Genomic DNA, 71,164 nt, shown 5'->3' on the forward strand with positions numbered 1-71,164 from the left:
ATGACGAATTAATTAGGCTCATTAGATTCATCTCGTACAGACGAGTTCTGTAATTAGTTTTGTGATTAGTCTATATTTAATACTTCAAATGTGAAAAAATTATCTTTCAAAATTCTAAAACAGGAGAACTAAACACACTCTATAGGATGTAAAATTCAGACTATAAATAGAGGGCAGCTCCCTCTTCTCCCTCACCTTTCCATTTTGCAGTTTTTCCTTTAGGGTTTCCGTCTCTAGTTGCTCTGCTTTGTGAGAGGTCCACTGCAAACTTTGTAGTGTCCGTTGTTCGTGGGAAGAGCAGCCCCGTAGTCTGCTCATGCCCTCTGGGCTTTTGGGGTGAAGATCGATCTGTGATTTTGTTGTGTGTTCTTCGCGTTCTTGTTTTCCCCTCCCCGTTCTCGATCCGATTTCTTCGATTTGGCACCGTTTCGATCCGTTTTTCTTGTGTTGATTCGAGCAATGATGTGAGACAAACCTTTCCACCAAAGGAAATCACTCAATTCCTCACGAGCTCGTAGATCGGGACGGATTTGTGTTTAGGTCTCAAGAACTCCGCGATTTTCGTTTTCCTTTGATTTCCGAAGTTGTGAGGCATGATAGGCTATGATTCTCATGGAGTAGCATCTCAGCTACCCTAGGAGCCCGCCCACAAAATTCGGGATCAATCGGAGCTGATTTGATCGAGTTTTGGTCTTGGATTCGATTTTTCCGAAGCAGCTCAAAATACCGGACGTGTCCGGTACCAATACCGGACGTGTCTGGTATTTTCGACTTTCGAGTTTTGAGCTGAAATTTGGTGGAGACCTTCCCCTTGGTGTTTAGAAGCTATGTTTAAAATCTCATGATTTTTGGACATTATTTGATGGGGTTTTTTATTTTTCTCCCATTGTACGCTGTGGTGTCTGGAACACCGGACGTGTCCGGTATGGTGTCCGGTATTGATACAGGACGTGTCCGGTATCAGGTCCGGTTTTGCAGTAGCAGCGCTGAATTTTCTGTAGTTTGGTCGTTTGGTCTCCGTTATGGTTCCCGTTTGTTGCGTTGGACTTCTACCGTTCCATAGACCTCATCTAGGTGCTCTAGCCACTTGCTGGCTTGAGTATCCAAGATTCGGGACCTTGCTTCTTTTCAATAGAAGTGGAGTCTCATTTTCTTGTCTATTAGTTCCGCGCTCTCTTGATCTTCACCCCGGCTGTTTTGTGGTGACCCGCTGTGTTCCAAGGGAACATCCACCCTTCTCTAGGGTAGTGGTCATCACGGTGGTTGCTTTGCGTGTTTGGCGGTGAACTTGGGACAGTGGCCAAAGTTTCGAAAAAAATTTAAGGCTCCCATTCACCTCTTTTCTGGTCGCCTTTCCGGTCCTTCAGTGGCCGTGCTGCTGGGCGTCCAAGCGATGATGGTACGAGTGCTGACATGGCTACGGAAATGCTCCGCTCTGGGCAGTGGGGCACCTGCGTGGCCATCGCGACGATGACGTGGGCCATCGGATGAGCGACCAAGTTCATCGCCGTTCCGGACCGGCCGATTCATGTGATCTTGGCAAGGTGGAAATGCTTTTAGATATCTCTGCAGTCTGCTATGGCAACAGGAGGATGTATCCCTCTAGATGCCATAGCTGATTGTTCGTCACGCATATCTGCAAACTTCTCTGATTTGTATATATAGTAAGGCAATTCCGAGTGAATGATTCCATTTTTGTGCAAACTTCTCTTGAGTTATTTGTGATTAGCTTGTTGTGTCATACGACCTCTGCCATACAATCAAGTGCACAAGAAGGAAATGCGATATTCAGTCCTGCAAAGGTGATTTTTAGACATCAAGAGCTTCTGTCGATAGCTGATGGGTTCGGATTGAACAGAATTATATGTTCAGATTACATGAGCTTCTCCATCTAGCTACTTCTATGGGGATAAAGATCACATTTCTGAGAAGCATGAAGTACTCACACATTCCCTGGGATCCTGGTGGATTCGATACGAGGCATCGGATTATTAAGTGCAAAGCCGAAATTTTTTTTTAGCGATCGGGTCATTTACCCTTATTTTATTAAGAGGAAAGGCCAAAAGAGTGGCCGGAACACGGATACAAAGGAAACACGCACGTAATCCCCAAAACACATACAAAACAGCAAGAAAACGCGAGGGGGAGGGGTGGAACCCTCCACCACACTACACCAACAAGCAAGGAGTGGCACAGGCCGACACCATAGCCCTAACCACCTTGCCCTGCATAAAAAGTTACACAAAGGTTGCCCACTGAAAAGACGCCGCCGCGGTGGCAACATCCACCGAAAGTTAACGACGACAACAACGGCCAGGAAGCTGCTGTGAACACCCGAACGACCAACAACTCCAACAGCGACCAGGTAGCCGCTGCGAGCATCCGAACGACCAACATCTCCAACAGTGACCAGGTAGTCACTGCGAGCTGCACACCTGTGACCCTAACATCAACAGTGACCAGGTAGCCACTGTGACGCCTTGTTCGGCTGGAAGATTCAGCCAGCCACAATAGTATTTTCCTCTCACGCCAAATCAGCCAGCCAGCCAACCAGCAGTATTTTCCTCTCACGCCAAATCAGCCAGCCATCCAGCCAGCCGAACAAGGCATGAGTAGCCAAGCGACAAGCGGTAACATTGACTCAGTAGGGGAAAACCGATGCGAAGGAATGAAGCACACACGGGAACGAAACGGCAGGGACCGCATTTCGGCGAGCGGCGCAGAGGCAAGCGGGGTGCATCAACGAAGCCTTCTGGAAGAAGATGACGTCCGCAGACGCCAACTTCGTTGTGCGTAGCACCTAGGGACTTTTGTCCCCAAACTTGCCCCAGTGGCCTCCAACGATGGACTAAGTGAATGACGACGCCTCCAAGAAGGTGATGATGTTGGCGCGCCACCGTCGTCAGCACTAGGCGAGGAGCCTGGCGGGGTTTTCACCCCTGTCCGCTGTCCTCGAAGGCCACCACGGGAGCCTGCCAGCCCGGCCCGAGCAGGGGACACCCCACAACCACTACAAGCTACCTGGCTGGAGTGCCGCCGTGACCATAGCGGGCTCCAACCGCCGGCACGCCAGATCGGGCCCAGGTGGGTGGATCCGGGCCGCCACCGCAGCCACCTGTCAGAAGAGGAGTGGATCCGGCCACTGGCCTCCTTTGGCCGCAACCCGCCGGCATAGGGGCGGATCCAGGCTCAGAGGGGGTGAGAATCGGCCGCCGGACACCACCACCGCCCGCTGGAGGAGGTGAGGATGGAGGCGCCGCTACCAGTGGATTCAGCAGGCACCCGACGCGGAGGGGGCAGATCCGGCCCTGGGCCACCACATCCGGCCCCAGGGGGCGGATCCGGCCAGCCGCCATTGCTACTTGCCGGAGATGGAGCCGGTGGAGGGGGGGAAGGTGGGGGAGAGATGGAGAACAGAGAGAGGCGACAGAGGCGCGAGCGGTTCCTGTTTTGGGGGCCGCCGCTGGCCACCGCGACCGCGCTCAAGCGGGCGGTAACGGCGGCCAGGAGGGGTGCTGGGAGGAGGGGAAGCTTGGCCGGCAGCGGTGTTACCCCTGAGTCGCCCTGGAGGGGACGCTCGGGGAAGGGGAGGGGGGGGGAGAGGAGATAGCAAAATCCATACCTGGAGGAATGCTGGTGTGTCCAAGCTGAATTTTAAAAAGGGCGAATATATGTTAGGGACGTGTGGAAGGAAAGGGTGACAGTTGGGCCCGGGTTGTCAGGCAGAGGAAGATTAAGGTCAAGCCAATGATACAAAGAGTTTGAACTGCAATCCGGAGGGGATATCGATGATTAGTGACAAACCACATGTTCCTTCCTCTGCAAACCTTCCCCTCATATACTGTTGTTCTTCCTCCTAGCTACCCATGTTCTTCTAATCCCGCCTACCTCGCCAATTCGCCATCCTGCTCAAGGTCCTCCTACTGCTCACTGTTATCACTATCCACAAAGGTCTAGACTTCAGTCCAATCACAGAAAGACACTCGCCATGCTCTGACAAGGTGTCTTGTTTTATGGATCCAATCCATGGATCTTTATTTGCTTATTATCACTGGTATTCTAAATATTCTTTAATTTACTTGCTTCTATGTAGCTGATGAGTATCCTGTGTGATGCTCCTGTTTGTGCACTTTTTTTAAAGTACAAAGTAATTTTGTTGGTTCACAGACAGCCGTATAACTGAGAATACAAACCTTCATTTCTGTCAGCTGAACCGTGAGTGCTGTAACCTAACCTCGAATAAATGGTTATTGGACATGACTTCCTATGGTTAAACCTTATGGCACTAACTAACAGAGATCAATGGCAGCAATGAAATAAACTTAAGGGGCAGAACAACATGCTTCAAAGTAGATGCAGATATTATGGAAAAGAAGACGAAAATGAAACTTTGACAGAGCTGCTGCAGACCTTATTTTAGGCATAAGCCCCCATTGAGGATGGAACTTTGGCACCCTTTAATGCTCCATCCGTTCTAAATTATAATTCTTTAGGCTTTTATAAATACTACGTAACTTTTATTACGTATCTAGACGCATAGCAAAAAATAATGTATCTAGAAAAGGCATAACAACTTACAATTTGGAACTGAGGGAGTAATTAATCGAGGAGGTCATTGAAACTATGCAGCATGCACACCGGATGAGCCAGGTAATTAGTTAATAAACTTAGGAATCCAAACGCAGAATTAGGCCTGGGGGATACTCTTGTTCAAACTTAGCTGTACTTACGCGGTTTCCATATAAAATAAAAACACAGTGGTAGAGAAAGCAAGCAGCCAAGCATGCACGAACTCATGTGATGAAGCCGAAGCCATCAACTAGTCTGAACAGAAGGAGAGCATCGCGTCAGGCAGAGGCAGGCAGTAGGATATTTGTTGAATAATTAGGCAATTGTATGATTAAATTTCGAAATAAATAAATCATGAACATGACTAGATCTAGTATGAACAGCTCTATCATACTAGTAGCAAGATGCAGCAGAAACATAAACTCAGAAAAAATGATTAAGAAACAGAACGAATAACAGAGTACCTACTAAGTCTTAGCTTTCGGGAAGACGAACGGCGCTGATGGGACGAAGACGGTCCTGCGAATGGAGTGCAGCAAACGACGTCGTAGATGACGATACGCCGCAGCACCAGACTTGGACGGAGGACGAGCCGTGATGAAGATCTTTGAGCAGTCACGCCGGGCGCATTCCAAAAACCTTATTCGCCTTCTCCCGGTGCAGGATCCCAAAGGCGAGAGGTTCCAGAGACCTGCTCTCCCGTTCGGTGGTGCACGCCGATGCTCGGGATGGAGAAGACTACGGTGGCGGCACAGCAGCGAGAAGAGGCAAAACCCTAACTCAAATTAGATTGATTTTGGCGAAGACCGATATGCTGTATATATAGGAGCGCCCACGACCTCGCGTCGTGATCGGATCCATAATCAGATTAGGAAACCGATTAGACCTTCCACATCTCGTCAGCTTATTGGCCAAGCAACCAAAAAATAAAACAGCAAAAGAAAGTCGCGCCCCCACAAGGCGAGGAGCCGGATTTCGGCGGACCATTCACGCGCATGTCGCGCGCCCATCGCCCCGACGAGGCGAGGCGAGCGAGAGTGCGTGTGTGGACCTTCCTTTCTCCCCCACGCACATAGCTTGGAGAGGGAAGAATAGCTTCACTATTTAAGTTAGCCATTTTCACCTTCCACAAGCAAGGTGGGACTAAAAGATTGCATCACTAGCTCCCTCATGCACACACATATGGGCCTTTGAGATTTATTTGAAATTTCTAAAATTCATAATGGGCCTAGCCCAAATTCCATCAATCCCCTACCAGATCTCAAAAGCCCATTTAGATATTTGCCTGTTTCGCACTACTCTTTGATATACCAGCGTTTCAGTGAGGACTGTTAAGTTGAACTCTCACCTAGAGCTCCAAGCTACACTTATCCACAACTTGAACAATGGACTACGCCTTGAATTGCAAGTTTGGTGCGGACAAGTTTCACTCAAAGTCATAACCAATACACGGCTGCCAGTAGCCTACTCCGCGGGTGGAGCATATGCGTCATACTCCCTGGTCTCTTCATGAGCTTACTAGAGATTACCCAAGTCTCATAGACTGTGACGTTTAACGGTCAGGTTCATATATGTGTGTTTCTTTCAAGAATACTCTGTAGGACAGCATCTTTGCTTAACCAAGCTAACAGAAACACATTAAGGCATTTCGCCAACCTACCATACAGCATCTGAGAGTATTGCATCTTGACCTAGAGAGGGTTTATAAAGAAATTACTCTCCTCAGTTAACTGATAGCTTGTTTTTCTCAGATCATAATTCACGGGATCTCCGATCACATAGGTTGGGTTGCTACTATGGCAACTATACGGGTCTCAAACCCATCGCCCTTGATGTACTTTCTATCACATTCTGTGATAGCCCTTTTGTAAAGGGATCTGCCAGGTTTTTGTCAATTTGAATATAAATCACACTTATTACTCCGGAGTTTCTCATCTTCCTGATAGACTTCAGTTGTCTTTTATCGTGTCTTGATGACTTTGCATTATCCTTAGCACTGTTCACTTTGACTATCACTGTTTGATTGTCACAGTTCATAAGGATAGCCGGCACTGGTTTCTCAACCACAGGCAAGTCCATCAAGAGCTCACGCAGCCATTTTGCCTCTACAGTGGCTGCATCCAAAGCAGTAAGTTCTGCTTCCATGGTTGACCTCGTCAAGATGGTCTGTTTGCAAGACCTCCATGATATCGCACCACCTCCAAGGGTAAACACATTCTCACTCGTGGCATAGAGCTCATCAGCATCAAAAATTCAGTTCGAATCACTATATCCCTCAAGCACAGTAGGGTGCCCAGAATAGTGAATCTCATAACTTATAGTACCAACTAGATAGCGTATAACCCTTTCAAGTGCATGCCAATGATCAGTACCCGGGTTGGACATGAACCTGCTCAATTTGCTCACAACAAAGGATATGTCGGGTCTCGTTACGCTAGCTAAGTACATGAGTGAACCAATTATCTGAGAGTATCTCAACTAATCTTTAGCAATCTTCTTGTTCTTTCGGAGTATCACACTAGAATCATAAGGAGTTGGAGAAGGCTTGCTATGCACATAACCAAAGCGGATCAAGATCTTCTCCACATGTGAGACTGCGAAAGAGTAATCTCATTCTCACTCTTAATCAGCTTAATGTTCAGAATCACATCAGCTTCTCCCAGATCTTTCATATCAAAACTCTTTGATAGAAAAGACTTGACCTCATTGATCGCATCAATGTTCGTATCAAAAATCAGTATATCGTCCACATACAAGTATAATATAACTCCTGCATCCCCACCATAGCGATCAGCCTCATTTATGACAAAGCCCGCAGAAGTTAAAGTTCTGTTAAACTTCTCATGCCATTGCTTAGGTGCTTATTTCAGACCATACAAAGATTTCAGCAATATACACACCTTGCTCTCTTGACCCTTCACTACAAACCCATCAGGCTGATCCATATAGATCTCCTCATACAAGTCTCCGTTCAGGAAAGCTGTCTTTACATCTATCTGATGAACGATAAGACCATATGAGGCAGCTAGAGATAGTAGTGCTCGAATAGTAGTCAGTCTAGTAACAGGTGAGTACGTGTCGAAGAAGGCTTTGCCTTCTTTTTGCATGTAATCTTTGTCTACAAGCCGAGCCTTGTACTTCTCAATAGTACCATCAGGCCTAAGCTTATTCTTAGACACCCATTTGCAACCCACAGATTTGCAACTATAGAGTCGCTCAGTGAGTTCCCACGTACCATTGGATAGAATCGAGTCCATCTCACTTTAGACAACTTCTTTCCAATCATCTGCATCTGGAGATGCATATGCCTCAGCAATAGTAGTGGGTGTGTCATCCACAAGGTACACAGTGATGTCATCACTAAAGGATTTTACAACACTTTGTCTCTTGCTCCTTCGAGGAGCTTCATTGTCATCCTTCTCAAAGATTTTCTCTCGCTCAACTGGTTGTTCAAAAGTCTCAGTAACAATAGGAACAACAGATTCAGGAGTTATCTCAGAAGAAAATCTAGAAGTGCTATGCATTTCTTTCATAGGAAATATATTCTCAAAAAATGTTGCATCACGAGATTCCATAATACTATCAACATGCATATCAGGTATCTCAGATTTAACTACTAAAAATCTGTAAGCTATACTCCTCTGAGGATATCCTAGAAAGACACAATCCACTGTTTTAGGTCCTAACTTGCGCTTCTTGTTGATTGGTAGATTGACTTTCGCCAAACACCCCCATGTGCGCAAGTAAGAAAGCGATGGTTTTCTCCCCATCCATATCTCATAAGGAGTCTGCTCTTTATTTCTGTTTGGAACTCAATTCAGGACATGACTCGCAGTAAATAAAGCCCCCCCCCCCACCCACCATGCTTTAGATAAACCACCAGTGTCTAATATGGCATTAACCAAGTCAGTTAACGTCCGGTTTTTTCTCTCAGCAACCCCTTTTGACTCGGGTGAATAGAGAGGCGTCCTCTCATGAATAATACCATGTTTCTCACAGAATTCATTAAAAATTTTGAAAAAATATTCACCACCATGATCTGACCTTAAACGTTTGATTTTTCTTTCTAGTTGAGTTTCAACTTCGGTCTTATAGATTTTAAAGTAGTAGTGCTTCATCTTTAGTTTGCAACAAATAAACATAGCAAAATCTAGATGCATCATCTATCAAAGTCATGAAGTATCTCTTTCCACCCTTTGTCAACACATCATTCATCTCGCACAGATCAGACTGTATGAGTTCAAGAGGTGCCAAGTTTCTCTCCTCGGTAGCCTTGTGAGGCTTCCGAGGTTGCTTCGATTGCACACAGCTATGGCACTTTGAACCTCTGGCAATGGTGAAATTCGGAATTAAAAACATGCCAGATAATTGAGACATTAAGCCAAAATTAACATGATATAAACGAGAGTGCCAAATACTCGCATCATCATTAACAACACCACAAATATGGTTCACTGACTTATTACAAAATTCTACAAGGGAAAAGCGAAACAAACCTCCGCAATCATAGCCTTTACCAATGAATTGTCCATATTTCGACACGACTAATTTATTGGACTCTAATACTACATTAAACCCGTCTTTGCACAAAAGGGAGCTGCTCACAAGATTCTTGTTGATAGTTGGGACATTTTCAGCTGCACGATCTTCCCCGAAGTAAACTACAGATCTATCGTACCTACACCACAAACAGAAGCATGTGACCCGTTCCCCATCAGCACGCTTGAACCTTGGATGGCCTGATAAGAAGAAAAAAAAGAGATATCATCACATACATGAACATTAGCACCTGTATCAAACCACCAACTCATGGATTGAAATACTGAAAGAATAGTAGACAGATTACCGTACCCATCCTCAGTGCTGCCCAGTGTTGTCATGTTGACATCCTTGAATCCTCATGATCCATGATTAGCCTTTGCCTTGCGGTCGGCACGGTTTCGACAATCTCTCGCGAAGTGGTCCCCATCACCGCACGTGTAGCAAGCTCCTTTGGCATTTGTAGTCTTCTTTTTCTTGAAGGTAGTAGTCTTGAAAGGCTTGTGGGCTGCCTTCTTGTTCTTGCTGTGTGGGTGGTTCTTCTGCACCATGTTGGTACTAGAGTTACCCTCGCCTCCTTTCTCAGAAGCATCCTTCGCCCGAGCTTTCTCCTCAACATCAAGAGATGCTATCAGGTTTTCAACTGATATTTTCTGTCTCTTGTGTTTCAGAGTAGTGGCGAAATTCCTCCATGAGGAAGGTAACTTTGCAATTATGCACCCAGCCACAAACTTGTCAGGCAAATGACACTTCAGGAGTTCGAGCTCCTTGACAAGAACCTGTACCTCATGAGCCTGTTCTACAACAGAACGGTTGTTCACCATCCTGAAGTCATGAAAGCTCTCATGGTATACTTGGCAACCAAAGCATCCTACAGTTCTTTTGCATCTGTTATGTGCATGTACACATCAACCAGACGATCAGCGAGAAACTTATCACGCATCCCACGAAGAGGTCGTTGGCATCCGTGAACTTCCTCCTCACCTCAGGAGAATGTTCACCTATTGGAATACCAAGCCTCGCTTCCCATGCATGTAGCACAGTAAGCCAGAGACGGACCTTGACTTGTCATCTCTTAAAGTGCACACTGGTAAACTTGTCCGACCTCAGTACATCAGCAAAACCAGCCATAGTAAAATCAACGGATTGCCTAGCATAAGGTTTTTGGATTGTTGAATAATTAGACAATTGTATGATTAAATTTCAAAATAAATAAATCATGAACATGACTAGATCTAGTATGAACAGCTCTATCATACTAGTAGCAAGATGCAGCAAAAACATAAACTCAGAAAATATGATTAAGAAACAAATCGAATAACAGAGTACGTACTGAGTATTGGCCTTCGGGAAGACGAACGGCGCTGATGGGACGAAGACGGTCCTGCGAACGGAGTGCAGCAAATGATGTCGTAGACAATGATACGCCGCAGCACCAGACTTGGACAGAGGACGAGCCGTGACGAAGATCTTTGAGTAGTCGCCCCGGGCGCTTCCAAAAAACCTTATTCGCTTTCTCCCGGTGCAGGATCCCAAAGGCGAGAGGTTTCGGAGACCTGCTCTCCCGTTCGCCGGTGCACGCCGACACTCAGGATGGAGAAGACTACGGTGGCGGCGTAGCAGCGAGAAGAGGCAAAACCCTAACTCAGATTAAATTGATTTTGACGAAGACTGATAGGCTGTATATATAGGAGCGCCCACGACCTCGCGCCGTGATTGGAACCATAATCAGATTAGGAAACCGATTTGACCTTGCAGATCTCGTCAACTTATTGGGCAAGCAACCAAAAAATAAAACCGCAAAAGGAAGTCACGCCACTGCAAGGCGAGAAGCCGGATTTCGGCGGACCATTCACGCGTATGTCGCGCGCCCATCGCCCCGGCGGGGCGAGCGAGCGCACGCATGTGGGGCTTCCTTTCCCCCCACACACATAGTTTGGAGAGGCAAGAATAGCTTCACTATTTAAGTTAGCCATTCTCATCTTCCACAAACAAGGTGGGACTAAAAGATTGCACCACTAGCTCTCTCATGCACACACATATGGGCCTTTGAGATTTATTTGGAATTTCTGAAATTCATAATAGACCTAGCCCAAATTCCATCGATATTGTGGGCCAAATTGCCAGCCCAATATCCATATCCCTGTCAACGAAAACGTGTCCTTCACATGGCCTTTTTTTCTCTTTAAATTCCATAGTGGTTATGCACGTGCCTGGGCACGTGTTTATTTAGTGGTTTTGCACATTTTCATTCCATATTTACAACTAATTCTATATCAACTCTACGGAGCTACATAATATACTCCATGGTGTAAAAGTTCTGCCAAGACATTAACAATTGATAACAATAATAATGTAACATAAGAACTTGTCTGAATCCATTATTGCTTGATAACAAAAGCCAAGTAGAGTGTACGTGCGGCACAAACGTGTTTAAAAAAATTATGGCAAATTTAAAAAAAGATTATGGCAAATAAGAATTTATATTCATGGAAAGGTACGTGCGGCACCAGCATATTCAATACCACAATAATTTTTATTGACATGGAGCTTTCACAAAATGTTGAAAACAAGAATTTTACATTCATAAAGAAAACCAAGTAAACAAATATTTTTAATTTAACCAACTTTGTTAGGATAACTACAAATTCTAATGGAGATGCTCATTCCCCATGCACATGTTTTTAAAAAAAACTAGCAAAAAATTGTATTTAAAAAACTTTGTTAGCATAACTATAAATTTGTTTTTTTAAAAAAAAACTAGCAAAAAATTATAGTAATAAACATATATTTTATTTTATTTCTAATTGAGATGCACATTCCCCATTCTAATGGAGATATTGCAGCATGATTTCTCTAAGTAGCTTTGCAAACTCGGAAACATCCCGATGGAACAGAATTTGAACAGTCTGAAACATGGCAATAATGTGCTGAATTTAAGATGCTAATAAACAAACAACATATTGCTCAATAGATTATTTTTTCCGGCTAACATATTCATTGAATATCACCCAAGCTCGGTTTAATCTGTTTGGAGATTTTAAAAAAAAGCATATCTGTTCGGTGACAAAGAAAAGAAAATAACATGTCCTCCCTTCCCACATGGTGCCAACGCTACGGTGATTTATCAGTACAAATTATGTGTAAACTCCTAGTGTTTATAGTTATTGTGGATTTCTAAACTACTCCTAACTCCAAAATTAAGAATTTAGTGCTTATTTATCCTCGCAGGCACAATGAACCAACTAACCAGAGGTCCACTTCCTTCCATGGTTCTGATTAAAAACAGCATGCATGGTCTGTCGTTGCCTGAACATGCATTACTCATAAGATAATATCTATTACATAAAACAATAGATGTTCCTAATTCCCACAGGCCAACTGGTAGTTCAACATTTTCAGAGATACTAATCTAGTTTTCTACTTTGATGGCATTTAGCTCAACATTTTCAAAGTCGAAACTGTCTTCTATTTCAAAACAAATTTAAGATTACTTCACCATGTCATGATAGCAACGATTCAGCTAGCATAAACAAAATAACCTTCAAGCTCAATTTTGAAACATGGTTGCTTTTCACAAAGCTTAGAACAAAAAAAAATTCTACAGAAAACATTTCAATTCCAAACCCGGTTGCAATTTTTGTATGACAGGCTGACAGCAGCCTAACCCATGTCCAAGCAGCAGGTAAACATCCATTGCCACGCAATTACACAAATTGCCAAGCCTGCAAGATAAAACAAGATATGAAGCACAATTTGTTTCTGAAACCAGCATCTTTTTTGCTTTTGCTACCACATCTGTTTCTCTCAAACTGAACTACCATCCTTTGCCCAGATATAGTAGTTTAAATCAACATTTGGTGAGAAAACTATCTGAAACAAAAGTTAGTATCAACATCCTTGTGCTCATATATAGTGGCTAAAATTCGAGAACAGAGTCGAAAGTATCAGATCGGTTTAACTAATTAGCAAAAAAATTAGGTCATTCACAATAGTGAGAAGTTCAGACGATACTAACACGCTAGTTAATGCTTCAAGATGTTACCAGAACAATCTTGAAATCATCCATTAATGGTAGCATAGAATGACATTGTTAGCCAAATCCCAGTGCTCTTACAAAACTACAAGTTCAGTGATTGCTGAAAATATATCTGGCATCTTTCCAACCATTACTATTGGGTGACCTCCAAAGGAAATAACATAGGAGGAGGGGCACATTCAGAAACTATTGTAGCAAGTTCCAATTTCATTAAAATATCTGAATACTTCCAGTAGAGGACAGAAACACTTCAAAGGCAAGCTATCTGTCCCAACATTCTGAATATTGCCAGTAGAGTGGACAAAAGAAAGAAAAGTAAAACTCAGTTCTTTTGATAGCTTTATAAAAAAAAGATTTATACCTCAAGTTAATATATTCCAAACAAGTCGTATAAAAATTGTATGCATATAGATCTTCAAAAATTTATAAATTTCAGATGCACCCCCCCCCACCCACACACAAAACCCACACACACACACAATAAAAATTCCATTTTGTCTTTCTAGCAAGTTTAATTAGCTAAACCTCCAATAATAAAAAAATACTAATTGTGCAGCAGATCTATTGGACAATTAGCGTTGCATAAGAAAATTAAAGAGTACTAAAGCATATAAAATAATGGTTCTAGATTGTGGATGTACCTGCGTGAAGTGATTTTCCCTGTAAATTCTTGTCTATCTACCTGTGTACAAAAATAAATGTGTTAAATAATTATGAGTTAAATACACCAGCGGCCCTCAAACTTGTCCTGATGTGCCACTTAGGTCCACGAACTCACAAAATCGAAATCTAGCACTCTGAACTTGTTAAGTTGTGCCACTTTGGTCCATACCCCTTCAAGGGGCATGAATATATGCAAAAAAGCCCTTGAGTTTTTTCAACTTCTATATCTACGTCCTCCTCGTCACTTTCACCTCTTTCCTCCCCCACAAGCGCCGCCGCTGCCGCCGGAGGCCGCCAGGAGCGCCGCCGCGGCACTGCGCTCCTCCCTGCTCCCTCCTCTGTGCCGGCGCACCCCTCCTCGTGGTGGAGGCCATGGCATGGTGGAGCTCGTGTGCGGCCATGGCGGAGCTCGTGGCGGCGGCGTGCCGCACCCTCCTTCCTCCCTCCTCCACCTCCTCCTCCCTCTTCCCTCTGCCGCACTGAGCTCGTCCCACCATCTCCCTCCTCGTCGTCGCCTCGGCCTCGATCCCGTTCGCGGCGCCCGCGGCGCGGCTCTGAGCAGATCCAGGCGGCTGGGGCAGACCGGTGGTGAGCAGGGCCGGCGCCGCGGCACGCCGCCCTTGGCACGCCGCTGTTGCGGCCTCTGGATCCTCGCGCCGCTGCTGACCTGCGCCCGCCGCCGCCGACCCGAGCCCGCCGCAGCCCCAAGATCCTCACGCCCCCGCGGACAAGAGCCCGTCGCCGTGCGCTGCAGCAGACTCGCCCCGCCGCCGCGACCCCGAGCTCCTCGCGCTGCTGCTGTCCAAAGCCACTGCGGTGCCGAGCTCCTCGCGCCGCCTTGGCCTGGAGCTCCTCACGTCGCCACGGACTAGCACCCGGTCGCGTGACCCCAAGCTGTTCCCGCCGCCGCGGATCCGCGCTGTCGTGCGCCGCCGTCGACGCACATCCTCCGCCACGGCCCCGAGCTCCTCGCGCTGCTGCGGTCCGGAGCACCCGCGGCCTCAAGCTCCTCGCACCGCCATGGACCCGAGCCCGGCGTTGTGTGCCACCGTAGATCCACGCCCGCCGCCGTGGCCCCAAGCTCGCGCAGCCACGGACCCACACCGCCGTCCCCTGCTCCTCCGCCGCCGCCACGAGCCCTGTACTTGCGGCTGCGAGCCCCTGCACCGCCGGATGTGGCCACGGCCACCGGAGCTCGCGAGGAGGGCCCGGCCACTTGCCGCTGTAGTAACTCGCCGCCGCTGGGGCCAAGCCGAGGCGGAGGAGATAGGGCGGGAGGCAGGGGCGCTGGCATGGAGCCGCCGCGTGCTCCGCCCGGTCCTCCCTCCCGCGGCGGAGATGGACAGAGATGGGGCACAACGTGGACGGCGCTGTCGCTCCCAGGCGCCGCCGCCGGCGAGGGAGCAGGGAGGGGGGGTGCGGCGGCTCGCTGCCGGGGCAGGGAGGGCGGCGTGTCGAGCAGGGGCCGGGGTCTGGGAGGGAGAAGAAGGGAGGAGGGTTGTGAGGGGGTGAAGGTAGAAGATAGTAACTTTGGAGGGTTTTTTTGCATATGTGCATGTCACGTGGCGCCATGTGAAGAGGTATGGACCAAAGTGACACAACTTAACAAGTTCAGGGTGCTAGATTTCGGTTTTGCAAGTTCGTGGACCTAAGTGGCACATCAGGACAAGTTCGAGGGCCGCTGGTGTATTTAACTCAATAATTATTGACGCAAGCACAATAATATAGCAAAGACACAACCAATTTACGTTAATGCACGCACTTGAAAAGACCCCTTCTGTCCCTAGATACGATGATCCCTGTGTTAAAGACAATTACTTTGCTATGTTAGCAAAAATATGTAAACATCTATTCTCACAAACCTGACGTTGTATGCAAATCAGCACTACAGCAATCACTGACTATGCAGAAAGAAAGAACCTGTTGCATACTATAATTATAGAAACCTAGAGATCCAAGACAAAATTGAGAGAGTAATCAAAGGGGAATCTGCAGGTTTGCAAACCATACTTGACTGTGGCTTGCCAACTCTGCTATGACCTGCTCCTGATGGATGATTGGATGGTGCCGTAAACGCCCAGCCTGCTCAATGCCAGCGATTAGCAATATAGCGTCTGTCTACTGTCTAGCATTGCCACTGCACCCTTCACATGTCACACCTGCAAATATCCATGCCGAGGTGCCATGGAGATAGAAGTTAGGGTTTGCAGGATAAAAAAAATGATTTTGATCTCTACATCTTGGATGGAAATGCAAACGAAAAGGGACAACAAGTAGCCAACCTGAGAGAGGATGCGACGGGAATAAATCTCTGGTCCTGGCCCCTTCCTGCTCGTCGCGTTCCAGCACATGGGAAGCTTCGGCAAGAGGGGGAAAATGGAGAGGGGGTGGAGGAGGTCTCGGGAGGCGCTCACCGGCGTCGGAGGGCCCCTATGCTGGTCGAAATTTGGCCGGAGACAACATGGCCGGCGGCAGCTCCGTGGACGGCGGTGTCCAGCGATGTAGGGGCGACGAAGTCCACCTGAACGCGTTCGGCTCGACGAGGGGGGTCATCGTGGTGGTGCTGGATTGGTCCGACAGCGGACGAACATGGCGAATTGGAGCGGCGAAGGCCGGCGGCAGCGCTGCTAGCTGATGCCCCCATCCTCCTGCCAAAGGCCCTTAGATCGAGTGGTCAAGGGGTTCCGGCGGCACCCCCGCAGCCCGGGTTCGAGCCCCTCGCGTGGCGCACCCGGGCGGAGTTTCCCTCGCGTGGCGCACCCGGGCGGAGTTTTCCGGAATTTCCCGTGCAGGGTAAAAAATCCTTATCAGTGCGCTCGCCGTAAGGCATAGTCTTTATGAGCATACGTGGTTCGGGAGATTTTTTGTTGTATGTCGAAAAAACGTACTCTTAATGAAAATCGGGTGGGGCCGTTTCCTCCTCCCCGGCCGAGTTTTTTTTATGCCCCATCCTCCTCTCGATCCAGTTTGCCTGGAACGGCGTCCCACCCACGGTCCCTCGTCCGATCCGCGCTGTCCTTGGGGAGCCTCGCATGGCCGCCTCCCCTACCCGACGCTCGCCGCCGGCAAGCAACCGTGGCGGCGCGCCGTTGCTGCGGACTGCGCGCGCCCCTGCGCCGTGCCACTGCGAGCGCCGGGCCTGGGCGGGGTACCGGCGCGGAGCGGTAGTGCGAGCTCACCTCGCCGACGCGGCGGCACGGTCGGGGACGTGCCGCGGACGGGATCACAGGAGCAGGTTCGGAGGCGGCGGTGTCAGCCAGCCAGGGGCGGAGGCCGGGGGCAGGCGTCTTGCGATGGATTGAATGACTGATTGATGATTGATTGATTCCCTGATTTCGCGGAGAGGAGGCGCAGGCGGGCAGGTACACGCGGACGGGTAAGTACAGCCGCGGTGGCAAAATAATTTTAGACCCTGTTCCAGCGCAAATTTTTTTATTTGAAATCTTACTAATTTGAAGTAATAAATGAAATCTATTTACAAAACTTTTTTCACAGATGAGTTGTAAATCGCGAGACGAATCTAATGATGCTAATTAATCCATGATTAATCAATAATTAGCGGATGGTTACTGTAGCATCACTGTTGCAAAACATGGATTAAGTAGGCTCATTAGATTCGTCTCGCGATTTACAGCCCATCTATGCAAAAAGTTTTATAAATAGACTTTATTTAGTACTCCATGCATGTGTCGAAATATTCGATGTGACGGTTTTTTTGCGTTTACGGAGTTTATTGGGTGGGAACTAAACATAGCCTTAGTTTAGGCGGAATCATTTTCTTTCCTCAGTTTTATTCAGTCCACCTCTGTTGTTGTCTTTTTCGCGACCGTGGCTGAGCACATTTTTCATTAAGAGAGAAGCAGTTACAAACATAATTTTGATGCGGCCAAGCAAAGCTTAACCACCACAAGACCCTAAAGGACTAAACAAAGAGAAACACTGAAAAAACACACACGCGCGCAAGCGAACACAACGACAACTACAACAGCAGCAAAGCAATACGGAGATGACAAAGGACACGACCAACACCATCCGCCAGAACCCAACAACTGAGCCTACAAGCAGAAACAACAGCGCCCAGAGTGCAACGGTCTACGATGTAGCAAAGGTGGCAAAGCATCCACCCTATCAACCAACCACGGCTGAAAAGCATCCGCTCGACCAACGCGACGACGGCAGCAAAGCATCCACCAGCGAAGAGGATCCAATGACCAAACACGACCCGAGCAATGCAGATGAAATGAAGTGAAGGCAGGCGTAGGAGCAGAAGCTCTCTGAAAAGAGCAGACGACCGCCACCATCAAAACTTCCAAGACAACACCTCCAGGAAAGAAACGACGCCATAGGCGCCGTCGCCGTCCTACCAAATGGTCTAGGTTTTCACCTGGAAGGCAAGCCGGAGAGGGAGGAAAAGGGCGGAAGGATGACGCCTTCAAGAAGGTAAACGGCGCCCAAGGGCGTCATCATCATCGGACCGCAAGCGGATCCGAGGCTTTCGCCATCGCCCCTTTCCAACCCAGAGCCGACGGCGGACAGAGTAAGCAGCGGCAGCGGCAGCCACGACCAGCAGCCACCGAGGGCGGCGAGGGCCGGACGAGCTCCGCCCAGGGCAAGCGGCACCACGGCCAGGCGTCGCGGCGGCGGTGCAACTGGGAGCCCCTGTCCACCGACGCCCCGAAGCCCCCGGCCACCGGAGACGACAGCGGCGATGCGGCCAAGGCCCCTAGCGGCGGCCATGGCCACCCGAGGACGGCGCGGCCCGAACCCCCCACCACCAGAGGGTAAGCGGGCAGGGGCACAATGGCGGCGGCACCCGAACGCGCCCCCACCGGAACCGGCGGCGACAGCGCAACGCACCCGAGCCGGTGGCGACGGAGCACCCACACCCGACGGCAGATCCGGTCGGGGGGGGGGGGGGGATCTGGCAAGGAGGAGGCCGGATCCGGCCCTAGCCGGCGGCGGCGCCGACGAACGGCGAGGTCGGGGGGGGGGGGAGGGGGCGGGAGAAAGAAAGGAGAAGGCGGCGCGAGCGGAGCCGACTTCGGCTCGGCCAAGGGCCGCCGCCGCCGGCCGGACCGGGGAGGGGCGATGCGGGGCGCCCCCCGTGTCGGCAACGGGAGTGACGTGGGGGGAGGGGGGTGTGGGGACCCCACCCCTGGTGTTGTCAAGCAAATAACCTTACATGTGGGCTTTTAAGACTTTTTTTTGTGAGAGGTATGGCTAGATTAATCTTGGTGGAAATTGTTCTCAATTCTTTCATATAGATAACCGGGCTGTGTAGCGCTAGAGCGTCGCCATCGGTCTGTGGCGCCAACTGCGACTATAAATACTCTGCTTCCCAGAATGAGAGGGGAGGGCAGCTTACCAGCTTCCAGGAAGGCGTGGGTGCTCCAGATGAAGTCGCCCTCCATCAACCAACGTTTCCGCATTCACTAAGTCACTAAAGAAGTCATCGTCCTCCTTCACCATCAAATGACATTGTCACTTACACAGGTCGACATCGGCGATCAAGGGACTCATTACTTGAACCATTTATTCGACATATCAAATGCCATTGCCACTTGTGGTGGCCTGGCAACTGGGATCGAATAAATGGTTCAAGTGGCATTATCTGATGATGAAGTTATCGCAGCTGCAGATATGGTTCAAGTGGCGGCCTATCTGATAAATCGTTACCGCAGCTGCCTTCTTCTTCTCCACTGTACTTCTCGGGCTCTGTCTGATGATGGTCATAGCGATGAGAGCCGTGTCTCCACACCCCATGACGCCTGCCTTGCCATCATGCTCATGCTCCTCCTCCTGCTCACTGTTATCACTGCCTCCATCACATTTGTTCACCACTCAATGACCAATCCACAAGTTGTAGACTCCAATATCACATAAAGACCCTCCCCTCGCCATGCTCTGAGAATGCAACCGAAAAAGGTGGCTCCTATACTAGCACAGGCGCCTCGTTGAATCTAGGCACTCCATGGATCTTTATTTGCTCATCCCTTGTATTCTTTTGTTTCTTACTAGTATCGTGCTCGTGTGTTGCTACAAAATAGTTAAATTTTATATAAAAACAAACAGATCCCATAATAAGATTAAACAATGATATTAAAGTGACATTTAATCCAAACACACGGATCGCAGGCTTCATGTACAACACATAGTTGATTATTAGACATCAAGCGTTCAGGATAAACAAGCGGTCGTATATACAAGCTTAAATATAATATTCGAGTAAATATAATCATGTTACACCGTGGTCTTCTTGAAATGTACATCTAACATGTACAGATGATTTTACATTTGGATATTGTGCTTTTTCTCTTTCCCTTTCCCTTTTACGCTGCGCACGGTCATCAACTTGCACTTGTGAATTTGATGTTGTCTGACGAACTGTTTAAAAATAAGTTGATAGATATTTACTTAATCACGCTAAATAATACAAGTGAAAGCGTCTATGGACATGTGTATAAACAATTACCTCCATTGATGGTGTTTGCCAAGTCTGCAGGTGGCGTTCGGTGGTGCAGGTGGCGGTAGATCCTGACAAGTAGAGTTCCGGCAGCGCAGGCGGTAGGGATTTCTCTTCACGAACGCTGCCATGTGGTAGCAGGGACTGCTTGAACTTCTCCAACAACAAAGCATCTCTTGTTGAGGTACTGCGTGACAATTGATTGTGGATCGAATTGTTGATGGCTTCTTCTCTGCATGTGTCTGATCGGTCCTCCATGGAGGCGTTGGACGAGATGCTGCTGCCTTATCCAACTGGGAACACATCAACGGCCTTCTCGAGGATTGGCCGGATTTGCGGCCTTGAAGAGATGGTGGTGGGGCGCTCTGATCTGTTACAGTCACCAAGTGAGCTGATGTTGGGCAAAGGTGGCTTTGAGTTGTTGCTACAGGGGCGTGCTGCCCACAACATGTTTGATGAAATATCTCCCTTGGATGTGGTCTGGGATGATGGGTTAATGCATGGACTTGACTGCCGAGAGGAATTAGAGCAGCAAGAAGTGTTGTTCGATGAGTGCTTGAATGTGGACAGCACTGCAGCAGTTGATCTGCTCACCTTGCTCACTCATGGCAATGAAACCTTTCTCAAAGAGGTTGACATGGAGGCTGCAAATAATTTATTTAGTAGTATGCAGCATGAAGTTGTTTGGGATGAGGAGATGCCATCTGACATTGGCACACATGAAATTGTGGTGCTTACTCCAATCCGCACCTCAGGTCTTCTCAAGTAAGGTATCAACATCGCAGACCAAGTGTTTGGTGATTGTCCTAGCAAGGTTGTGGTGTGGGATGAGGAATTGTTTCATGACCTTGATTCAAATGATGGATTACTGCAGAAATTAGCTCAAAGTGGAGATTACACTGGCCCAACACTGACTGGCGCGGCAACGCCGCGCTTAGAGTTCTAGTGCAGATCGAATCCCCCTCCATGGGGGTACGCCCCCTCCCTTTTATACTCCAAGGGAGGGGAGCATACATCGAGAGAACAAGAAAAGAGAAGCGTGGGGGTCGGGCGCCTCCCGACCCCCATCTATAATCTATGGAGTACGGTGGGCCCTGCTAGCCTTGCTTGATGGTGACAGTAGGATGTCCGCTCCCATCACTGGCAGAGCCTGACCAAAGAATTAGGAGGGGCCAGCCTTTGTTAATTTAGCCACTAAAGCAATGAACAGTGTTAAATTACTGTTTATGTAATGGAAAGTTTGCATGCTAAGGGGGGGCCATGGCCCTCTATGGCCTCAACGTTGCTCCGCCACTGGCTCCCATACCCAGTACTGTGCTGGTCGTGGCGGGATGGGGGCACGGGATTCGTGCTGCTGCTTATGTCATCAACTGTAGGGCATGGGCAATCCTTCACGTCCCGGCGTGGCACACGTCATCACGCTCCCTGTTGGTGACGTCTGGCGGAGTGGTTGGTCCATGTCTCCCTCTGGATGATCCGGGTTGACCTGTCGCCCACTCCGGTCCGTACGAGGGCGTGGGGCGGTCACGTCCCTGTCCCCACTTTCCCCGGAGTCTTGTCGTCGTGGGGCAGAGTGGGCCTTTCCTAGATGGGGCAAAGATATCCCGCAGGGGTCGGGCGAGGTGGAACCCTCCTGCGGGGGTCGAGGGTTGGGCTAGGCAGAGCCCTTGGACAATTTGCAGGCCGCCCTTGTCTTGCAGGGCCATCAGTCCTTGGGTTGTGTTTGCCGATCTAGTGATCCCGTTAATGCCGTGGCCCGATGGTTAGGCCTTGATGGGGGCTCTTAGGGGTACCCGTTACTTTTATCCTCATTAGTAGCCCCCAACTCCCCTCGAGGTTGTGGAGGAACCGCTCGGGGGGTCCTGTTTTTGCAATGGGCATCTGGCTTGGTGGCGTGTGTTGTCCGTCCTCCACTGTATTCCGATGGGTGCGCGCGAGCGCACCCACTGGGTATAGCCCCCGAGCCTTTGTGAATCAGAGATTCGCTCAGAGGGTTCAGGGAGCAATCTTTATCTCTCGATATGACGTGACGCTGCTTTTTCGTGCTCCAATGGGTGCGCACGAGCGCACCCAGTGGGTGTAGCCCCCGAGCCTCTGAGTGAGTCAGAGATTCGTTCAAAGGGTTCTGCGCGCGTGCCAGCCCCTGGCCGGGGGTTGTCGAGGCACGTGTTCTTTTATTTTTTCCTTGATGGGACATGTCGGGGCAGGCGGTGGCCCAGAGCCATTATGACTCTCTTGGCCCGTGCGGTCGCGTCATGACACTCTGTTCGAGTGCTTTTCCTATCTCACCCATGGGGTGCCGTGCCCCGCGGGCGACCGGGCCTGGCGCCCGGCGTTGGCTCAGATTCTCACCCCTTTTTGGCTATAAATAGGGTGCTTGGGAGCTCCGTCTCCAGCAAGTCCTTCGCTTTCATTGCTCCCCTTCCCTAGCTCACAATGGCTTCCTTTCTTGCTCATGGTCGTCCTCCTGAGAGAGTCACTTGGTCCTTTAGGTCTTGTTGCTAGAAGAATGTTTGCGGGCGGTGGGTGATCATTGGAGAAGGCTTCCATGCCATCCGTCGACCGGGGCGAACTAGGAGGGTGGCATGGTTTGTAGGCATGCCCGTTCCCTCCATGTTCTTTGGCTTCAAGGTCCGTCATCGGAGCCATGGTATTCCGATGAAGGCCGCCGCCGCGACTGCATTCCCCGTAGTCCTCTTCGGCGACGAGGTTGCTTTCGCGTCGGAGGAGGCAGCTAAGCTGTTCGCTAGCGTGACCCCGCAACGCCCCTGATGTGGAGGATGCAAGAAGAAGGCTTGCGAGGAGGGCGTTTCATTGGTCCTTCGTATTTTGGCTTCTACTCCCCACCAAGACGGGCAAAATTGCCACCTTCGCGGTGGCAGTGTTTTTTGTACCTTGTAACGGCCACGGGCCGAACTCCTTCTGTATCTTACATTCGCAAACAAATATTCTTTGTATTGCTTCGATTCATGTTAATGAGCTCCTCACTTGTCTTGTGTGTTAACTTATTCCGGTTCGCTGCGGATGTGGCCTTACGTTTCTCGCTTGCCACCTGGTTCATCGTTTTGACCCTCATTCTCGCATCGCCCTTCCACGCACTCCTTTCGCTCAGAGCAGGAGGGTCGGGATGTGCCACATTTTCCGTCGGAGGCAAAACGTGATGCCCGTTGAGCTGGTAACGGGTAAGTTTGAGTGGAGCCCCGTTTCCCCTTCGGGGGGACCCGGACTGAGTCAGCTGGCGACTGACCCCAGATTCCTATTCTCCCGACCCCCAGTGTTATCAGGGTCGTTCGGCCGACCCCGACGGCTCGCGGCCTCTCTTTGAGGGGAAACTTGGGTCGGCAAAAGACATGACTCAAACGCAAGGTCGGGAAGCCCGGGCCGCGTGGGCATGCCTGGGTGGAGACCGCTGGGGCCCTTCCCTCTTTGCCCCGGGCAGCTGTCGAACCCGTCGATGGGCCAGCCTTCGAACCCTAGGGCAATTGCGGGCCATCGGGTCCGTTTGGGCCGCTGTCCGGCCCATTTTTTCTTACCTGGGGGTAATTTAGTTGTTTCGCTGTGCCGCTCGTCTCCCTACAAGCCGCAACTATTGGGGTTGTGGGCCCCGACTTCGATGGGACACGACTCATCGTGGGTTGCGTCGCCATGATGGTGGTCGCGGGAATCGAGGAGGCGGTTCGCCTTCCTCCCGCTTAAATTGGGCCGCGATGGTGGTGGTGGGACACCCTGCATTCGCACCCAAGGGAAATCGGAGAAGTGAGAGCGGAGCAGGAAAAAGAGCGAGACCCCCCTCACCTTTTCTGCCGCCGCAGCTTCCAACGCCGTTGAGCCCCCGAACCCCCGAGCCTCTCCCCCCGAAAAAGCCCACCATGTCATTCTGGGTGCGTTCTGACGTGACCGCCGCACACCAGGGGCTGCTGCACCACTATGAGGTGGAGTTGCAGCATCTGAATTCCTACGGGATTCAGAACATCTCCGCCTTCATCGCCCTCTGTGAGGGCTTCCTCGGCGTCCCACCGGTGTTCGAGCTGTGGAGGTACTTCTTCTCGGTCACTGTCGTCCAGGCGAAGGTCAACGGCGTGTCCGTGAACGCCCCCGTGGGCCGCTGTTGACGCCTACCAACGTCACCACTGAGCGAACAGCAATGACGCCCGCAGACGCCAAGGGGGTGGCAGGTATTTCATGAATCACGAATAAATCCGCAAGCGCATGGAATACCGCTGTAGCATTTTACCCGGGAGTATACCGGGGTGTCATTTATATTTCTGCGGGGAAGGTGGCGAATGGAAGTACATAGGCTAGTTAATGAACTGATCTAGATTGGATATTCAATTGCATAAACAGGGGTAAGATATATAACATGGTAGGAGGTAGTGTGACACACACAAACTACCCTCAGAGATAAATAAATAAAAGATGCTATAGGCAAGGAGAAAGGCAGAAGTTAGAGCTCGAGTCAGATGTGCTAGGCTAGCTACATCTATGCTATCTTATGGTTAGATCGACAGAAGATTAAACTAGTACAACAGGAAGACCGCTCCAATAGCTGGCGGGGGAAACGCGACTACCTATGCAGCTTTATGTACCTCCTACCCCCAATCCAAACCTGGAGGATTATTAGGGCTCGGACAGGGCTGTCACCACCTGCCGGCTACCTCTCGACCCGTGGGAAAGGGCAACATCCAGCAACACTTAGCTAGTCTAGACATCATATCTACATTAGTAAGCGATACTCTAGCATCCCGCGCGGTACCCCCACCCTCCGGATGGACAGACATCACACTAGAGCAAACATACGAATACTGGAACAGTTGCCAGAGTTCTAAAGCCAATATGTTAACCATCGCAAGCATAGGGCGATCATGCAATGCAAGCATCGAATGATAACGCAACCAGATCATGAAATATATATCCGATAACTCAGAACATACTTCAAGCAGATATCAGTAACCATAGTCTAATTCGATTACAAATGACCGAGAATTACAAGAGAGGACTAGAGATGAACCCATACCAGAACTCTTGAGCAACTCCGGGGACTCGATGACTCCTAGACTTCTCCTAAACTCCACTAATCCTATAGGCTAAGCAAGAAAGCTCTTGAGGTAAGTGAGAGGTGTGGTGTGTGTGTATGTGTGTGTGTGTCTTCATTCTCACACCTCCCCTTGTATTTATAGGAGGGAGCCATGACGTTTCTGCAGCTCTTCCACAGCAAACCTTCGTAGAGGACCAGTGGGAAGGCGACACGTGATGAAGTTGAGGCAGTGGGGCCCGTGGGCCCGGTCGGCCGACCGGGCTGGTGGGCCGACGGCCCACAGCCATCCACCATCCCCAGCTTCGTCCAACAGGCTGTCCTAGGCCTCCTCTTGTCCTAACACTCGGGCATAGCCTATTCTAAACCGGTTTGGTTTGAGTTTTGGGCTTCACTTGGTCCATTTGATCTTGAATCTAAGCTCTGATTTTATCTGTGATTTTATGTCGGGCCAAATTGTGCTTGCAACTTGCATATTAGTAGAAAACACATCTTGCATTTTTCTAAAGGTAAATTGTGGTTTAGGGGTTTATTCGGATAAAGATGCGTGTAAGAAATGCAAACTCTCGTGATTTTCTAATCAAATTGATGTTTAGAAATGGTCGTTAGTGAGCGTCAATAGCTGCACCAGCATCCACCTCCGCAGCGCCGGCGACCGACGGCACGACCCCTACATCAACATCCACCTCAAGAAGATGCATAAGGGGTGGCACGCCTCCTGGTTCTACATCAAGACGAGGAGACAACCCCCTTACCACGTTTCACCGGACGGCTCATGACGGAGACACCCCTCTCATGGAAGTTCAGACCGGTGAAGAAGGAGCACAAGAGGCTCGCTGGTCTGCTGACGGCGATCCAACAGCTGAAGGCGCGAGGCCTCACCGGCAGCGGCGCCATTGGCGCATATCACGCGAGGGGGGTTGCGCCCATCATGGCGCGGGCCCTCTCGCTGCACCAAATGGGACTGTCCTGTCGTGGGTGGTGGCCAGGCCCTTAGAAATCCAGCAACGGCTTAAGGAAGCATTCGAGGTTCCTCCTCCGTATCCCGACCCCCAGCAACCACCGATGCTCCCGGAGGCCGGGGCCGTCGTTGTGGTCAGCTTTCACTTCTGTCCGACCCCATGTTTCATTTCCTCTTCTTCCTTTGTTCTTAATTTTTCTTTTGCCGCTTGATTTCCTAGAATCTAACCTCTTTCTTCCTTTCCAATGCGCCATTGCCCGAGGATGCTGCCGCGCATGAGGCGAACCGGCTCGCCGCCGAGGCAAGGACGAAGGAGGAGAAGAAGAAGCTGAAGAAGATTCAGTGAGAGCAGAGGAGACATGACCTCACCAAGCACCGGAAGGCCGGCCTAATCACCACGAATGAGGAGGAGGAGAAGCTGAGCAAGTTGGATGCCGACGATGACGACGACGACGATGGTGATGACGACGTCATGGAGGATGAGGAGGAAGAAGAGGATCCCATCGATTGGGGGCCCTGGCATGCGGCGATGATGGTACCGAGGGAGAGCAATTGTCCTCGGCCACGGTGAGGAAAGATGTCCCTTCCTCGTCGCGGGGGATCCCCGCCTGGGGCGGCGCCGCATCCAGTGCGTGGCAGACGGTGTCAAGGGGGCAGAGCTCCTCCCCTTCCCGGAGGTCGGGGAGGGGCACCGATCAGAAGGACGTGGAGGCCAGCGCCTCCCATGCTGCAGCGGGAGTGCGGAGGGTGTCTTCCACTCTGTCACCGGCAAGTGACCTTGCTCGTTCCGGTGCGCTGCCCAACCCACGTCCGGCCGCGAGCACACTGGGGAAGCGCCATGGCGGCACCGGACCGCCATCTGCGGGGAGGATCCCGAAGCGGTCCCAATCGTCTTCATCCTGGTAAGAGACATGTAATTTGGCGGTGTTGTGTTTCCCCGCGACCGGCTATTCTTGATTAATTTGGCCGAGAAGGCGGACTCTGCTCCCACGGAAACAGCCAGTGCGGCCCCGACGCCTACGGGGGCGGCGGCGGCAGTGTGAACGGCATCGTTCGCCACGGGGACCGTGGCCATGCCGACCCTACTTCTGACGGGTGCGTCAGCCTCGACTCTTCAGCAGAGTGGCATGGCCGCGCCTGCCCGAGGCGACAGCGGGGGTTCGCGCCAACTTGCCCCGATACAGCCCTCCACGCGGGTGGAGATCGATTGGGGGCAGCTCCGAGGCGCGGCGGCGACGATTCGAGTTCTTCGCTCTACTTCGTTAGTTTGCCTCTGACCCCCTCCTGCCTGCACTTGTTAATTTGGCACAGGAGATGCAGATCCGAGATCAGGAGTGCCTGTCCCTGCAGGCGAAGAACCAGGTGATGGTGGAGGAGCACCAGGTGATCGCGGAGGAGCTCGCCTTGGCCCGGCGGGCCCTGGAGGACGAGCACCAAGCGAGGGCGGCGGAGCTCAGCACGATGCGCCAAATCATGGAGGACGCCCACGCCCAGTTGGTTGTTGTCGCCACGGAGCTCAAGCAGACCCGACAGGAGTGGGACGAGCTGTGTGGTGGGCTCTAGACCGCCACGCAGGAGTGCGATGCCGTACGGAAGCGCGACACCACCATACGGAAGCGCGACAGCACTGTCCGGGAGCGCGACACCGCGGTCGCAAGTGCTGGAGAGGCATCGAAGTGAGAGAAGACCACGCTCGCGAGCCTCCAAGGTACCATCCCTATTTTTCTTCCTCTTGTTAGACCGGTCACCTAGCTCGCAATGGTCCTGAGTGCTATTTCCCTCTTCCTCCTTGTCTTTCGGAGACGCTCGAGACGAGGCCGCCAGCCTCCGACAAGAGTTGGCCCGGGTCGAGGGCTTGAAGGAGGACGCCAAGGCGACAGTAGCCTCACTAGCCGTGGAAGTTGCCAATGGTCGTGCCGCCCCGTTAACTTGGAGGGTTCCGTGTTACGTCTTTAGGACGAGGTAGCCGGTAAGTGCCTCGCCCTGTCAGTTTCGATTGAGATTCCAAGGGATCGCTTTTTGACATGTTCCCTCTTCATTTTAGTAGCCGCGAACTCCCTGCACCAATAGGCGGAGTCGGCGTTGTTGACGGTGCGGGAGCCGCTCGAGCGCGAGGTCACTGTCAACGACAACATTCGTCTCGTGGCACGGATCGTGACGGAGGACCTTGGCATGAGTCCTGCCGATGACCCATGGCAGCTCGCGGCCCAGCTTGTCCAGGGTATGGACGAGGCATGAAAGGAGACCGAGACTGCGCGCCAGGAGGCGAAGGCCACGCAGTTCGTCGGGGTGCAGCGCGCCTTTGCCGTCGTGCGCAGCCATTATGCCAACATTGCCCTGGACAAGCTGAGCCAGGGGTTCCCCTCTGATGACACCGACCCCGGGCTCGACGCGATCGAGGAAGATGTTGCTCCGTTCGCCCGGACCCTGGTAGACAAGATGCAGGAGGATGACACTGAAGATCACTAGGCCAGTCTCAGTGGGAGTGTTATAGGAGTGTCATGGACATTAAATTTGCCAACTTGTACCAATAGTATGAGGAGAGATAAGGAGAGAGGAGAGAGGAGTGTCATGAAATGTGAGAGGAGTGTCATCCACTGGCACAGTTCTCAAGTTTTTAGTCTTGGTAAATGTGTCGATGACACTCCCACTGAGACTGGCCTTAGAAAGGTCTGTTCAGGGTCGGGTTGTGTAAACTTTTGGTTTTAGTTGGGCGTTATTGTAAGAACTTTATGGTTGTTTGAATAAGCGTTTGTTTTTCGCAACAAAATGATGTTCATCTCTGACCGCCTGAGTGGTGAATGCGAGTTGTGGACCAAAGCAACATCTCTTGGCCGCGGGTGAGCGAGTGCCGTGGCCGTCGAGGTGTTGGCGTTTGTTGGCGCCTACCAACATCACTACTGAGCGAGCAGCGATGATGCCCGCAGACGCCAAGGGGTGGCAGATATTTTACGAACCATGAATAAATCCACAGGCGCACGGAATACCACTGTAGTATTTTACCCGAGAGTATACCAGGGTGTCATTTATATTTCCGCAGGGAAGGTGGCGAATGGAAGTACATAGGCTAGTTAATGAACTGATCTAGATTGGATATTCAATTGCATAAACAGGGGTAAGATAGATGACATGGTAGGAGGTAGTGTGACACACACACAAACTACCCTCAAAGATAAATAAATAAAAGGTGCTATAGGCAGGGAGAATTGCAGAAGTTAGAGCTCGAGTCAGATGTGCTAGGCTGGCTATATCTATGCTATCTTATGGTTAGATCGACAAGAGATTAAACTAGTACAACAGGGGGACCGCTCCTATAAATGACGGGAGAAGCCCGTTCACCTATGCGGCTCTATGTACCTCCTACCCCCCAATCCGATCGTAGAGGGTTACTAGAACTCGGACAGGGCTGTCACCACCTGCCGGCTACCACTCAATCCGTGGAAAAGGGTGACATCCAGCAATACTTAGCAAGTATAGACACCACGTCTACATTAGTAAGCGATACTCTAGCATCCCGCACGGAGCCCCCACCCTCTGGATGGACAGACATCACACTAGAGCAAACATACGAATATTGAAACAGTTGACAGAGTTCTAAGGCCAATATGTTAACCATCGCAAGCACAGAGCGATCATGCAATGCAAGCATCGAATGATAACGCAACCAGATCATGAAGCATATATCTGATAACTCAAAACATACTTCAAGCAGATATCGGTAACCATAGTCTAATTCTATTACAAACGACTGAAAATTACAAGTGAGGACTAGAGATGAACGCATACCAGAACTCCCGAGCAACTCCGGGCACTCGATGACTCCTAGACTTCTCCTAAACACCACTAATCCTATAGACTAAGTAAGAGATCTCTTGAGGTAAGTGAGAGGTGTACTGGTGTGTGTCTTCTAAATCTTCATCCCCTCCCTTATATTTATAGGAGGGAGGCACGGCCGAGGGGAGCCTCTTCTGCAGCTATGCCTCGGTGAACCGACCTTGTGATCCAATGCCGAGCCTCCACGTGCCTGAGCTATGGCGGTGGGGCCCACGGGCCGGTCGGCCGACCGGGCTGGTCGGTCGAGGGCCCATGGCCACCAACCGCCCCAGCTTCGGCGGGGGGCTGTCCTGGGCCTCCTTGTCCTAACCCCGTGGGGCATGGCCTGTCTTGAGTGGTCTGAACGCGGTTCTTGGGCTACACTTGGTCCGGTTGAGCCTGAATTAGTGCTCTGATTTCATCTGTGATTTTATGTCGGGCCAAAGTGTGCTTGCAAACTGCATTTTAGCTCAAAAACACAACTTGCATATTTTCTAAAGGTGAAGTGTGGTTTAGGGATTTATTTGTATAAAGATGCGTGTAAGAAATGCAAACTCTCATGATTTCTAATCAAGTTGATGCCTAGAAATGGTCGTTAGTGAGCATCAACAACGTTCTCACGATCCGACCCACGGCGTTAGGGATGTGCCAAGGTCGGAAAACTCGGTTCACCTGACCCCAGAGTCATGGAGAGGGAGGAACCAAAATCGAGGGGTATGGTCCCAGCAGCCCCCCGAGTGAATCCCAACCCAAGCGGACGCGGGGGTCAGGGGTCGCTCAGAGAAAAAATGAGAGGAATGAAGTTTTGTGGAACACCTTTATTTTACTATCGCAAGGAGTTTGTACAAACGATTACACTAAGGATAGAAATGACGTAGCTGTTCAATGTTCCATGCTTTGGTGAAGACTTGACCGTCAGTGGTCTGAAGCTTGTACGTGCCGAGTTGTAGCACCTCTGCTACGATGTAGGGACCCTCCCACGGCGGGGAGAGCATGTGGCGGTCCTTTTTGCTCTACACCCGTCACAGTACCAAGTCATCTAAGTTGAATGCATGCCCCCTGACGCGACGGTGGTGGTACCGGTGCAGCGCCTGCTGGTATTTAGCCGATCGTAGCAGCACGACATCGCGTGCTTCATCGAGCTGATCCATGGCGTCCTCAAGGGCGGCATCGGACCCCTGCTCGCTGTCGGCCTTCACTCTCGGGGAGCCATACTCCAGATCAGTCGGCAGGATGGCCTCCGAACTGTACACCATGAAAAATGGCGTGAATCCAGTAGCTCAGCTCGGAGTTGTCCTCATGCTCCACAGGACGGCTGGGAGCTCCGCGACCCATTGCCCCGCAAATTTCTAGATCTGATTGAAAATTTTGGGCTTGAGTCTCAGCATGACCATTCCGTTCGCGCGTTCGACTTGCCCGTTCGTGTGCGGATGCGCCACCGCCGCCCAGTCAACACGGATGTGGTGATCATCACAGAATTCAATGAACTCGTTCCCCGTGAAATTCGTGCCATTGTCCGTGAAGATGGAGTTCGAAACTCCAAAGCGGTGGACGATGTCGAGGAAGAAAGCTGCAGCCTGCGCCGACTTCATTGTCTATGGCGACAAGCAGGTGGGTGAAACCCCTGGGCGCCTTGCTCAAGGGGCCAAACATGTCCAACCCCTAGACCACAAAGGGCCACATGATGGGGATTGTTTGGAGCGCTTGAGCCTGCATGTGGGTCTGCCGTGCATAGAACTGGCACCCTTCGTAGGTGCGTGCGATCTGATTGGCGTCGGCGATCGCCGTCAGCCAATTAAATCCCTGGCGGAACGCATTCCCGTCTAGTGTCCTTAGAGCAGCATGGTGTCCGCAGGCTCCTCAGTGGATGTCGATCTGCAGTTGTCTCCCTTGCTCGATGGGAATGCATCGCTGCAAGATCCTCGCATGGCTCCGCTTGTAGAGCTCTCCGTCAACCAAGACGTAAGATTTGGCGCGTCGGTGTTGACGGTCCTTAAGTCAGAAATAAAGCCATCAAATCCTGCATCTTTTCATAACTTTCAAGCACCAAAAGTAGTTATAGGGCTTAATGCTAACCATTTCCACAAGTTTTGGTGATTCTTGGATTGCAGGCACCCATACCCAGAATAGAGCAAAAATAGACAAAAGACGCAACACACTTGCACAGAATATCCGATACTGCGTCATACCAACAAAGTCGTCCCACAAACCAGACCAAACCGACCAAACCAGCCCCGGTACCGACCAATCTGACATCAGGACCCACCAAGTAGAGACCCAGACGAAGGCGGTGGCCAGAGGCGGCCATAGGGGTTCGGCCGACCCCACATGGCAGGGGCTCAGGCTGAGTTTTGGCGGGAACGTCGTTCTTATCCTCCAGAAGGCGGTTATCAATGTTCCCATATATGTTGATGGCGGGAACCGACCTTTGGGGCAATAAAAGGAGCCCCCACACACCCTCTCAAGGCATCACCATTCCCATTCCATTCTCATACACTTCGATGAGGAGAAGTAGTAGTAGTGTTCCACTTGTATCTTTAGAGTAGGGAGTGTGCGAGGAGGAGGATCGGAGAAGAGCCGGACTTGTCGGCCTCTCTTCGTCTTGTACCTCGACGGGTACGAATCACTTGAGTAAGTATCCGGAGTTCATCTTCTGTTAAGTTCTTGGTTAAGTATTCTTAAGTTATTTATTCGTTTATGGGTTCATCGTACGTTCTTGTAACGTATGCTCTGGTAGAGGGCCCCTAATAAAGATGGGTAACCCTGTACGCCGGTAGAGTAGTAATCGAAGGATTAGACGTGGTGTCTAGGCCCTAGATTGCCTTTGTTTGCCTCGTACTCTACAGTATTGCGGGGTAGACCACAAGTGGTGACAGCCCTGTCGGTCCGCTACGAAGCTGTTTCGTGGTTAGTGCACTCTCCCCTGTCCGGGTACGGCGTAGAGCAACAAGCTGGAGGTCCCTAACAGTACCTGGGTCAGACCGGTGCCCGAAGTAAACGAGTGAAAGCCTAAGTCTACCTTACCTTGATCCTTATCTTTAGATAAACCACACTACCAAAAGCTCTCCTACTTCTTGTTCTCCTGGGTTAAGCTAGCCAGAAGGTCGTTACACATCCGTTCCCTGTGAAAATTACGATACCCTGAATACTTCCGGGTGAAGTGCTACAACGGTATCTTCCGTGCGCTTGCGGATTGTTCTGTGAACGTTAAGAAATACCAATAAGCATTTCTAGCGCCGTTGCCGGGGAACGGTTGCTATAGTTATCTTCGAACCTAGTTTGCACGTGTATCTTTTCTTTTACCTTTCTCTTTCTTTTATCCTTTTCCATGAATTCCCTTTCTATCAACCAATTCTCTGCTCCCAAGGGTGAGTTTGCAGAGCCACCACAATCTTCGAAGCCAATCACAGCTTCTAGCTTTGAACTCCGCCTTGGCTTCATAGCCATTGTTCGGGAACAATCCTTCTCGGGTTTTGATGATGAAAACCCCTACCACCACCTACGAGAGTTCGAGCAGCTGTGCTCATGTCTGTCAATCGCAGGAATGGCACAAGAAACACTTCGGTGGAAGTTGTTTCCTTTCTCTCTTGCTGAGAGAGCGAAACAATGGTACGCCCATAATGTAGGGTAGGTAAATGGAGAATGGGAAGAGCTAAGAGATAGGTTCTGTCTTGCGTTCTTGCCGATTGCTCACAATGCTTCCCTACGAAAAGAGATCCTCGACTTTTGTCAGGATGAGAAGGAGTCCATAGGTGCAGCCTGGGCCAGGTTTTCCAAGCTAACTCATGCTGGTCCAAACTTGTCTATCCGTGACCACGTGTTGCTTCAACACTTCTGGTTAGGGCTTAGCAAGGAAACTGCCCTACAGCTTGATATCACCGCTGGAGGGCCGTTCACACATAAAACCACAGCCGAAGGAGAAACTCTCTTGGATCGTATCCTAGAGAACACATCCTTCACTGAAACCCTTCCGTCAGTGGAATCCTCAAGCCATGAGGAAGTTTCGCTGGTTGATTCTACATCCCCATCACCCATTCACTTAGAACCAACCACCGAACCTTCCCCCGAACCAGAAACGATGGAGGAAGAAGAAATTCAACCTCCAAAGTTTCCTTTCAACATCGAGGAGGATATTTTTCAAAACTTTGGAAACACCTCGATGTATCTTCGTGAGAAGAGACCACCAGTTCCTAAAGAACCCATACCCCCTTCGGATAAAGCTTCCTTGAAAAAGGCAGTCAAAGGGGTAACGGCTGTCATAAACAGTGATTGGGAACACGAAGGGGAAATGTCACCCGAAGCAATTCGGATCCAAAACCCCTCGTACTCCCTTCCCTGTTTCATCCAAGGAACTGCTATCTCAGTTCTCTACAGCCCTACGGTTGGAGCGAACATCATGTCTGCATCTTATGCGCTTAGCCATCTAAGCGACAACCCTTTCCTCCCAACCTCAAGATCCCTATGGATTGGACCATGTTCCACCATTGAAGGGATCGGAATCTTGCATAACGTACCCGTTTGGTACGATAAAGCTGAGATTGCCCTAGACTTCCATGTCTTCGAAGTCCAAGACTTCGATGTCTTAATCAAGCAACCCATCGAGAAGTTGTTCCAAATCATCTCCTCATCAGGAACCCTCGATCTTGGGGGTAGAGATTTTAGCACGCCGATCTTTCAGTCAAAGGATTCCTTGGCCGAATCTATGCCCCAAGAAGAACAAGATGACGAAGTGCAAGCCTTTTTCCCTGCTGAAACTCCTGAGTCTTCTTTAGAAAAAGATTCTAGACTTTTCATTCAAGAAGAAGACGATCAGGAAGAAACCTTTAAGTTACCAACGTTTCAACAAAATTCTTCACAAAGGAGCCTCAACGATGAATTTAGGGAAAATGCTTTCGCCACTCCTATCCCTTGCTTAGAAACTCCAATGGAGGAGCTTCATGTGGACCACGATATGCTCGAGGAAGTGAAGTTTGTATCCCTGTTCATTTCATCTAACCCTATCTCTCATCTTTATGAAACTGAACAACTTGCATCGCCCTAGAGAAAGTTTAATCCTTGTCCCTCTGGCCCAATGTTTCACTTTGAATCTCTTGAAAAGGAGAACTTTTGTGCCATGGACCTTCCTCAGACTCTGTAATCCAAGACAGAAAAGTCCACAAATAAACACGAAACCTTTTAGTCTCCTCAAGATTCGTGCCCAAATAAGGACTCTCCAGAGTTCATCTCGCTTAGAGCCACGTGCTCCCACCAGGATTCCAACCACCTCTTGAACTTTCCTAGTAAAATGTATAGAAGGATGGTTGTAGATGCTTTCGTTTATCGTAAGCATAGCAGGTTTCGTGGAAGCACTATGGCACTAACCTTGCAGCTCGAACGCAATCAACGAATGGTGGTGAAGGTGGGAACTACATCACCAATATTAGCTACAGGAAGAAGCCCCCATGGTCAAGCTTATGACCCTAAACAAAGCACTACCGGGAGATAACCCGACTATAAAAAAATCTTTCTAAAAAAAGAGCATGTTTATAGGGCAGTATGCACCTTCGGGTATTTTTTGTCACTAACCCTTTCAGGTTAAGATAGAGATGGCAGCGGATCGGGTTCGGTGCGGGTATCCGCGGATTTCGGTTTTTCGGGTTTCGGGTTTGGTGTTGGTTTTTCGCTCATGGTTTTCAGGTTCGGGTTTGGGTTTGGTTTCGGATTCGGTTTTGGGTTTTGTTTTCCACCCGTGGATATCCAATGGATATCCGAAATAAATTATTTGGAATTAAAACTCATGTTTTATAATATGTTAATGATAATTTGTTTACTTAGACTATTAAATTTATTGAAAGTTGAGTCATGAAAATATTTATTATTTGTTGCCTCTTGTTTATACATGTGAATATGTGTATATTTATCCGCGGGTTTCGGGTATCCATTCGGGTTTCGGGTATCCGCGGGTTTGGTTTTGGTGAAGGATTTCCACCCGAATCGGTTTCGGGTTCGGGTTTCGATTTCGGGTTTCGGTTTTGGGTGCACGGAGACTCCACCCGATCCGAACCCGACCCGTTGCCATTCTTAGGTTAAGATTAAAAAGAACGAAGGACATACGAAGCCCAAGAACATGGGGACTGCTCCAACAGAATGCTGGGGATTACTCTGAAGGAAACACCAACACCACACACTTGACTCTTGGTGTCCCGACACACAAAAGTTCAAGTGTGGGGGAAGTTGGTGGGCAAATCAATGCGACTTCTATTCAAGGAGTATCCTAGTTTACAGAAGGATCAGCTCTCGCTTACTTAAAAAAAAGAGAAAGAAAAAAAAGAGAGAAGGAGAAAAAATAAAAAAAAAGTATAGAAAGAAAAAAAATGAAAAGAAAAAAAAAGAGAAATGAGCGAGGAAGGGACTAAGGGTGAGCATGCAGGACCCACGTGAGTCAAAGGCTGCCATGTGCGCATGCCTTCAAGCTCCGGCCTTACACATCAGCAGAAAAACATTATGGTGCCTAGCTCCACCCATCCTTGCCCTCACGCGTGCTTGCAAAGCATAGACATAATCCTCATCCACTGCAAGCCTTGCGTAGCCTCAATCTAGCAACTCCTGCATACAGAAAGCAAGAGGAATACTCCTCTTTCTTTCCAAGACTCTGTTGCTCCACCCTGTTCAGCATTTGCTCACATGCATACTAGGGAACGCACCTTGCATCACCAATCCTGCATCATCGTGCCAATGGAGCATGCCACCAAGACCCAAGGTTCCTGCACACTAGCCGTGTGTGTGACCCAGCATTGCTATCACCTGAGTCAGCATGGTCTATGTGCCCTCCTCTACTTTAGCTCGCATCAAAAACGGAGGAATCATCGACATCCAAATATGACCATGCTACCACTTCAACAATATCAAGACATCCATCCTACATGCAGATGGTAAGTGCACTCAGGTATGTAACCCCGAGTTCATCAATCTCCTTTTTTAACATAACTTGATCTTCGAAATTCATGCTTCCTTTGTTTTTGCTCGTATGCTCTGGTTTGGATGTCTTCTAGCTAGATGCATCCATAGGCTTTTTAAATTAAGCATGGTGCTTAGGTTAAAGCAGCCTTCTTTAATCAAATTAGACATGGTGTCGAGTTTGGTTAATGAGCCATTGAGTTAATACTATCATGAACTTTGGATGCATATCTTTTTGTGGACTAACCCCTGCAGGAAATGTTCAAAATTTGACGGGTAAGTCCTCAAATTCATGATGGAGATAAACAAAGGCACAGGAGGCACATCAATAAAAATTGCACAACATGCAAGGGAAGCACAGATCACCTTCCCAAGGTGCACTGTGTATATTGTCAAAATGCTCCTTTACGTTTGTGAAAGTTTTATCCCAGCCTTGTTTAAAAATAAAAATTTGGTGAACAACAACAAAAAAAGAGAGATAAATATCTGTTGATAACCAAAAAAGAGGAAATATCTCTCTTTAGAAAAAAAATAAAATAAAATAATGGCAAGCAACCTGGGATCCATGCAACTTGAACTTTGGAATCTGATTTTAATTAAGCATGGATATGAACAACAAATAAAAAATGATGAAATTCTTTCAAAGAAAAATTCGAATATTTGTTGTCCACTAACTTTTTGCAGGGAATGAAAAAAAAACAACTCAGAAGCAGCATGAACATCCTTAACACTCAAACAACCCTCCTTGGTCCAAGAAGGAGACAGGCGCACTAGGAGCCAAACAGAACAAAATGCAAGGTTTGGCTTTATGAATATAGAGCCTAACTCTTGCATCTTTGTTTAGTGATCGGTAAGTTCCATCAGGTAAATACCCCACATACCTTGTGCATCCTCGTTCATTTCTTCACCCTGCAAAGTTACCCATGATGCCTAGCTTGCCATCATAAAAAGAAAATAAAAAACATACATATAATGAAAATAATAATAAAAAGAAACTTAGGCACTTAAGCATTTCATGCACCTTGCCTCAATAAAAATTTGACTCCCCGGTGATCCAACACTAGCAGAGTTCTTGTTTGTATTGTTTTTCTTTTGAATAAAAAGTAGGTACAAGAATAAGTGTGGGGGAGATCTTTCAAACACCATTTACAAAGTCATTTGAGATCCCTCCCCCAACATGTTGCACAACATCGATGGTCTAGCACACTGAAAAGCGGGACAGATGGGATCCAGAGAAGGATGACCGAACCTCTGGTTCGATCAAACCAACTCTGATTTCCCGCAGTCTTCACTTCTTCCTCTTCAAACGATGGTTTGTGCAAAACACTCCTCATACTCCCTAAGTCTTTGAGTTTAATTGAATTCAATGCTAATCACTAAAATTGAACTCAACAAATCTTGCTAATCTCATGCACTCCATGCACCTCATGATATACTTGCATACTCTTTATTCCTTGACTTTCACCTTGTTCTTGTGAACTAAAACATGATAGGGAACCCATGCTATCTAATAATTGAGTTTTGAGATATGGTTAAAATGAATGGAACCTAGTTCTTCCTTGCAAAGTACTTGGGATTTCTTTATAAAATTAAAACAAAAAAATTCAATAGCATGGCTCCTCATTTGTTTATGAAATTCCTATCCAAGGCCATATGTTGTTCGGAATTGAAAACCCTCTACATATGCAACTTGTTATCTCATTGAGCTTTGTCAAATTGTTGTGACCCTTTGTGAGATATATTTCATACTCCCATGATCAAGATCACATACACTCCACATATATTCTGCCAACTTCTACAATGGAAGTTGCTCGAGAACATTTCACCCATCCATCCATTTTCATCCCAGTAAATAAAACTCTATTTTATTCATGACTACTCTCTCCAAGTTATCATTTCAAAATGAAAGACATGGGCTATGCAAAAAGAAATAAATGCCATGCTCAAGAAAGCATGATGAAAAAAAAGGAGTGTTGGACACATGAAGGTCCAAAGTATATATAAAAATAAGAAAGAGAGTTGGACACATGAAGGTCCAAGTATTCAAAGAGAGAGAGAGAGAGAGAGAGAGAGAGATATCCCATGTCCAAAGAGAGAGAGAGAGAGAGAGAGAGAGAGAGAGAGAGAGAGAGAGAGATAGTTCATGAAAGGAGTCCACACACCATCCATACAAAAAATGTTCACACACATGTACATCTTGATCAAGGTTTATGACGTGTTTCTCCTTCGGATCCAGTTTTTGATTTAGCAACATATGAGGAACAAATGTGCCTTCAACTTTCTCCCTACCCTGAGCTCCACATAAAAACCTTTCTAGAGATAGGAGAAAAAGACGGCAACAATTTGCCTTGGTGAGGAAACCAAAAAGCAAAAAGAGAGATCTAAGAGAACTAACTGAGGAGCTAAGCTATGTTTGATTTTGAAAATTCATAAAACCCAAGTTTCTGAGTAAGAGAGACTAAGGAACCTGAAGTTTAAACCGTTCTAAGTTTCAACTATCAAGGTAAGCATGGTAGACACTTAAAAAGTTCACAAGTCTGGGAGAAAACTTGGAATAACTTGTATGCAGGTTTCTTCAAGGGAGTTGCATCCACCTTAGTCTTCGACTCTTTACTTGAGGACGAGCAAAGACTAAGTGTGGGGGTGTTGTTGACGGTCCTTAAGTCAGAAATAAAGCCATCAACTCCTGCATCTCTTCATAACTTTCAAGCACCAAAATTAGTTATAGGGCTTAATGCTAACCATTTCCACAAGTTTTGGTGATTCTTGGATTGCAGGCACCCATACCCGGCAAAGGCAAAGATCATATTTGCCGAGTGCCCGTGGTCTGGCACTCGGCAAAGTTCGCGACACTCGGCGATTATTGGTTTTTCGGTAGTGCACCCATACCCGGAATAGAGCAAAAACAGACGAAAGACACAACACACTTGCACAGAATATCCAATGCTGCGTCATACCAACAAAGAGGGCCCACAAACCAGTCCAAACCGACCAACCCAGCCCCAGCACCAACCAATCTGACATCAGGACCCACCAAGCAGAGACCCAGACAAAGGCGGTGGCCAGAGGAGGCGATAGGGGTTCGGCCGACCCCACATGGCAGGGGCTCAGGCTGAGTTTTGGCGGGAATGTCGTTCTTATCCTCCAGAATGCGGTTATCAATGTTCCCATTTCTGTTGATGGCGGGAACCGACCTTTGGGGCTATAAAAGGAGCCCCCACACACCCTCTCAAGGCATCACCATTCCCATTCCATTCTCATACACTTCAAGGAGGAGAAGTAGTAGTAGTGTTCCACTTATATCTTTAGAGTAGGGAGTGTGCGAGGAGGAGGATCGGAGAAGAGCCGGACTTGTCGGCCTCTCTTCGTCTTGTACCTCGACGGGTACGAATCACTTGAGTAAGTATCCAGAGTTCATCTTCTGTTAAGTTCTTGGTTAATTATTCTTAAGTTATTTATTCATTTATGGGTTCATCGTACGTTCTTGTAACGTATGCTCTGGTAGAGGGCCCCTAATAAAGACGGGTAACCCTGTACACCGCTAGAGTAGTAATCGAAGGATTAGACGTGGTGTCTAGGCCCTAAATTGCCTTTGTTTGCCTCGTACTCTACAGTATTGCGGGGTAGACCGCAGGTGGTGACAGCCCTGTCGGTCCGCTATGAAGCTGCTTCGTGGTTAGTGCACTCCCCCCCTATCTGGGTACGACATAGGGCAACAAGCCGGAGGTCCCTAACTGTATCTGGGTCAGTCCGGTGCCGAAGTAAATGAGTGAAAGCCTAAGTCTACCTTACCTTGATCCTTATCTTTAGATAAACCACACTACCAAAAGCTCTCCTACTTCTTGTTCTCCTGGGTTAAGCTAGCCAGAAGGTCGTTACACATCCGTTCCCTGTGAAAATTTCGATACCCTGAATACAACCGGGTGAAGTGCTACAATGGTATCTTCCGTGTGCTTGCGGATTATTCTGTGAACGTTAAGAAATACCAATAGTCGGGCGAGCCGGCGGGCCTCTGTCCGGTCGACGGGGAGAGTGTTGTGGAGGAAGTATCTAATGTAGGGCTCTCTCCAGTCACCTGCGGGATTAGGAGCTGGCTCCTGCTCCTCGTCCAGCTCCATGACTTCGGCGTCAGGAAGGGGAGGCATTGACCTCCAAGTCCCCGAGCCCTTTTCAGGAGGGTCGGGGCTGTGTGAGGACGGCTGTTGGACCCCCGCCTTTTCCGAGGTCGCGTTGGGGTCGGCGGCGTCGAGAGTCGTGGGGCGAGCCCCCACGCCCTCACCTGACATACTGACCCCCGACTCTTCTTCCTCCTCGAAGCGAACGGTGGGTTTGTACAGATCGCTGGCAAAGATACCGCTGGGGACGGGTGTTGACAGCCATAAATTCACATTCTAGCCGTCGACTTCTCGAAAATAAAATGAGCTTTACACCATGTTCCAGTCATTTTGTTTATTTCTCACGAGTTCCACAAGTTTTGGATGAGTTTTGATTTCAGGAACAAGTGTACCAAAATTGAGCAGAATTGGGCAAAAACCCAGGCCGACCGGCCTCTCCTAGGCCGGTTGGCCTGGCACCTCTGAAGACAGGGTCCCGGCTTTGATCCAGGGCCAATGTGACACACTCACAATGCCTCTGAGTCGTGGATTGGGTGATGGTTTGATAAGTGGACCGAAAGGCTTGCACAAAGATCAAAGGACCCACAACTCAGTACAAACTCGGGTCCAGGTCATCGATCCACCACTCTGGCAAGATCACAAGTGTGCAGAGGGAACGTCGGCAAAACGGAGGGCCGAGATGGGCCAGAGGGAGGCTGGCCGGCCTCCCCTAGGCTGGCCGGCCAACAACTGGCCGGCCTCCCCTAGGCTGGCCGGCCAACAACCTCGCGCATTGAATCTACACAACGAATACCGACCCCAGGAGACGATCAGGAGCGTCCACGCAAAGGCGATGGCCAGATGGCGACAACCCCAGGCCGGCCGGCCTAGGGGAGGCCGGCCGTCCCCACTTTGCAGTCCCTCAAGCCCCAGCTTCGCATGGAAGACAAGCACACTGACCTTACTTGCTTACAACTGACGCCAACTGCTTTACCAGCCAGGAACCGACCTTGGAAGCCTATAAATAGAAGACCCATCCATCACTTGTAACACACACCATTGGAGCTCTTCTCTCTTCACTTTTACTTTCTAGAGTAGGTTAGTAGCTTGGGAGTTAGAGTCGAGTCGAGCTTGCTCGGGATTCCGAAGGCGTCGGAAGTCTGGTATAGCTCTTGTATCTTTCTTTTGACAATATCAATATAAGTTATCTTCTTTACTTTTTTGAGTCAGCTTTACTTTCTATTGTCTTGTATCCTCTTTGAGTCTGAGTGTTTAGCTCGAGCGCAGAAGTTTTCCTTTAGCTTAGGCTAAGTTATCTCTCTAGTAATCGGGATCTTATCTTACGGGTTTTCTCGTTCGGACTAGAGTATCTCAAGTTAGTGCTCTAGGTTGAGGGGGATTTCTCTCGAAGGCCTCTAGAGAAATCCTAACACCGAGTGCAGACGTGTTGTCTGACCTTAGTGTTAGCTAGAAAGTGTGTTCCACCCCACGGAACTATTGTGGTAGGCGGTAGGTGGTGACAGCCCTATCCGTCCCTTGTAGTCCACCACGCTCGGGTGTTTTCAGAGCAGTAGTGCAGGTTGCCATTGGACTCCCCTCTCGTCCCTTTCTGAAGTCCTTCCTCTTCCAGCCGCCGAAGTAAGCTCTGCTTTTCCGAAGACAAGTTAGGTGTTTAGTCTGATCTAGAGAGGTTAGCTCGATAGTTCAGAATTGTATCAGGTGTCTTATCTCGCTCGTTGTCCTCCCAGCTGCTACCACTCTAAGGAGTTGAACCTCCGTGTGTCACACGGTCATTATCTGGCCATTTATGTTATCTACCTATCTGGCTTACCCCCGTCTAGTTAGTCGGTTGATTAAGCTAGAACGGTTATCATTCGATTTACGATACTCTTTACCATAGTGCTTCCCTGAGGAAAAATACAATACCCTGGAATACTCTAAGGTAAAGTGCTACAGCGGTGACTCTGTGCGCTTGCGGAATATCTATTCTGTTGGGCATAAGAAATGCCAACAAGCATTTCTGGCGCCGTTGCCGGGGAAACAATTGGCTAAAGATATCGTAGATAGTTTGATAAACTTTACTAGTTTGTCACCACTAACCCTAGCGGGTTTATCATTGCTCTCTCTATCTTTTGATCGATGCAGAGCAGTGCATGACTGGTTTTGACCTACCAAGTAACTTCAACCCAAATCCAGAAAGAATAGGGAGAATCGTGAGACGCCGCGTCGTCCCACCACAGAAGAAACTCACTTGGCCCCAAGGTTCCCCATCCAATTCAGCCTCCTCATCCATGGCTCAGAAGACTCTTCGTCAGTTCTCTGCCCCGTCCAGTAGCCACATCCCTACTGGATTGAACCAAAACCAAGCCGGCGATGACGGCTTTGAGCTGAAGACTGGACTGATGAATATGGTCCAGGCAAGTCCGTTCTACGGAAAGGCATTCGAGGATGCCAATGCCCATCTGTAGAACTTCCTGGAGGTGAGAAACACTATCAACCCCAAAGGAACTACACTGGATATCATCCGCCTTCGGCTGTTTCCGTTCTCACTGCTCGGGAAGGCCAAGACGTGGTTCTATTCCAACAAGGAAGCTTTCACAACGTGGGAAGCTTGTTCGAATGCATTCCTAGCAAAGTACTTTCCAGTGGGCAAGACCAATGCCCTCCGGAATAGGATCACCGGAATTCTACAATTACTGGATGAGAGCATCCCAGAAGTCTGGGAACATCTCCAGGAATACATTCAAGCATGCCCACATCACGGCATAGAAGAGTGGCTGATTATTCAGAACTTCTTCCATGGCCTGAATCAGCAAGCACAGGACCACGTTGACACAACAACGGGTGGTTCCTTCCTTTCTCTCGACGTTACGAGAGCGAAGACGCGGATTGACAAGATAGCTTCCAACCAGAGTTGGAAAGGAGAAAGGCAGCCAACCCGTCCCAGGGGCGTGCATCAGATCGACAGTGTCGACATGTTAGCTACCAAGATGGATCTTTTGATGAAGAAGCTAGAATCTCCGAACCAGGAGGTTAATCAAGTTTCAGAGTCTCGGATGACATGTGAAATATGTGGCGAGACTGGGCATTCGGGCAACTCGTGCCCATTAACTCAAGAGGATGCAAACTTCGTTGGGAGCAACAACAATCCCAACTCAGGATTTCGTCCTCAGCAGGGTTGGAACTCCAAGCCCAACCTCCCCTTCGGTCAACAACAAGGTATGAATTTCAATAACAGTTTTCAACCCACATTAAAAGACCTAGTGTACGGCCAAAAGCAAATAAATGACAACATTAGTAAGAAATTCCTTGCTAATGAAAAAATTTTAGAGCCCATGGCTGTACAGCTAGAGGGATTTAACTCTGTTATTAAAAACCAACTGAGCTTTAACAAAATGATAGAAACTCAAGTAGCTCAGCTTGCATCTTCTTGTCCTAACGCTAACTCGGGAAAATTACCCGGGCCACCGGAAGTTTACCCGAAAGAAAACGTTAGTGCGGTGACCACGCGTGGTGGTAAAACCACGCGAGAACCACCTTTTCCACAAGATGCAGGAAGTCAGCGGAAGACCGCAACCGCTAGCCATACCGAAGTTGATGATGAAGTGCAGGAGGAGGCCGTCGAATTCAACACTTCTGCTACCCAGGAAGACCCCGTGGAACCCCCTAGAACTTCACGGGACTATCACGACACAACTGCCTTACTGTTTCTAGAGCAGATAAGGAAGCCGGTGGCCGACAAACAATTTGGAAAGTTCATCGAGGTAATATAGAAGTTGCATGTAAATATACCACTTCTTGACGCTATGCAGGCACCCACATATACCAAGTATACCAAGGATATTCTTGGGAACAAGCGGACGCTGCCCACCACTGAGGTCGTGCAGTTAACAGAAGAGTGTAGCGCTGCTATACTCGATCCTCTCCTGGTGAAGAAGAAGGACCCAGGCTGCCCTACCATCACATGCTCGATCGGGGCCCAACACTTTTCGAATGCCCTCTGCGACTTGGGAGCAAGTGTTAGTGTCATGCCAAAGGTAGTTTATGATAAACTTAACCATCATGCACTTGCCCCTGCTGCCATGTGTTTGCAGCTAGCGGACCAGATGGTTCGCTACCCCGCAGGAATAGAAGAGAACATTCCGGTCAAAATCCGGAATTTCTTCATTCCCGTCGACTTCGTCGTGCTCGACATGGAAGTCGACACCAAGATGCCTCTCATCCTGGGCAGGCCGTTCTTGAGTACAGCAAACGCACACATCGATGTGGGAGCTCTGGAAATCCAGCTCAACATCAATGGTCAGAAGGAGAAGTTCGCCTTCAAATCGAAGGTCGAACAATGCTCAGAAGTCAAGGAGGTCCACCAAAAAAAGAATCCCAAGAAAGAGACGAAGAAACCATCGCTTCCAAACATCGAAGCCCTCATCGAATTTGTACTGAGCCTGCGGATTCAGGAGGAGTTACAAATTTAGGAGGAAGCGAAGCAAATCAAGCTTCATAATCAAAGGAACGCGAAATGAAGAATCCAACGTAAGAAATTTTTGGAGTCACAGAAGACAAAGGTCGAAACACCACCCACACCCAAGAAAGTGTGGCGGAAGAAAGTGTCATCGCCAAAGACACCATCCAGCGACGACACCCAAACCAAAACAATTGAGAGTCCAGCTCCGGACTCAAAACCCGAGCCCTCACCATGAGGTACGTGGCACATATCCATCATCGCATTGCATATAGGATAGTTTAAATTTTCTCTTACATAAATTTCATTTCACTCCTGCATAACTATGTTTGAATTTTAACCAATGCATGTTTAAACTTTAAGAGTCTGCATCCATAGAACTTCACAGAAATTTTTTGAAAATTTTTGGCCGAGTACCAAGCCGGCCGGCCCCACTTAGGCCGGCCAGCCGCACCTTTTCTTCTCTGGCCAGGAGCAGCAGGGAGTGGGTTCTTGGAGTAATTAAGAAGCAAAGGAAAAAGGGGGGAGCATGGGAGCATGCAGAGGCAGGCCGAACGGCTCCATCAAGGCCGGCCGGCTTGTGCCCTCCGCTCATGTCCCATCACCACCGACGAAGGCACGTTACCTGCAGGTCTAGGAGCATAGGTCGCCGCTGTGGCCCGTTCGCCGCCGATCAGAGGCCGGCTGGCGTGGCCAAGGGCGGCCGGCCTGACCCTGGCACCCGGCTATAAAAGCTAGCGAGAGCGACACTTCTCGGTGCACCAGAGTCTCAGGTTTAATTGGCTCAGCCCGAGCTCTTTCATCTCCTCTATCTTTCTTAAGTTTCTTTGCTTAATTGAGCTCTTTTGAGTTAATTAAGTAGAGAGCTTGAGTGCTAGATCAACCCCAAAAACAAATAAAACTTGAGTAGTAATTAGTGAATTTCAAAAACCAGAAAACACCAAAAACATTTCCCCTTCAAATAAAATCATGGCACACTGAATGATGAACATTTGTGGTGGTTTAACGCCCTGCAAGAACGACTAACACTATCCCTAACCCTCCTCTTAACTCCTTGTTTCCTTTGGATATTGCTCGTACTAATCTTTTGCAAGCACCATGCTGAATCGAGCCAAGGAGAAGGTCAAGAGAGCACTCTCGAGAAAGTCGAGAAGATCACGGAGTTCGTCTTCTTCCTGGGATAACATGTCGGTCGACTCCGGTCACCGTTCACACACATCCCGGGAGGAAGAAGAAATTCCCGCAGTTCCACGAAGCCGTTTCCACATCAGGATCCTGACAATGGTTGAGCAAATCGTCGTCAAGAATGACTGAATGGCAAGCACTTGAGCTGCTGAAGAGGCAGACTTTCGGCCACACCAAGAGGTTCGAAACCCGCTTCCTCATCATGATGGGACTCATGCAAGACATGAACCAAGCTTTCACCACCGTTGGATGGGAGAATTTTGCCGACATCGTCGAACCAGGTTCGCAACTCTTGACCATGGAATTCCCAATGTCTCTTACCGTTGAAGAAACCAACGTTGAAACTAAAGTTTACTTTCGGTTCTTCAACGAACAATTTGAGATGACCCTACAACAGTTCAGTGTCGCGTTGCGTTTTAATAAAAGATGCATTCTAGATCCCAACACACTTGTTGAAAGTCATGAATATGATCGTAGCTCTTGGTGGAATTTAATCTCAAATGAACCTGTGAGTAGTAAGAACAGCATAGTCTCCATTCATAATCCTACTCTGAGGTTTCTCGCCAAGTGGCTCGCCATGGTCGTCCACCCTCGTACAGACCTTCGCCTCTGCAGCTTGCCTGAGCTACAGTGTCTGTACGCTATGGCGAACAAGATTCATTTCTCCCCTGTCAGGAGCATGCTCGCTCACTGGCAGAAGATGATTTTGGGCAGAAACCCCATCGACATAACCTCTCTGGTCAATCACGTGGTGAGGTATGTCAAAGCGATGGAGGGCGCCGAAGTCACCTTCTTGCTTGAGAAGGAGGCATATAGATACGAGGTCGGTCTCGAGCATTTTGTGCAAGGGCACATGATGCGAGAGGACGAGCATTTTGTGCAAGGGCACATGAAGCGAGAGGGGCCAGGAAACTCTATCTTTATGTGTTACCCTGGGTACGATAGGGAGATCGAGCTGCCATGCCCGAGACCCTCTCTCTCTACTCGGTGAAGAGTCTAACCTTGCAGAAGGAGAAAAGAGAACCCGCGCGATGGAGTGTTGCAGGTCCACAGACGAGGAGCAGGACCCGGTGTGTACAAGCCGGAGCAGGATCGTCAAGACAGACACCGCCGGTTCACACCTCGATACAACCTGGGCCGTCCACGCAGAACATGAGCTTCGAGGAGGCATACGGGCATTACACCTATGACCCGTATCAGGCCAGCGGCAGCAGGTATGCCGGTGGGCAAGAACCGTACTATCCTCCAGGTATGCATCCGTCTTATGGTCCGCAGGTGGGTCCCTCATCGTCAACACGCTTCAACTATGAGGACCCGATTCTCCGGAGCATCTCCGACCTGTCGAACCGCATCAACACACTTGGCACGCAGCAGCAGCAGCAGATGTAGGACACAATGGCACACAACACCCAGCTCACTCAAGAGAGCTGGGGCTTGACATCCGCCTTGTAGTATGACGTGTCCAATGTCTTCATTCACCTGGGGCTGGACTACCAGCAGTCCCAGCCATACCAGCAGCACCAGCCATACCAGCAGCCTGAACAGGAGAACAACGACGACGAGGAGGAGAACAATAATGATGATGAAGATGAGGACCACGACGAGGGAGAGCAGGACTGCGATGAGGAGGACTGAGCTTCATTGAAGCTTGGAGGGGTCACACTACCAGGTAAGTCACCACACTCGTCCTTTCATTCAGTAGCCATGCTTTAAAAAATAATAATAATAATAATAATAATATAAATAATAATAATAATCTCATGACAAAAATCCCAAAAATATTTCTATGCTTTGAATAAAATTCATATGAGTGGAAATCCGTGTAAGCTCTCACTTTGGAAATGATGAATAGTTGCTCTGTTCAAGCCTTGTATGTGCCTCGTTTACAACTTTTTACTCTCCTAGTACCTGAACTAGATGGCACATAATAGTTCCACTGAAAATTTGGTTGTGTGGAGGCATGAGTTAAATTTCCAAAGTCTAAGTTGTTGCGGGATTCGCGATAGCCCAAACCGGAATTTAAACTGCTTGCTCTAGTAGGGAACCTCTCGGAATACTTTTGAAAATTAAAATTTTGGTGAAGGTTTCCCTATGGTTGAAATGACTCATACAGAGCCTTATATTTTATAAACTGTTTGAGCTATCTGAAATTACCTTGAGCTTTGTCGAATGGTGTGTCCGCTTCGGGAATGGTACTTGCCATCTATAGGTCTTTATCCCTCACGAACTCATCATTTGCTAGCCCAAAGATGTCTGGCCTGTCAGTCACCCACTCCGGGTATTGACATCCACTCTTGCCAGACATACACCCCCGCAACCACAAATTCAACATCTCATTCATCCCACAAAGGTCTTCCCAATCAAAACTCCGAAGAATTAAAAGTTTTATCAGCAAAGGAGAGTGGAGTTATCTTTTTTTTTTTAAAAAAAAGAGAAGGCCACTCTCTATCCCTAAAAGAGTTGCAACTATGGAGTTCAAATAAAACCAAAATCAATCCAAGTGGGAAGCCACCTACTTCATTCCCTCCAGATATTCCATCCTCCATAAGACGACCTAAATCTGGCTAAGTACTGACCCCCATCGTGGAACACTCTTCATCTCGGCAATACAGGTAACCAAGGTATGCAAACATCATCCTACCCACAAACTCCATATATTAGCCTTAGATGTAGGAAGAAGATGGTCATAAACTCCGACCATGAGTGAGGATCATACACCTTGAGCGACTCGATATTGCCATTTGGCAACCTGAACTTCTTTTTGAAAAGACTTGCAAAAACTCCGAGACAGGAACCTGAACAGGCAGCAGGGGGCATTCCAGTGAAGGTTGTTTAGTCCAACAACCGCTCAAGACCGTGGGATGAAAAATGGATATGCCCCATCCTCCAGAACCTTAGGTATGAGCCAACTTTTCATAAGTACAGACGGGAAGAGTAATATGCTATGCACAGGGTACCTACAGGGGGTGGACATTGACGCAACTCCTGATCCACCGAGCCTCAGTTTAAGCTTTGCTCGAGGACGATCAAAAGTTTAAACTGGGGGGGTGTTGACGGCCATAAATTCACATTCTAGCCATCAACTTGTCGGGAATAAAATGAGCTACACAACGAATTCCGACAACAGGAGACGATCAGGAGCGTCCACGCAAATGCGGTGGCCAGATGGCCACAACCCCAGGCCAGCCAGCCTAGGGGAGGCCGGCCGGCCCCACTTTGCAGTCCCTCAAGCCCCGGCTTGCGTGGAAGACAAGCACACCGACCTTATCTACTTATAACTGACGCCAACTGCTTTACCAGCCAGGAACCGACCTTGGAAGCCTATAAATAGAAGACCCATCCATCACTTGTAACACACACCATTGGAGCTCTTCTCTCTTCACTTCTACTTTCTAGAGTAGGTTAGTAGCTTGGGAGTTAGAGTCGGGTCGAGCTTGCTCGGGATTCCGGAGTCGTCGGAAGTCTGGTATAGCTCTTGTATCTTTCTTTTGACATTATCAATATAAGTTATCTTCTTTATTTTTCTGAGTCAGCTTTACTTTCCGTTGTCTTGTATCCTCTCGAGTCTGAGTGTTCAGCTCGAGTACGGAAGTTTTCCTTTAGCTTAGGCTAAGTTATCTTTCTAGTAATCGGGATCTTATCTTACGGGTTTTCTCGCCCGGACTAGAGTATCTCAAGTTAGTGCTCTAGGTTGAGGGGGATTTCTCTCGAAGGCCTCTAGAGAAATCCTAACGCCGAATGTAGACGTGGTGTCTGACCTTATTGTTAGCTAGAAAGTGTGTTCCACCCCACGGAACCGTTTTGGTAGGCGGTAGGTGGTGACAGCCCTATCCATCCATTGTAGTCCACCACGTTCGGGTTTTTTCATAGCAGTAGTGCAGGTTGCCGTTGGACTCCCCTCTCATCCCATTCTGAAGTCCTTCCTCTTCCAGCCGCCGAAGTAAGCTCTGCTTTCCCGAAGACTAGTTAGGTGTTTAGTCTGATCTAGAGAAGCTAGCTCGATAGTTCAGAGTTGTACTCAGTAACTTCATGTGGTTTTTGGCTAGAATGTGTCTTGCAGTGTTACTAGTACCTGGTAAAAATTTGAACTCTTTTCTTGGGTGTGGCTAAAATGTGCCTTGCAGTGTTACTAGTACCTGGTCAAAGTTTCAAGATTCCTAGATCTACTAGTTTTGCTAATATATTTATGCTGGTAGAAATATTAAAGTTCTAAGTGTGAAACTTTTACCATGCTTGCATGTCACTAAAACCTTGCTATTGCGAAAGTTTGGGAAATTTTAGATCTGTTTAACTATATCTTTGATTTAATGCTTGTTAAGTAGGCTTTAATTATAATAAATAGTTTCCTTACTTAGAAAAATCTGAGAATATTTGTGGAACTCAATTTTAGATATATGTTCATGTTTGTAAAATTTAGGATCCAAAAACATTATAGAAATTTCTGTACTAATTAGTTTTATCATACGTGGTTTAATTTTGTCAAAATTATTACTTCTGTTTTAAGCCTAGATAAATTCTAAAAAATTTATAGTAGCTGTGTTAGCTCTGTATCGATAACCTGTTAAATTTATAGCCTCTGATTTACTCTAGTTTAGTCTGTAGGATTTAATATTGTTCTAGGTGCTGTCTGAGTAAATGTTTTATTCTGAATAATTGGCTGCATGAAATGGTATGAAATTTACAGAATAGATTGCTCTCTGTACATCCTATTTGAAATAATTTTGCTGAATTTAAATGCTGGTTGTGTACTGAGTTACTTAATTCTTAGCAAACCATGATTTACATGCTATGTCAACTAACTAAAACTTACTTTGTGAAGATAATCAAGTTGTCTTGTGAGGTTGATCATGTTATTTTGTCTAGTAAGACATGTTAAATAACTACTCTATAAACGATTGCCCATATGCTAAGTTATGTTTACTAATTATTAGACTGCAACTTTATCGCGAAGTGTGTATGTTGTAATACCGTTTCTTGCATCACATATAGATACGACTGTTCTAGCTGATGGGACGTACGAGCTGATTCCAGAGTCTGAAGAAGGTGATCAAGAAGCACAGGTGAACGCCGCTACACTGACTGAAGACCCGGGCCAAAGTCCGGAAGGGCCCAAGGCTTATCTAGCTAGTGACTACCGCGAAGGCAAGCCCCGGACATAAACCCAGTATTTCAAATTATGCACTTTATATACTACTTACTTGTGCATTTACAGTTCTTAGGATTTGAATTGAAACCCTAGATGCATGATCCTAGGAACCTATGTACTGAACACTAGATTTGAGTTCGAGTAATTGCTATGCTTATAGGACCGGTAAAAGTCGAGTGATTGCCTGTCACTCGCGAGCTTATAGGAGTTGATTGTTTACTTTCTGCAATCACTATAAGAACGTTGGATGGGGTCATGTTCGATATCATGACCTTGGGTGAGACCCCGTCTGTGTTGATGAATTCTGCTAAGGTCGCGGTGTGCGGTAGCGGTGGTTAAGTGTTTGAACCTACTAGCCACATGCCGTAAATATGGTACGCGGTAAGCCTAGTAGCTGATCAGACCGGTGAGTGGATATACCTTTCGCTCTCTCTTAGACATAGGTTTCTATTTATGTTTATGTTGCGCAACACCATGGGTGCAGGGAGGAAGTTGGTGCCCTGTAGTCGGGGAGAGTGATCCTATCCACAAGCCGGAATGAAAGGTCAACGGTTGTTTGGGAACGACCCGACGGTGTTCCAAACGTGTGTGTTAGGTTTACCTTGCAAGGTTGGAAATCCGATTCAAATCGTCCGTCTCTCGCAGATATTGAGACTACTTGATCCCTTTGCCACACAGAGTAATAAGAGTAATGTTATTATGATCAATCTTGATGTTTGACTAAAGTTCTACCATTGTTGATTAGAATTAGATGCTTACATAGAATGGTTAATCAACTAGAATATTGAAAGCTAAAATTTGAAATTAAGGACCTACTCTTTGTTGCTTTTCAGTAAAAAGGAAACCCAGAGCCTTACAGAACCCTACATAGTCTAGCTAAGTGGACTAAGTATATCCGTTGACGGTTAAGTCTTGCTGAGTATTAGTATACTCAGCCTTGCTGTTGAATCCTGTTTTAGGTATGAGTTTTGAGGACCAGACCGCTAGTCTGACTTGGCCCTGCTCTTTGCCCTATGGCAGGTCCGTAGAGTGGGATCCGTCTCCGGCCGGTAATGACCCCGACGAGTGATACCTTGCTTGGGCTAGCTTGGTATCCTTTTTGTGACATGTTGTAGCCGTCGTGTTTTCTTTCCGCTGCTTAAACTCTGAACTTTAAACTTATGTCTTGTATAACGTTTTACTGAATTGGACCTGTAATAATACTTTGAACTTGTTGTAATAACTACTATGCCTGTGTTGTAAAATATATGGTTGTAATATCTCTGGACTCGCCTTCGTGCGGGGTATGCTTGTTCGATCCGAGATCCTGTAGTTGTATCGGGACGTTACCCGACAGACCAAGAATTGTTCCGTTTGAAGTGCGTTTGAGTCGGTGTTGCCTTTATGGTGATGGCCAGCGCACTTGAGCCGGGATAATTCAGGTGGTTCTGCCACACAGCCCGTCTCCTTCATCACTTGATCCACGACGAGGCGCGAGACTCCCCGTATTTTGGGGCACCGAATGCCCAATTCGATGGCGATGCGCAAGCCGTTTACAAGGGCTTCATATTCCGCTACATTGTTAGACATCGGGAAATGAATGCAAATGACGTACCTCATACAAATGCCGAGGGGAGAGAGGAACACGAGGCCGACCCCCGCCCCCTCCTTCATCAGCGATCCATCGAAGAACATGGTCGAGTATTCCTGGTCCACGGGAACCGAGGCAACTGGGTCTCCATCCATTTGGCCACGAAGTCGGCCAGCGCTTGGGACATGATGGCGGTTTGCGGGGCATACGTAATGCCCTGCCCCATGAGTTCGAGCGACCACTTAGCGATCCTTCCTGTGGCATCGGGGTTCCGCACCACCTCACCAAGTGGGAAGGATGTGACCACCGTGATCGGGTGCGTCTCGAAGTAGTGCCTCAATTTGCGATTGGCGATCAGCACTGCATAGAGGAGCTTTTGGATTTGGGGGTATCGCGTCTTGGTGTCGCCCAAGATCTCACTCACAAAGTACATAGGTCGTTGTACTTTGAGAGTGTGTCCGACCTCCTCCCTCTCTACAACCAGGGCGGCAACGACCACCTGGGTCATGGCAGCTATGTAAAGAAGGAGGGGCTCCCCACCCACCATGTTGACGACAAAAATTGGCAGAGACCGGCCTGGCACGACTGACCGATCTTACCGGTGGGTCTGACCGGTCTGACCAGTCCAAGCAGAGTCCGAGTACAACTAGGAATTTTCATAGATTTAGATATGTAAAAGGATTTCTTGCGGGATAAGTCCACCCCACCCTATAAATATAAAGGGTCACAGCCGATTGAGGGTATCCAATCCAATCGATCAAAAACACAACAACACGTTACTTTTGTTTATCTTTATTGCCTTTACTTTTTATCTCCAAACCCTAGTTTTTCCAACCTTGCATCTGTTGTTCTTCCTTAGTCTCCGCAACATTTGAAGGCATTCTAGGTGGCCTGCTGTAACATCCCGGATTTTCCAGAATGTTAAATAGTCGAAAAATGTGAATTTCAAAAATTTTGTTGTAATGCTGTAATTTTTCACTTAAGTAGGATTTCTGCTATCCTAAAATTCCTAGTAAATTTGTTAGTGTGACAGTTTTTGGAGTTCATTGAATTTGTTTGGCTCTACCTTGTTTACTTGGAATTGGATTCGAATTTATTTTCATGTGTGAGAAATTGTGTGGAAATTAAATTGAGGTGTGCCCCTCAATTTAATTTCAAATTCTAACATTAATCTGAAACCCTAGTCCTAACCCAAACAAAACTCTAACCCTTGACCCGTGATCAAGCCAAAGATCTACCCTACCCAGACCTAGATCCTACCCTAACCCAAACCCGACCCGATCCAACCAAAGTCCGAGTTCGGACCCAGCCAAACCCAAGTAACAAAGGCCATTCGGCCTGATCTAGCCTGGCTCAACAGGAACCAACGCACCAACACCAAGCCAACCCAGCTGGCCTTCTGCTCGGCCCCCAGCGCCCCCGCAGCCCAGGTCATCACCGCTACCCCACCAGCCTGCCCACTAGGCCCGAATCTTGTGCACGGTCCATTTCCGGCCCAACTGCGCGCGCCGCCCCACAAACAAGCCAGCTCAGCTCCGCCCGTCGCGCTCCCCTTTTCTCCCGCCGGCACTGGCAGGTGGCCCCCACCTGTCAGGCACGCCAGGACACCGCCGCCCGGCCCCGCCTGTCGGGAAACTCTTCCCCTTTATCTCCCAAATCGTCGATGCCTCCTGCTTGCTCTGCTCTCCACCTTTGGCGCCGGCACCGCCTGCCGCTCGCGTCACCCGCCAACGCCACTCCGCGACAACGCGCGGAGGCCACCGCGCTCCCCTTTTCCAGCTCGCCATTTGACAGCCACGCAAACCAAGAATCCTGGCGCCCCACGCCGCTCCGCGCGATGCGTGCCGCGTGTCCCCGAACCATGGCCAAGCCCTCTCCTTCGATCCTAGGCGTCCACCGTCTGCACCTCCAAACCCTAGCCACGCCTCCTATAAAATCCTCAGTGGCTGCCGAGAACCCTAGACCACCTGGGGTTCTTTTCCCTGTCCGCCGCCACTAGCCACAAGAGAAGAGGAAGAGGAAGGTGCAAGGGAAGGGGAAGACGGAGGAAGATAGGAGGGAGGAGGAGATGAACCACCGCCACCACAGGAGAACGCCGACGCCGAGCCTGCGCCCCCTCGACCACGTCGCAGTTGTGGTTCACCCTACACGGCACCGACTCGCCATGTCCACGCCTTGCCATGGCATCACCCTTGTCGTCCGTAGACCGCCAGGTAGGAGGCACTACCGCCATCTCGTCGCTCCTTGTCCTCTCGGTGCTGCCGGCGTTCCACCCTTGAGCCGTCTGTCGATCGGCCCTAGGACCCCGTCCCACCTTTTCTTGCAGGAGCCCGACGAACCCTCCTCCATGACCTAGCCCTGGTCTGTGCCCACTGTTGTGTCATGTCCTCATCCACACCGAACACCCATGCACGCGTTCCAGTCGTCACAGCCACGCCGTGGACGCAGACACCGCACCGCGCGCGCCGAGATCTCGGCGCGCCCCGGTCCTGTTCTCACCAGCACCACGCCGTGGCCATGCCGCGCACGCCACCTTGGCATTCCAAGCGCCGCGCGTATGAACCCACGTTCCGGCTGCGGAGCCATAAAGGCCATGCCTTCTTGGCCTCGCTGCCAGCAAACCCCGTTGGGCGCCGATGAACGCTGTGCCTCGACGTCGCCGCCCTGTGCAATGTCGTGGCTTGGTGAGTGTGCGCGCACACAACAGCCTGCACACGCATCCTCGCCGCCGCGGACGTGTCGTGGCTTGTCCATTGCCGTGTCACACGTACCTCCGCCGCACCGCGCCTTGGCCATGCCATGAGCGCGCTAAGGCAACGCTGCCCAAGGAGGGGCCTTTGGCTCACCTTGATGACGGACCAAGCCGCCACCATCGCAACGTGGTCACGCCACGACGCGCCGTGCACCCCGAGCCGTTCGTGCTCGCCCTAACCGTGCACAGGACGCCACACGCCGAGACTTCCCCGCCGCCAGCCACGCCGTGCATTGCCGATGCCCCTCGCTGTCGCAACCACCGCCTGGGAACCTCACCGTCGACCTGCTTGCACCTCGTCACGCCTTACCGACGGGAGGGGACCGGTCGCCGCCATTGGAGGTCTAGGAGCCGAGGAAGAGGAGGACAACGACGCCTGAGAAGGGCGAGCACCGTTGGGTCAACCCCGCCGCCGCCGAGCCTGCGCCTTGACCCGTGCTTTCCTCCTTACCCTCAAACCTAGCTCGCTGTCGTGTTCCACCGCTTCGCCGCCCAGCCGCGCCGCAGATCTGCCCCGCGCCGAACACACGCACGGCCGCGCGAAATTGAGCTGCACCGGATCCGGGTTCCGTCACACCGGATCCCGCCGTCACCGACACCTGGACCCCGCGTGTCAGTGGATGGAGCCGCCGTTGACCGATGGGCCCGCCGTGCCAACCTGGGAGAGAGTGGGGAGAGGGAAAGCCACGCCGGCCCGAGGCCACTTTCGGCCCAGGAAACCAGGAGCCCGAGCCAGCCTGTGAGCCGCGGGCCGAGCCGAAATGAAGCCGACCTTTTCTCGAACCAAGCCGAGCTGAGCTGGCCTACCGAGCCGGCCCTAACTCCCTTTTAGCCCAAGACTAGCCCGAGCCGAGTCTTGTGGGCCGCTGGTATACTTTCGGCCCAACAACCATAAACACCTTTTTTCTTTTCCAGTTAACCCGACACGTGGGTCCCACCTATGAGTCTCTGCTATTAGACTGATCAGCGGGACCCACTACCACTTAAATCCCCACTGACCCATTGACCAGCCAATGGTCAACGTTGACTTGGTCAGTTGATGTCAGCAAGCTGACCCCACCTGGTGACGTCATGATGATGTCAAGATGTCATCATGCCACGTGGCGCACTCTGGTGCTGCCATGTGTCACCTCGATGTGATTTTCTTTTTGCAATAATCATTTATTAATTTCAAAAAATGCTTTAATCTTAGAAAATTCATAATAAATTAACTCTACCTCTGAAAAATACGAAACATGTTTCATAATTCTTCTAAAATTATGACCTACATGTTAGACTAGATTTTATTGTGAGTTGGATCTCAATTGAGCATGTTTTATGTATTCTTGCACTTTGGCCCCTATATTTATGCATAATTACGACTAGGACCTGACGAGAAGGAGTTGATCGACGTTCCGAGCGACCAGAGAATCCAGAAGGACATACCAGATGACCAGAAGACATTAGAGACCAAGAAAGACTACGAAGACCTATCAGGTTCTTTCCCATCTACGATTGAATACCTACTAGGCATTGCTTGCTAGATACGCTATGCTTTGCTTTCATGTTATGATGAAATGAATCTGCATGGCCTATTTACTTACCGTATTCCTTGAATTCCCATGTTTGCCTTGATTTATGATCATATGCTTTGGTGATTAGGGCCTTTTTGCGGGAGTGAGCGAACCTTTCCCGATCTTCGGATTAGGGGCTGGGGGTTATGTGTTGGGTACAATCCTGCTGAGCACCTGTAACAGGTGCTGAGCACCTGTGGTTGTTGCGGGACTGTTCCCTCGGGAACTACAGCGGTGTTAGGCAAGCAATACCTATAATGGGTGCTCATCATGGACCACGTTGATGGGACGCTCTTTGGATGAAGATGATCGCTCCGGCAAGATTAAGGACCTGAGCTTGTGGACCTAGAAACGGAACTATGTCAAACGTGCACACCACTTATCCATTATGAGGCTGGACCCGGCCCGAGCTAGCTATGCACAGCACCAAGTCTATAGGAGGATAGAGTATCAGTGTTAAGGACAGAGTATCAGTGTTAGAGGGAAACGGCCGCCTATAGCCCTCGATCAGCAGGATTCATTTGGATCCCATTCTAGATTGCTTCACAGCCCCGGGAGACCTCTCGCGGGAGTACGCAACCCAAATCGGGAGAAGATTAGTGTTGTAGCCATTAGTTTTGTTAGATCGGTGCTTTGGAGATAGTCAGGTCGCTCCTGGCCAGATTCGGGGCGAGTGGGTACAGGTGTACAACCCCTGCGGGGTGAAAACTATACGTATAGCCGTGTACTCGGTCATGTACAACTCTGAATCTGGCTTCACATTCTAGAGTAGAGCCACATATCTTTTCTACCTCCCTCTAGTCTACTTTTCCTGCTCGGATAGCAGCTGAGGTGCGGGGAGAGGGAGTTCCCGCACCGAACCAGGGATGGGTTACTTCGTAGTGGAGGATAGGAGACCGGGAGTCCAGGATGCCGGGACAGCCCACATCGAAGAGGAATGGGTACGGGGAGAGGGAGTTCCCGCACCGAACCAGGGATGGGTTACTTCGTAGTGGAAGATAGGAGACCGAGAGTCCAGGATGCCGGGACAGCCCGCATCGAAGAGGAATGGATATATATATATATATATATATATATATATATATATATATATATATATATATATATATATATATATATATATATATATATACTGCTTGCTGCTTGCATAGGAAACCCCTGCCTTATCCTTTGGCTATACATTTATACCATTGCATCCACATAAAGTTTGCATACGGATGGTGATGTGAACCTATCCTATCCTTGGGGATAGCCTGATAGATGCAGGATTTGGGATAAGAAGTCAACCAAGACGATGAAAGAAGGAGTTAAGGACGGCCCGAGCTACACTCCGAGCAACCTGTGGAAAGGAGTCAAGAAGATGAAGTTTGCCCAGAAGACTAGCTACCACTTCCGCTTTTCTATTTATTTTTCTTTTAGCCCAAGGGGCTTGTACCCAGAGGTTCATATTATAATCCTTTGAATTATGTAACAAATAAACCCATGTACTGTTTTAACGTGAGATATGTCTGTGATATCTGATTGAAATGAGTTCTGTATGTGATAGCTGTTGATCCAGGGACTATCATGATGATACAGGGAGTCGGGTTCTCCTTTTAGGAAACTCGGTTTGTTTCACCTGCCGATCCTAGAACAACCCTACATGCGCCCGCCCTGAGGGGGTCCCTCCTGAGCGAGCGTTCGTCGGACTTCGCCGTTCTACCCTGGAGACCGGTCCCTCTGACTGGTCTGACTGTGTTGACACCAAATTTTGGCACGTGTCAAGGAGGCGTGTTGAGGAGGAGAAAAAGTTCTGTGTTGTACGATCGGTGGATATGGGAGGATGATCGTGTGCCACGGTCAAAGATCTTGCTGACCGAAGGGGAGGAAGTTGACTAGATATTTTGGCTTCGGTTTGGCAAAAGTTATCTTATTTTTAGAAATAGTTTTTATTCCCTAGAAATAGAATCGTGCTTTGCCGTGATCAGCTAGGATTGTGTTAGTGTGGGGTATAAATATGAACCCCTGGCCATTGTAAAAGATTGATACACATCCAAACAAACAAACTTTACTACTCGCAATTTACTTTCTTGTCGGCGACTTCGCCATCTTTTTTCTTTCTGCGAGCTCTTTCAAGCTAATCAAGGACCTCTCACATTCGAGCGAATTGGTTTGCTGGTAAGTTTTCGTTTACCGAGTAAATCTGAGCTTTAGCTTCCGGCACATCGCTGTTGCTTCGTTCAAATCTATTCAAAATTTACCGAATTTATCTAAGCTTTGATCTCTGGGCGTATCGCTGTTTTCTAATTTAGATTAATTCACAAACTACCTGGCTTAGTGATCTATTTAATCGGCTGTAAACTCCTTGTTTATCACGATAAACTTTGTAAAGCCGATTAGATTAAATCATAAGCTTAGCTTTGTCCAGATCCACACATTCGTGGGTTTGTACATTGTTACCTGGCACGTGTCGGCTTCAGATCTAGCCGTCTGGTTGCTCATCGGTATCGGCAGCTCATTGCCGATCCGTAGTAGATCGTTTTTATTACACGCTTATCTTACACGATCTTTTGTCGCCTTCTGTATCCGCAGGACCTTGCCGATACTCTGCGTAAGAGTGATTCGGAAATCCAGCCGATACACTCTTGAATTTGACGGTTTGTTGTTTCCTTGTCAATTTACAGGTCAAAATGACTGGCATGCCTTAGTTCAAATCAGTGCAGTCCGAGCTTGGCGTACGGGGCTCCTGGGCTTGGTGTGTGATCATCTCGCGTCAACACATTTTTTGGCACGCCCGGTGGGATGAGAAACATCAAGATGTCAGAGAAGGCAAAGGTATCTGAACAGAATCAGATCCCGATCGATAAGGAGAATTTGAAGGAAGAACACAAGTCAGAACTTAAAGCAATAACATATGCTTTTGAGCAACGGTGCCTTTTATCCTTCAGCACCAACAGAAGTGGAGAGGTAATCAAGAAATTCGATTTTCCCACTTTTGTATCACATGAAGAGTCACAGAAGGAGGACAGGATGATTCATCAGATGAATCAGGCGATTGGACATGCATTCATGAATCATGCTCCACTCATGGCCAATCACATCCACAATGCTGTGCTCAAGATGCTACAAGATAAAGGGACACCTGGCTTTACGGGACCAGCTTACTACTAGGGTAGTTAGATGGTCTTCTCTCCTATTTGATCGGCTCCCGGAATGTCACAGATCCATCCTCAGGCTCCAGCTGATGAGGGTGTCATAGATGCACAGCCAATTAGTACTGTAGCGTCAACTCAGTTTCCTCCTGTGTACACCAATTCTACGCCGATGGCTACATATGCACAGGGGAATTTCATGTCAGGATACCCAGCTGTTTGGGATCCAACTACTGGACTTGGTATGCCTCCAGAATTCATGATTCCATCTCCATCAAAGCAGCCAAGTACATTGGCTTCTCAGCTGATGAATCAGCAAGTCAATGCGTCAGCTTCACAGTCGACTCAACCTCAAGATACCGCACCCGCGTCACAACCAGCGGTTACACCTACATCAGTGCCTTCGCCAGCAAGTCCAAGCAACATGTCAGTTTCATGGCCGACACCTCAACAACAGTATCTGGCGATGATGCTACAACCCAAGTTTCCTACAGAAGTCCTGGCAAGCAGATTTCCTCATGCCAATGGAGTCACATGGGTTTTCCATGATCTTGCGACTGGCGGCTTGCGCCATGTGGATGTGCCCAATGTGCTTAATATTACACAGCATCAGCCTGGTTAGAGGGCAACACAGGGCAATCATAACAATGAGATGGTGCTGTACCAATCACCATCCAATCAACCCACTCAGCAAGCTACACAGATTGCATCGGCTGCTCAGCCGATAACCTCGCCAAACGTCCAGCCAGCATCGGCAGTCGTGCCGTTGATTCCACCGGCACCACAAGAAGCATCGGCTGGTGGCCAACAGATCGACTAGGCATCCAAGATTGCTGAGGTGATGAGAGAACAGTTTGGTTTGAAGCCAAACCAGTAGAATCTGATGTACATAACTCAATATCCAGCTGCTTATGATCAACTGCCATTGCCCCACAAGTACAAGCTTCCAGATTTCACCAAGTTTTCTGGACAGGGGGAAGTCTCCACCGTGGAACATATCAACAGATTTATCGTACAATGTGGAGAAGCAGCTCAACATAACGCATTAAAAGTGCATTTGTTTTCTATGTCTTTGTCTGGATAGGCCTTTACATGGTTCACTACATTACGAGCCAACTCTATTATATACTGGGCCGATCTGGAAAAGCAGTTCCACCAGTTCTTCTATTCTGGTGTAGAGGAGATGAAGCTGACCGATCTGACCAACCTGAGGCAAAGAAACGATGAATCAGTCGGTGCCTTCATTCAGAGGTTTAGAGATGTTAAGAACCGGTGCTTTAGTCTGGTTCTATCTGATCAACAGCTAGCAGAGGATGCCTTCCAAGGACTCCTGCCACACATCAAGAAGAAATATGCTTCTCAGGAGTTCTACAGCATCAGTCAAATGGCCAGCAGGATGACAGGGGAGGCAAGACCGTATGAGCAGAAGAGAAGTAACTTTCAGAAGAAAGTCAATTTTGTTGACTGTTCAGATTCTTCTGATTCAGATGAGGATCAGATGGTGGGATCGGCTGAATGGGTTCAGAACAATAAGAAGCCGATCTCATGTCCTTTCGGTCACAAAGAACCCGAGAAGTATGGGTTTGATATTACCAAGGCTGACAAGATCTTCGACCTGTTACTGTCAGAGGGGCAGATTAAGCTGAAACCATATCATAAGATCTCGACAGATCAAGAGTTGAAGAATATCGAGTACTGCAAGTGGCACAATGCAACGTCTTATGACACCAATGAGTGCAAAGTGTTACGTCAGCAAATACAATCGGCTATAGAGCAGGGTAGGCTCAAGTTTGAGACACCCAAAAAGCCGATGAAGATTGATGGGCATCCGTTTCCAGCAAATATGGTAGATGTTGGAAAGAAGGGTAATGCTTTACAAACAAAGATGTTCACATCACAATCGGCCAAGGAATCTGGTGCTATTGATCTCAAAGCACAGATAACAGCCGATGAAGGTAAAGGCAAAGGGCCGCAACAGAGAGAAGAATCAGCGGTGCCTAAGAAGAAGGTCACATCTCAGATGTTGTTGAATAAATTCTAGCGTGATCAAGAAAGAAGACAGTACAGGGAAGAATCTGCATGACGACGTGAAGGGCATTGGAAGTCTCCTTTCTTTGTGTACTGTTGGAAAGAAAGGTTGACTCTGCCGACAGTGGATAATTGTCCGGAGTGCAACGATTTTTATCGTGAAGACCGGTCGTACAAGAAACCACGTTTCGACCAGAGGCCTCGAGCGCCGATCATTAGAGAAAGAGGTGATGATAGACGCATCTTTGTACATGATCGGCAGGGGGACAGGGTTTTGGTGCATGATCGGCTGGGGGGCAGGACCATGCTACGTGATCCTGTAGGAGGAAGGATTTCTGCTGATGAGCGAGTCGAACAAGTTGCTGCTGCTCAAGCTCATGATGAATACCCACACCGCAGAGATCCAGAAAGAGTGCCTGTTCATGATAACATTCATCGGCCTCGATGGTGTCCGGGAAACCTGACAAGATCACAGAAGAGACGAGTTCAGGGCTACGTCAAACAGAGGCACTGGAGGAAGAGGAAAGAAGAGAGGCTCCTAGGAGAGGAGTCAGATCTGAGGTTTGGCGTGTCAAGCCAAAAGCCAATGAAGGACAACAATCAGAATCATCGGCTACATCTGTTAATGTAACTTCCATGCTTCTACCGATACAAGCAGTAGGTTCTCCCAACCGTTCCTAATGGATGAGTTCCTAGAAGATGAAGGAAAGATGGGGCACGGGTTCACGTCGGCCGATGCATTGGAGGAAGTAGACATTGGATATGGAGATAGACCAAGGCCGACATTTATTAGTGCTCAGTTAAATCCCGAGTACAAGCAGGAGTTAGTGAAGCTGTTGAAAGAGTACAAAGATTGTTTTGCTTGGGAATATTATGAGTTGCCAGGTTTGGATCGATCTATTGTTGAACATCGTTTGCCTATCAAGCCTGGGTATCGGCCACATCAGCAAGGTTCTAGGCAGTGCAATCCTAAGATTTTACTAGATATAAAGGCCGAGATCACAAAATTAATAGAAGCAAAGTTCATCAGGCAATGCAGATATGCTGAATGGATATCCAATGTGGTTCCTATGTATACAAAGAATGGGAAGCTACGTGTATGCATTGATTTCAAGAATCTCAACAAAGCTACGCCGATGGATGGTTACCCAATGCCAGTTGCCGATATGTTGGTAGATGCTGTTGTAGGACATAAAGTGATCAGTTTCATGGATGTGAATGCTGGATACAATGAAATATTCATGGCTGAGGAAGACATTCATAAAACTACATTCAGATGCCCATGGCATGTCGGTTTGTTCGAGTGGATCGTCATGACTTTAGGGTTGAAGAACGCTGGAGCAACGTACCAAAGGGCCATGAATTATATTTTCCATGAGATCATCGGCAAAATTGTTGAAATTTATATTGATGATGTTGTGGTGAAGTCCAAGGGGTATCAAGAGCATTTAGCCGTCCAGCGAAAGGCTTTGGAATGTACCAGAAGACATGGGTTAAAGATGAATCCTAACAAATGTGCATTTGGTGTGTCGGCTGGGCAGTTCCTTGGATTCATAGTGCATGAGAGAGGGATCGAGATCAGTCAGAAGACTATTGCAGCCATTAACAAAGTAGTGGCTCCAGAGATGAAAGTTGAGCTTCAATCATTGATCGGCAAAATTAATTTTATTCGGAGATTTATTGCTAATCTATCCGGTAAAATACAGTCGTTCAATTCTTTATTGAAGTTGAAGGCCGATCAGGAATTTGTATGGGGAGAAGCACAGAAAAAGGCGTTGGATGAAATCAAGCAATATCTAACATCGCCTCATGTGTTGGTTCCACCGCAAAAGCACAAGCCGTTTAAGTTATATTTATCGGCTGATGAGCGTGCTATCGGATCGGCCCTCATTCAAGAGTTTGAGTGAAAAGAACGTGTGATTTATTTTGTCAGTAGAAGACTCTTGGATGCTGAAACCAAGTATTCTCCTGTTGAAAGATTATGTCTTTGCTTATACTTTTCTTGTACTAAGCTTAGACATTATCTGCTATCGGCTGAGTGTGTTGTGGTAAGCAAAGATAATATTATTAAATACATGCTCTCATTGCTGATTCTGAGTGGGAGAATTGGAAAGTGGATTCTAGCCTTGTCCGAGTTTGATTTGAGATATGAATCAGTTAAAGCAGTTAAGGGACAAGTTATGGCTGATTTTGTTGTTCAGAATTGTGGGCTAGATTTGGGAGTTGTTGATCTAGTTCCATGGACATTATTCTTTGATGGTTCATCATGTGGAGTTGGATCTGGTATTGGCATTGTCTTGGTGTCGCCTCGGGGGGCAACATTTGAGTTGTCTTTTTCGATAGAAGCTACTGCTACCAACAATCAGGCTGAGTACCAGGCTTTGCTTAAAGGAATTCGGCTGTTACAAGAGATCGGATATGATGCAGTTGAAATATTTGGGGATTCCATGCTGGTGGTTAATCAGTTGATCGGCATATATGAGTGTAAAGATGATATCCTACGAGTCTATCATGAAGAGTGCTGCCGATTGCTGAAAGAATTCAAGAAAGTGACCATCGAGCATGTACCCAAACTTTACAATGGAGATGCTAATCGGCTAGCACAGCATGCTTCTGGTTATCGGCCAATGGAAGGTGTGATGACTTTAGAGTTGCCTGCCGATGATTGGAGGAAAGAGATTGTGGAGTATTTGGAAGATCCCTCCAAGAAAGTAAGCCGAAGGACTAGATTTCAAGCGACTAAATATGCATTGCTTGAAGGAGAACTTTATTACTAGATGATTGATGGAGTTTTACTCAGATGCCTTGACAAAGAGGAGGCTAAAGTCTTGAAGGGAGAGATACATGAGGGTGTCTGCGGTTCACATCAATCGGCATACAAAATGAAGTGGGTAATCAGGAGGAATGGATACTTTTGGCCAACCATGTTAGAAGATTGCTTCACTTATTACAAAGGTTGTCAAGGGTGTCAGAAATTTGGAAATGTGCAGAGAGCACCGGCATCGGCTATGAATCCTATTATTAAGCCGTGGCCTTTCAGAGGGCGGGGAATTGATTTAATTGGACAGATTTATCCACCTTCCAGTAAAAATCACAAGTTCATACTAGTAGCCGCAGATTATTTCACCAAATGGGTGGAAGCAATTCCTTTGAAGACTGTGACATCCTAGGAGATGATTGAATTTGTGAAAGAGCATATTGTTTATCGGTTTGGTACTCCGCAAACTATTACGACCGATCAGGGCAGTATGTTTATTTCGGAGGAATTTGGAGAGTTTGCTGCGAGTATGGGAATTAAATTGTTAAATTCTTCTCCATATTATGCTCAAGCCAATGGCCAGGCAGAAGCTTCCAATAAAGGGATCATTAAGTTGATTAAGAGGAAAATTGAAGAACAGCCAAAGAGATGGCATACGACTCTTAATGAAGCTTTGTGGGCCTACAGAATGTCTTGCCATGGGGCTACTAAAGTGTATCCATATCAGCTAGTTTATGGACATGAAGCTGTACTTCCTTGGGAAACTAGACTCGGTTCCAAACGGATTACATTCCAGGATCAGTTGACAACCAATGATTATACTGCGCTGATGAGGGGTGAGTTGGACGATTTGGCTGGGCATCGGCTGAACGCTCTCATCAGTATCGAGGCTAATAAAGCTAGAGTGGGCCGATGGTATGATAAGAAAGTCAAAACCAAAACTTTTGACCAGGGAGACTTGGTGTGGAAACTGGTCTTGCCGATAGGAACAAAAGTTCCCAAATTCGGCAAATGGTCTCCAACATGGGAAGGGTCATACAAGATTAGTAGATGTGTTCCTGGAAACACATATATTCTGGAGACATTGGAGGGAGAAGAATTTTTCAGCGCACTTAATGGCAAATATTTAAAGAAATATTACCCAAGTGTTTGAGTAGATGCATAGCCGATTACATGAGAAGATCGATTGGGTTCAGAATAGCCGATAAGAAAGTGTATCACCTTTAGTGCAAAAATAAGAAAAAGCTTGATCTTATCGTAATATGTTCGAGCATTTTTCGAGGCCAATATGACATATATTGCCCTTAGATCAAAAAATCAAATCTAAAACATGTGATTCAGATTTGGTTTGGTTTTCTGTTCGAATTTGAATCGTGAAGATGTGCTGGTTTGTTCGGTGTGATGAATGCAAGATGGAGAATAGCACAAGACACAGCAGAAAACAAAGAGCAGGGGCCAACAGGGGAAAGCCAGTCCATTAATTATATTTACAAAAAGAGCCAGATATGCTGTTACATGCTACAACCTAATCTGACTCTCCTCCGAAGAGGTTGCTGGCGACCCCCTCCAGGCTCATGTCAGCGGCGATGGCGTCGGCGGGAAGGCTGACATCATCAACCAACTCGTCGAAGGCATTCCGCGCCTCTCCCCACTCAGGGAAGACCGGCTCCCACTACCAGTAGTCTGCCCCGGACATGTGGGAGATGACGGCGATGGCCCTGGCGGCGCCCGCGTGGACCCCATGCTCTGCCACCTCCATGACGCGGGCTAGGATGTTCCGGAGGCGTGCGGCAATGGTGCTTCCCCTCGTGTTCACCGAGTCGATGGTGACTCGGGCGGCGTCCAGGAGGGTCCGGATCTGCAACTCCAAGTCTAGAAAAGAAAAGATTAGAGTCGAGGATATGGAGAAGAAATTGTTGCTGGCCATATGTGTTGGTGAAGGAGAGGAGACTAGGGTTTTTGGAGCTCGAAGAAGAAGAAGGCAAAGAAAGCTCTGGCCGATGAGGAGATTACAGTGCCGATGGGGCGATTTATAGCCCAAGATTGGGAAGATGAATCGGTTGCGTGCACCGGTATGGCCTTTGCTCCTGAGTCTAATCGAGGGGCGTATGGGTAAAAAGACGGAAGGTGAATCGGCGGATTCCCATTGTGAGGATGAGAAGGTAAAGGGTTAAGGGCAAAGAAGATATTTTCACTTGCCACCCGCACGGGAAGCGAGATGGCAGTAAGTGAAGGAACCGTTCGGTAGCGTAATCATGACAGGGTTTAATTTCAAAGTAAAAAGGATGTTTTTACTCCGAAATTGGGGGGCATGTGTTGACACCAAATTTTGGCACGTGTCAAGGAGGCGTGTTGAGGACGAGAAAAAGTGTTGCGTTGTACGATCGGTGGATTTGGGAGAATGATCGTGTGCCACGGTCAAAGATCTTGCTGACCGAAGGTGAGGAAGTTGACCAGATATTTTGGTTTCAGTTTGGCAAAAGTTATCCTATTTTTAAAAATAGTTTTTATTCCCTATAAATAGAATCGTGCTTTGCCGTGATCGGCTAGGATTGTGTTAGTATGGGGTATAAATATGAACCCCCGGCCATTGTAAAAGATTGATACCCATCCAAACAAACAAACTTTACTACTCGCAATTTAATTTCTTGTCGGCGATTTCGCCATCTTTTTTATTTCTGCGAGCTTTTTCAAGCTAATCAAGGACGTCTCACATTCGAGCGACTTGGTTTGCTAGTAAGTTTTCGTTTATAGAGTAAATCTGAGCTTTAGCTTCCAGGCGCATCGTTGTTGCTTCGTTCAGATCTATTCAAAATTTACCGAATTTATCTAAGCTTTGATCTCTGGGCATATCGTTGTTTTCTCATTTAGATTAATTCACAAACTACCCGGCTTAGTGATCTATTTAATCGGCTATAAGCTCCTTGTTTATCACGATAAACTTTGTAAAGCTGATTAGATTGAATCATAAGCTTAGCTTTGTCCAGATCCACGCATTCGTGGGTTTGTACATTGTTACCTGGCATGTGTCGGCTTCAGATCTAGCCGTCTGGTTGCTCATCGGCATCGGCAGCTCATTGCCGATCCGTAGTAGATCGTTTTTATTACACGCTTATCTTACACAATCTTTTGTCGCCTTCTGTATCGGTAGGACCTTGCCGATATTCCGCATAAGAGTGATTCGGAAATCCAGCCGATACACTCTTGAATTTGACGGTTTGATGTTTCCTTGTCAATTTACAAGTCAAATTGATTGGCACGCCTTGGTTCAAATCAGTGCAGTCCGGGCTTGGCGTACGGGGCTCCTGGGCTTGGAGTGTGATCATCTCGCATCTACAGACCGCTCCATGCAAGAAACGCCACCTCAGGCTCTTCCTCACACCGTGCAACCGTGCGCATTCGTGTGTTGGCCCAGATCGCGCTCCAACATAATGGGGGCACCAAGATTGGTGCCTTAGTCAATAATGAGTTAAGGCTTTCGAGCGCTTGCTGGGCCTCGGCAGTCCAGGTAAAGCGATCACTCTTCTTCAGGAGTTGGTAAAGCGGAAGATCCCGCTCTCCTAAAGGAGATATGAAACGGCTGAGCATGGCGAGACACCCAGTCATCCGTTGCACACCCTTCAGGTTTTGGATCGGCCCCATATTCATGATGGCATTAATTTTCTCTGGGTTGGCCTTGATCTCCTGCTGGGAAACGATGAACCCAAGCAACATGCCACGCGGAACCCCGAAAATGCATTTTTCAGGGTTGAACCTCACCCCATTCGCACGGAGTCGGGCGAACGTTTGCTCGAGGTTGGCTACGAGCTGGTCGGACTGCTTGGTTTTCACCACGATGTCATCGGCGTACGCCTCTACGGTTCGCCCGATGAGGTCGTCGAAACATTTGATCATGCATCGCTGGTTGGTTGTGCCAGTGTTTTTCAGACCGAACGGCATCGTAACGTAGCAATACGAGCCAAAAGGGGTGATGAAAGAAGTCGCGAGCTGGTCGGACTCCATCATCGCGATCTGGTGATAGCCCGAGTAGGCGTCAAGGAAATAGATGGTTTCGCACCCTGAGGTCGAGTCGACCACCTGATCTATGTGTGGCAAAGGAAACTGGGCACGCTTTGTTGAGATTCGTATAGTCAACACACATTCTCCACTTCCCACTCTTTTTTTGTACAAGAACGGGATTAGCTAGCCACTCGGGATGGTACACCTCCTTGATGAAACCTGCGTCCAAAAGCCTGGCGATCTCCTCGCCGATGGCCTGCCTCTTTTCCTCGTCAAAGTGGCGCAGCCATTGCTTCACTGGGTGGGAGCCCGGCTTGATGTGGAGCGAGTGCTCGGCGACCTCCCTTGGTATGCCCGGCATGTCCGATGGCTTCCAGGCAAAAGTATCTTTATTGGCACGAAGGAAGTCGACGAGCGCACCTTCCTATTTGGGATTCAGCTTCGTACCGACCTTCACCTTCTTTTCTCTCGACCCCTGGGGGTCGAGAGGAATCTCCTTGATGCCCTCCGCGGGTTCGAAGGAGCCAATCTTGCAGTTGGAGTCGGGAGCCGCCTCGAGGGTCTCCGCCCCATCAGAGCGAGCTCCTCGGATGCGAGGACTGCCGAGGCGAGATCGCAGCTACCCACCTCGCACGGATACACGCACTGGAAAGTTGACCCGAGAGTGATGACGCCACGGGGGCTAGGCATCTTTAGTTTGAGGTAGGTGTAGTTGGGGATGGCCATAAACTTTGCGTAACATGGCCGCCCCAAAATGGTGTGGTAGGCGCCTTTGAACCCTACCACTTCGAATGTGACAGTCTCCTTCCGATAGTTGGAGGGATCCCCAAACGTGACGGGCAGTTTGATCTGCCCGAGCAGGATCGCCTATTTTCCCGGCACGACGCCGTGGAACGGAGCCCCCGAGGGTTGGAGGCGAGATCGATCGATCCCCATTGCGTCGAGGGTGTCAGCGTACAGGATGTTGAGGCCACTGCCTCCGTCCATGAGCACCTTGGTCAGGCGCTTGTTGCCGATGATGGGGTCGACCACCAGGGGGCACCTCCCTGGCTGGTTTACGTTGCTCGGATGGTTGGCCCGGTCGAAGGTGATAGGGGACTCCGACCATCAGAGGTACACAGGCATCGCGGGCTCGGCTATGAACACCTCCCGGCACGTGAACTTTTGCATGTTCTAAGACTCGCACGCAGTAGGTCCGCCGAAAATCTTGAGGCACCTATCGGGGTCAGGGAAGGCGTCCTGCTTGTCCTCCTCACCGTCGGCCTCCACCTCGGGTTTCTTCTTCTGCTCTCCTTTCTTCAACTTTCTCGAGAGCCACTTCTTCATCAGACTGCAGTTCTTCAGAAGATGGCCCACGCGGTACGGGTGGTTGGTGCAGGGCTTCTCGAGCATCTTCTCGAAGTAGTCAGGGGTGTCACCAGCAGGCGCCTTGCCAGCCTTGCGGCCGGCCGCGGCCACAAAGTTCCCCCTACCC

At 48.6% G+C, this 71,164-nt stretch overlaps 2 protein-coding genes, 2 long non-coding RNA genes, 1 other non-coding gene and 1 pseudogene across 12 annotated transcripts; 2 read left to right on the plus strand and 4 right to left on the minus strand.

The window, feature by feature from the left end:
• The window catches only part of LOC120662582, a 23,941-nt pseudogene extending 22,221 nt beyond the window's left edge, over window positions 1-1,720 (plus strand).
• Window positions 1,721-8,973: 7,253 nt separating this feature from the next.
• On the minus strand, window positions 8,974-16,573 carry LOC120660379 (translation initiation factor IF-2-like). Of its 7 annotated transcripts, none has more exons than XR_005669567.1 (6): window positions 16,093-16,573; window positions 15,821-15,969; window positions 15,559-15,609; window positions 13,789-13,829; window positions 9,421-12,833; window positions 8,974-9,308 (listed from the first exon to the last, which is right to left on the minus strand). XR_005669567.1 is itself a non-coding variant. In XM_039938891.1 (3 exons), the coding sequence occupies exon 3, from the start codon at window positions 15,380-15,382 to the stop codon at window positions 13,937-13,939; it is 1,446 nt and encodes a 481-aa protein (XP_039794825.1). In that variant the 5' UTR covers window positions 15,383-15,609; window positions 15,821-15,969; window positions 16,093-16,564; the 3' UTR covers window positions 13,836-13,936. The 7 variants fall into 7 exon arrangements, 3 of the variants coding, with proteins under 3 accessions (XP_039794825.1, XP_039794826.1, XP_039794824.1); XR_005669565.1 differs by having other exon boundaries at window positions 15,573-15,609; window positions 16,093-16,572; XR_005669564.1 differs by having other exon boundaries at window positions 15,573-15,969; window positions 16,093-16,571.
• A 3,374-nt stretch (window positions 16,574-19,947) lies between these two features.
• Window positions 19,948-20,896, minus strand: LOC120658819. The gene is made up of 2 exons (XR_005668856.1): window positions 20,283-20,896; window positions 19,948-20,194 (listed from the first exon to the last, which is right to left on the minus strand). It is a non-coding gene; the product is annotated as an uncharacterized LOC120658819 (long non-coding RNA).
• Window positions 20,897-26,076: 5,180 nt separating this feature from the next.
• Window positions 26,077-29,036, plus strand: LOC120660381. Of its 2 annotated transcripts, none has more exons than XR_005669568.1 (4): window positions 26,077-27,168; window positions 27,578-27,974; window positions 28,069-28,235; window positions 28,311-29,036. It is a non-coding gene; the product is annotated as an uncharacterized LOC120660381 (long non-coding RNA). The 2 variants fall into 2 exon arrangements; XR_005669569.1 differs by lacking the exon at window positions 26,077-27,168 and adding an exon at window positions 27,194-27,527 and having other exon boundaries at window positions 27,617-27,974.
• Window positions 29,037-31,101: 2,065 nt separating this feature from the next.
• On the minus strand, window positions 31,102-31,671 carry LOC120662583. The gene is made up of 2 exons (XM_039941700.1): window positions 31,496-31,671; window positions 31,102-31,324 (listed from the first exon to the last, which is right to left on the minus strand). The coding sequence occupies exons 1-2, from the start codon at window positions 31,669-31,671 to the stop codon at window positions 31,102-31,104; spliced, it is 399 nt and encodes a 132-aa protein (XP_039797634.1).
• Window positions 31,672-43,769: 12,098 nt separating this feature from the next.
• Window positions 43,770-43,876, minus strand: LOC120663084. Its single transcript, XR_005670309.1, has one exon. It is a non-coding gene; the product is annotated as a small nucleolar RNA R71 (small nucleolar RNA).
• Between the last annotated feature and the right edge of the window lie 27,288 nt (window positions 43,877-71,164).

The sequence above is a fragment of the Panicum virgatum genome, chromosome 2N (assembly GCF_016808335.1).
Source record: "Panicum virgatum strain AP13 chromosome 2N, P.virgatum_v5, whole genome shotgun sequence".
In the NCBI taxonomy this organism is placed as follows: Eukaryota; Viridiplantae; Streptophyta; class Magnoliopsida; order Poales; family Poaceae; genus Panicum; species Panicum virgatum.

Bases quoted from the DNA above. Each gene is read 5' to 3' on its own strand.
- LOC120660379 (XM_039938892.1), bottom strand. From the start codon at position 15,382: ATGGCGCCACGTGACATGCACATATGCAAAAAAACCCTCCAAAGTTAC.
- LOC120662583 (XM_039941700.1), bottom strand. From the start codon at position 31,671: ATGAAGTCGGCGCAGGCTGCAGCTTTCTTCCTCGACATCGTCCACCGC. The intron at 31,325-31,495 runs GCAAGTCGAACG...CATGGTGTACAG, and splicing joins GCGCATCCGCACACGAACGG to TTCGGAGGCCATCCTGCCGA.